The sequence below is a fragment of the Drosophila hydei genome, unplaced genomic scaffold (genome assembly GCF_003285905.1).
Source record: "Drosophila hydei strain 15085-1641.00,03,60 unplaced genomic scaffold, DhydRS2 tig00000383-arrow-arrow-pilon, whole genome shotgun sequence".
NCBI classification, from domain to species: domain Eukaryota; kingdom Metazoa; phylum Arthropoda; class Insecta; order Diptera; family Drosophilidae; genus Drosophila; species Drosophila hydei.
In genome coordinates, this window is record NW_022045721.1 from 125,117 (window position 1) to 186,450 (window position 61,334).

General features: G+C 39.2%; 6 protein-coding genes across 17 annotated transcripts; 3 read left to right on the forward strand and 3 right to left on the reverse strand.

Moving 5' to 3' along the window:
- Positions 1-16,372: 16,372 nt before the first annotated feature.
- On the forward strand, positions 16,373-18,373 carry LOC111597435 (clusterin-associated protein 1). The gene is given in 4 exon segments (XM_023312140.2): positions 16,373-16,686; positions 16,758-17,240; positions 17,243-18,094; positions 18,182-18,373. Coding segments are annotated over 4 exon segments (1,467 nt in total). The 5' UTR covers positions 16,373-16,664; the 3' UTR covers positions 18,292-18,373.
- A 327-nt stretch (positions 18,374-18,700) lies between these two features.
- On the reverse strand, positions 18,701-20,649 carry LOC115483091. The gene is made up of 3 exons (XM_030224195.1): positions 20,638-20,649; positions 19,602-19,658; positions 18,701-19,514 (listed from the first exon to the last, which is right to left on the reverse strand). The coding sequence occupies exons 1-3, from the start codon at positions 20,647-20,649 to the stop codon at positions 19,026-19,028; spliced, it is 558 nt and encodes a 185-aa protein (XP_030080055.1). The 3' UTR covers positions 18,701-19,025.
- A 1,062-nt stretch (positions 20,650-21,711) lies between these two features.
- On the forward strand, positions 21,712-23,637 carry LOC115483089 (clusterin-associated protein 1-like). Its single transcript, XM_030224181.1, has 3 exons — positions 21,712-22,031; positions 22,103-23,440; positions 23,528-23,637. Exons 1-3 carry the CDS (start codon positions 22,010-22,012, stop codon positions 23,635-23,637), a joined length of 1,470 nt encoding a protein of 489 aa, XP_030080041.1. The 5' UTR covers positions 21,712-22,009.
- Positions 23,638-24,026: 389 nt separating this feature from the next.
- Positions 24,027-58,238, reverse strand: LOC111597437. Of its 12 annotated transcripts, none has more exons than XM_023312144.2 (7): positions 55,758-55,813; positions 54,822-55,020; positions 40,110-41,138; positions 39,909-40,030; positions 25,124-25,241; positions 24,928-25,059; positions 24,027-24,840 (listed from the first exon to the last, which is right to left on the reverse strand). In XM_023312144.2, the coding sequence occupies exons 3-7, from the start codon at positions 41,064-41,066 to the stop codon at positions 24,352-24,354; spliced, it is 1,818 nt and encodes a 605-aa protein (XP_023167912.2). In that variant the 5' UTR covers positions 41,067-41,138; positions 54,822-55,020; positions 55,758-55,813; the 3' UTR covers positions 24,027-24,351. The 12 variants fall into 12 exon arrangements, with proteins under 12 accessions (XP_023167912.2, XP_023167913.2, XP_023167911.2 ...); XM_023312145.2 differs by having other exon boundaries at positions 40,110-41,119; positions 55,662-55,802; XM_023312143.2 differs by having other exon boundaries at positions 55,662-55,802.
- On the forward strand, positions 26,115-28,301 carry LOC111597440 (protein phosphatase 1H). Its single transcript, XM_023312155.2, has 3 exons — positions 26,115-26,387; positions 26,636-28,159; positions 28,216-28,301. Exons 1-2 carry the CDS (start codon positions 26,122-26,124, stop codon positions 28,062-28,064), a joined length of 1,695 nt encoding a protein of 564 aa, XP_023167923.1. The 5' UTR covers positions 26,115-26,121; the 3' UTR covers positions 28,065-28,159; positions 28,216-28,301.
- Positions 35,606-39,539, reverse strand: LOC111597436 (ribosomal protein S6 kinase 2 beta). The gene is made up of 2 exons (XM_023312141.1): positions 37,033-39,539; positions 35,606-36,546 (listed from the first exon to the last, which is right to left on the reverse strand). Exons 1-2 carry the CDS (start codon positions 39,128-39,130, stop codon positions 35,951-35,953), a joined length of 2,694 nt encoding a protein of 897 aa, XP_023167909.1. The 5' UTR covers positions 39,131-39,539; the 3' UTR covers positions 35,606-35,950.
- Positions 58,239-61,334: the final 3,096 nt, after the last annotated feature.

Below are 61,334 nucleotides of genomic sequence, written 5' to 3' on the forward strand. Positions count from 1 at the left end.
TTTCGCTGTCTGGGATCTATACATATATATCTTATACAATTTTGAGCTTTACTATATTTTGGATACTGGCTCAAAATTTTCCCGAATTCTTTCAAAATTAGCTCAGTTGCAGATATATCCAATAGTTGAAAGAGTTTACACTCACAAAAAGTCAAATTTTAATGTAGATCATTGAACCTCAGTACTAAATATTGGGTATTTTAAAATCAATCACTTTGCACATAAGAATTATTATTTATATTCAATAGAAACTTCTGATGCGTATGTATTTTCTGGTACTTAATGCCATTTATTAGTGAACCTGTTTGGTAGCTGCTAATACCCTAAAGCTTTTAATTGGTCGTAACAAAATTTCTTGAATCATTTGTAGGAAATATGAATTTTTCAAGGCGAAATCCAAAAAATACCTCTGTAGAAATTAAACTGGCTACCAGCTGCTATAAAATTCTGCTTAAATTACGGTAACAACATTTTAAAATATAAATCTAGTAGGCGTCATTAAGCGTGATTAACTGATATCATTATTGCTCATATAAACAATTATTTATTTAATGGGTCTATACTTAACTGAGATTTGCTTAAATGATTATATGTATTTTCAATAGATTATTTCTACTACTATTATTACTATAAAAAAATGCAGAGAGCAAAATTTGCTCAAAACATGCACGTTTATAGCTATGCACACACAATGAGAGTTACTCGGTATAGATTAGCACTTTATAAACAAATATCATATAGGCTAACAATTACGCTTACACAAGAAATATTTAAGTTTAGCGCCTTAATTGTAATAGCCAGCGTCGGTAACAGTGTACCATATTGATAGTCTACTTGCAGACTGTAGCTAATACTATTCAAATAGCTTAAGCCAACGCTTGCTTTAAATAAACATAGCTTTGACACTTATTGTATAAATACTATCTTAAATTGCTGAGCTCCAGACTACTATTTTATAGCGATCACAAACCCATTGACAAACTTAGAAAGGTGAAAATAAAGCCTCTCATAAGTTTTGATGACCTCCAACGAGAAGCCTTCAAAAGGTGTTATACACAGATAGCCAGATTTAAAATTAACGGATGCTTCTGCGGGTGATATGGGTGCATATAATTGATATATATGATTTCAAGAGGTGATTTCAAAACGTTGAATGAAATGGAGCCCCAATAATATGCTACCAATGAAAGTGAATTATTCGCCATTGTTTAGGGAAGATACAGATACCTAACTTATTGGTACAAGTAATATTTATGCAGACCGCCGTTGATCATTGCTGTGTCAGAAAGAAACCCAAACACGAAAATTAAAAGATAAAATCATTAATTGATTAAAATAACCCATACAAGCTAGGTAAACAAAAAAAAAAAAACAATTTTCTGTGTCACTATCCATAGTGTACTAGCAGGATCGAAACAACAGAAAAAGTTTTCATTTGTTCAGAAATCCAAAATTTTAAGAGGAATCCCAATTTAAACCGAAATGAAAGAAAGCCCTATATGAGGTGTGAATACAAATAACTGTGATGGTGTTCAGTTGTGTAATGATCTTTATTCGTCTGAGCAAGAGTTCTTATACCCTGGCTCATGCGTATTTCATCTCTTAGCCTAAGTACATTATGTAATGAGTTCTGCGGTTGAGTGGAGCTCCCAGCGGGAGACATACTATGCTTTCCCTCTGTGTAGCTTCATATATAGCTTGTATACACTTATATGCATATGGCATAAACATTGGGCAAGCGGCATAGACTTTAAGCAAAGTGCGTACGCGGCATCTCCCACGCTGCTGGTCAGACACTTAAGTGGCTGATCATATTCCCATTGTTTATCTTAGCGCTCGCCCTATGTTTATGCGTAGGGACAAATGTCACTATATGCGTATTTAGTATACGCTATCATATGTTAGGCATATGATGCATCTATATGCAGAATACTCTACATTGCTTCGGGTATTATTGATATGTCATTAAATATAATACAGTATGTTCATGCCTGAACATTCTGCGGTGGCCAAATGTGACAGCTAGCAATTGCTGCCTCTGGTTTCTCTTCTTAATCCGTGGCCTGCGTCTCCGTCTGTATAGCAACCCAATTTTCCGATGCTTCCCAGAGTTCTCTGGGACGTCCAGGCACATCGTTGTTGATGCGCTGATTACCTTGTTGGTTGATAATCCAGATATATTGCCAGAGATAATCCACCCAAGTTCGGTCTTTTGTCCCAGAGTTTTGTTGATTTTCTTTACTTTTCCCAACATTATTAAGGGAAGTAAATCAACGCCAATGACAACGTCAATTCGACGGGGCTCGTTAAAATGTGGGTCTGCTAGCGCGCAGCCATTCCAATCCTTATTGACATCCATGTCAATTTTCTTGGTCGGAAGAGCTCTCTGAAGTTTTGGCATAACAAGTGCCTGCTTAGTGGTGATGAATTTGCTTTTAAACCGTGATTTGATTGTTAAGCAAACACTATTTTTAAAAATTTCTATATTTTGCGAAATTCCTTGAACTTCCACGTTCCGTTTAGTTCGGCGCAGTTTTAACTGTTGTGCAGCTTCTTCAGATATTAGGGTTTTTTGCGAGCCTCCATCTATAAAGGCCCTTAGCTGCTCGTATTTTCCAAACTTATTTTTAATCTGGATGAGCGCTGTCGCCAGCAACGTATCTTGTCCTTTATTTTCATTTAGACAGTTGCTGCCTACGGTCTCATTTTTTCCTTATTATTTCATTATTATTTCCTTCATCGTGAAGCAAATATTAGTGTGCTTTGGTGCATTGATTGCAAGTCCAATTCTTTTTGCAATCTTTAACGCTGTGGCTGCCTAGACATTTGTAGCAAAGCGAGTTTTTGAACACAAACTCCTTACGTTTTTTAACCGGCTCAGCTCTAAATTTCTGACACCTGGTTATTTCATGTCCAGTCAATTGGCAAAAACGGCATCTATCGTGGCTCGTTGTCTTTGCTTCCCTTGACGCATGGGCGGCGCTTTTTTGCACTGAGCCTATTGAGTTATACAGTTGCTCAATAAACTCTAGTACATCGTCCAAGGACTGAATTTCTCTGGCCTTTTTTACATGTTGCTCGTAAAGTTATAGGACTTCCGTAGAGAATCGTCGCAACATAATTTGAGCGAATAGAACGTCAACTTCATTACCAAATTGACCCTTTTCTTTGATAATGGAAATGCATTCTGTTGCTGTGCCCAAGAACTTGCGGATACTGCCTTCATCATTGTTCTTCAGCAGTTCCATGTCCACTAGCTGGTTGCCGGCGTTAGCAAATATTTTGCGCGTATTTTCGTAGCGCATGCATATTAGTTCCCAAGCCGAGTTGTAGTTAGCAGACGAGCCAATTAATAAATGGCCTACGACCATTTTGGCTTCTCCCTTAAGGCATGACATCAGGTAATTCAGCTTCCTTGTGTCGCTGATATCTCTCCTGTTGTGAATCACCTCAGAGAATAACTCGAAGAACGTCGGCCACTCTTTGGGACTTCCATTGAAGTGAGGAAGATCCACTTTCGGTAGCTGTGGAACGTCTTCTTGTGTATTTTGCAAGTCAGCTACTCTTCTGTTTAGTTTTTTTGTGAGTATGCTGACATTGCATTCCAGCTCATCTATCTCATCGATGTCGAAGGCAAATTTTTCGTATTTTGCCTCTAAATCCTTGAGCGTTGACTGGACTTTGTTCCACAGGAAAATCAACTTGGATTTCTTCCTGGTTGCTGAGCTCTAGATTGGCATACACTTCTTGCATGTGTTGCCTTACTTTTAGAGCTCGTTTGTCCACTATATTATATTATTATATATTATTTCCTGCTGCCTGTGTTGTGCCTTGGATGTCTTTGGTTGGATGGATGCTGTTTCGTTGGTGTCTATGGCGTGGTCGGCAACTTCGACTTTCATTAGAGACTCCTCGTAGTTTCTGATATTTTCCATTATGCCATCATATATTTTCTCCTTAAAATATTGATGATCGATGACACCGATTTTGACCAGCATTAGATGATTGGCAGTAAACTCTTCTGCCAACTTATCAATGGCTGGTAACGCATCCTTGTTCGTGATGCTCTGCCGGATCTTGTCATAGATCTCTGATTGCTTTTTGAGCAACTCCAGAGTTTTCGCCGACAGCATTTTGATTGTTTTTTTTTTTTCGTGTGAAAATTTGATCTTAATTTACCCTTTGGCTTGACCCGTTGGAGGTGTTTTTGTTTTGATCGCCTGGTTGATCGTGCTGTGCCTCTACTCACAGCTTGAATTGGCAAACCAAAAAGTATTTTGTAGTATGTATTGTTATTACGTCTATTTTTCCCTATTTGATCATCGCAGTGATCTTCCTGCCTATTCGATGTACGGCTTTACGGGCCACACTACTATCGGGCAGAAAGGGTTCCGCTCGATTTAACAATATTTTACTTATATTTAAATAAAATTTTTGTTCGTCTCGGAATTTCCTTTGTTAGCTGCTCATCGCCGATTGTCTCGCTGATGCTCCCTCGTATGTGCAAAAGACGAATTATCTTTCACACTTGTCTTCCAAACGTAGCCTTGTAGATCAAAATGTCACAAACGAAGCCTTGTGGAGTTTACTCGAAGAACCAAAATGTCACAAACGTAGCCTTGTGGCTCCGGCTCGAAGGACCAAAAGAGAAGGATACAAATCACAAACGTAGCCTTGTGGATTTTACTCGAAGAACCGGATCGAAGCACCAAAAAATGTGAATACAAATAACTGTGATGGTTTTCAGTATTGTAATGATCTTTATTCGTCTGAGCAAGAGTTCTTATACCCTGGCTCATGCTTATTTCATCTCTTAGCCTAAGTACATTATGTAATGAGTTCTGCGGTTGAGTGGAGCTCCAAGCGAGAGACATACTATGCTTTCCCTCTGTGTAGCTTCATATATATAGCTTGTATATACTTATATGCATATGGCATAAACATTGGGCAAGCGGCATAGACTCCCACGCTGCTGGTCAGACACTTAAGTGGCTGATCATATTCCCATTGTTTATCTTAGCGCTCGCCCTATGTTTATGCGTAGGGACAAATGTCACTATATGCGTATTTAGTATACACTATCATATGTTAGGCATATGATGCATCTATATGCAGAATACTCTACATTGCTTCGGGTATTATTGATATGTTATTAAATATACTACAGTATGTTCATGCCTGAACATGAGGTCAACACGATAGTCAACGCACATGTTTTGGCATTATTGTGCAATCTAACAACACTGGCAAGTGTTCAACACGAGTGAATCAAAATTTTTTATATGACCAAATTTTGGTACTGTAAAAATTTCGGGGAACATTATGATCTAAAAATGGCGATATGTTATGCATTGACATCTTTTCAACCAACAAATAAGGCATTTCTGATCAATTTTTAAATTTGCAATAAAACAAGCAAATGTGAATTTCATTTTCGAACGGTATCGAGACATCCTTTAATTTTGAAACCATTACTTAAAGGTGACACTAGCGCCAACTGCAAGATAGAAAGCTTTCTTAATATCTAATAAAAAATCGCTATATGACTTCAAAACCAGATCAACTAGACACCTTGGAGCATGAGAGATAATGAACGCATCTACTGGTGAATTTAAGCAAGCAAGCAATTAAGTACGAAAAACAACCTCAATAGAACATGATATTTAATGTAGCAAGAAACAAGTAAGAAATCTCTAGTCGGGTGCCCGACTAGGAGATACCCTGATCCCAGTCCTCTAAGTTTTTTAATATTTTCCGTATTTTGTATCAAGTATTCAAAAATAAACAAATAAAAAACGACATTACGAGACCAGGATTCGAACCCGGATTGTTTGCGCAACGTGCACCAACTCTACAAACACCGCCACTTCATAATTTAAAAAAGTAAATAAAACAATAACAAATATTTCATCTCCACCGGTCTCGAACCCTGGGACTAGCTGCTTACGAGCGCCGACTCTACCAACGCAGCCATTACACCACTTGAAAGAAGAGTTACAAATTTGAAGTTAAGTAGCAGCTGATAATTCAAGCAGTATTCAATCGCAATTTCGACTCTTGGAATAGAAAAAAATACACGCATTTGAATATAAGTGTATTGGAAGAATGCGTGCCCATGGCGCTGCTGACATGTGCTTTTGCAAATTGGCCAAACGTTTTGTTTAATAACTTCTGTTCTACTTAATGGAATTTAATGAAATTTTCAGCATATGATCTACATAGCCTATTAGCTGGGTAGAGATGCAAACGCCATCACATAAAGGCCCAATTTCTAACTAAACTTAAATTTTAAGAATTTGGGGAAATTTGTAGCTGGTATCCAAAATCCAACAAAAATCAAAATTGCATAAAATATACATAAAAGTAAATACAATTTGGAGGCTCTAGCTCTTAAGACGTCCGAGATATAATTTATAAACTACATTTCAATCATGCTTTTATTCGATAACAATTAAATGCGAATAGTTATCGAATATTTGAAACAAACTCGATATGTGCGGGCTATACACGGACCTACAATTTCAAGTCTCTATCTCTTATAGATGCTGAGATCCACACGTTCACACGTACGGGCAGACGAACAGACAGAGTGACGAACAGGGCTCAATCGACTCGGCTTGTCGTCCTGATCAAAATATATATACTCTATGGGGTCTGCCACGCCTCCTTCTGCCTGTTACTTACATTTGTACAAAACCATTATACCCTGATTTTCCAATTTCAATGGGATCAGGGTATGAAAAGTATTTGCCAAGATCAAAAAAAGGCTAAGAAACCAACCGTTTCCTTTCTTCTCTGAGGAAAGTGTCTAATCAAATTTAGGAATGGCGGCTGTCTTTAAGGAGAGGGTAGTCCACAAAGACACCCTCATATAAAGGTTTTCACCATTATAAGCATAAAAGAAAAATAGACAGTATTTTATTATTATTATTAAGATAAAAACAATATGAAATTTATTCCGTTCATTAAAATTGACTTTGTTTGCATTAGTAGTAGAGAGACATATATTGGTATGGTCGCATATCTGAAAGATGCTAGATGTAAATTACATTACGAAGTTGATTTGAAGGGGGGGTTTTATTTAAAAAGTTTAGAATTTTTTAAGCAATTTTGTATTTGATAATAACTAACTCATGGTGCTGAAACAGTAGTATATACCTAACTTTTGATTCAGTTCAGTTAAAGTATCTTAGGTCGATGCTTACTTTAAACTGCTGTATGCTGCTGAGTCCCACGCCAACATTATACAAGGTCGGAGATCTAAGTACATTCACCAACATCATCAACAACTGGATTGGCGCAAGCTTTGACCATCAACAACAAGATTAGCAGGCACAACCATTTACATCGAAATATTGCAAGCGAGATTGCATAATACTCATTCACGGTCTAAAACCAATTGTGTTTTTGGTAGAGGCATCAAGAAGGAATCTGAAGAAACTTATTCATTCTGGTTTTTAACCCCGATTCCAATTGTAGTGACTGTCTCGTGTACCACATAACCCAGTTGGCGTTATATATGCTGGTCGCATAAAATGTTTATCTAAATGAACCGAAAGTGAATGAAATATTCCATCGAATTAGTCGTTCCGGAATGCCAATGCTGAACTTCCACTCATACAATTAAATGAATGATTTTTTTCATTTCAATTAAAACAATCGCAACTAATAGAATTGTGGTGGAATTATAAGCTGACATATTTGAGTGGAATTCGCTACTGCACAAATAAACAATGGATTAACAGGGTTGATACTGACATCGCGCAGAATAAGACGATACACTTTATTTTTAAGTGTCATAAGCTTAAAATTGCATATATATTTTGTAGGCTACCAAAGCCCAAAAATATATAGAAGATACGGCGACGTTCATGTGTATAAAATCTGCTAACACTAATAAGACCGAAGTGCTGACTGTATAGGTCATAGAAACCAAAACTCTGTCTATATGCAAATACAAAGTGGCAAATCATGAAATTATAATTAAAGCAACTCCAAATAAGTTAGAAAGCTCTAGTCGGGGTGCCATGACTAGGAGATACCCTGATCCCAGACCAATCTGCGGCTTTTAAAATTTTATATAGTTTTAATAACTTAATGGATTTTAATGAAATTTTCAGCATATGATCAACATATTCTATTGGCTTGGTAGAGACGCAAGCTCCTTTACATAATGGCCCTATTTCCAACGGAACTTAAATTTAATTTAAAATATAACAAAAATCAAAATTGAAGAAAATATACATAAACATTTAGAAAATTTTGAGGTTCTACCTCTTAAGCCGAACGAGATATAATTTAATAACTGCATTTAGATTATGTTTTTATTCGATAACAATAAAATTGGAATAGTTATCGAGTATTTGAAACAAACTTGATATACGTGTGCTGTACACGGGCCTACAAGAGATTGCCGTGTTCACACATACGGACAGACGGACGGGGTTTAATCGACTCGGCTTGTCGTCCTGAGATAGAATATATATACTTTATATATATATACTTTATAGACATCCAAGACACAACACAGGCAGCAGGAAATATTTTCTCAAAGAAGCTCGAGCCCAATGGATGTCATGGTATATCTTCTGGGCAGAAGAGCTCTTAAAGTAACGCAACACATGCAGGAAGTGTATGCCAATCTAGAGTTCAGCAGCCAGGAAGAAATCCTTCATTATAATGACAAGTCTATTTTCCTGTGGAACAAAGTCCAAACAACGCTCACCGATTTAGGGGCAAAATATGAGAAATCTGTCTTTGACATCGATGACATAGATGAGCTGAAATGCAATGGCAGCATACTTACAAGAAAACTGACTTGACTGTCAAAATATAAAAGGACATTTAAGAGCTACCGAAAGTGGATCTTCCTCACTTTAATCGAAGTCCCAAGGAGTAGCCAACGTTCTTCGAACAATTCTCCGAGGTGATTTAAAACAGGAAATATATCAGCAACACAAGAAAGCTGAATTACCTGAAATCATGCCATTTATTAATTGGCTCGTCTGCTAAATACAATTCAGCGTGGGAACTAATATACAATCGCTATGAAAGTAAGCGCAAAATATTTGTTAACGCCGTTAACCAGCTAATGGTCATGGAACTGCTGAATAACAATGATGAAGGCAGTATCTGCAAGCTCTTGGGCACAGCGACAGGATGCATTTCCATCCTCCAAAGAAAAAAGTCAATTTGGTAATGAAGCTGACGTTCTATTCGCTCAGATTTTGTCGCGGCGATTCTCTACGAAGAGACAGTCAGCAGCAACAGTCTAAAAGAAAATAAAGGGTAAGATAACGTATCTGGCGACTGCGCTTAGTGTTGTGGCTTTTTGCATTGCTGACATTTATATGATCTTGTGCAATTACCGAAATTATGAGAACACAAAAAATGATACATCATTTTAATTTTTGTCCACCGTTGCCGCCTTAAGCTTTTGGCACTTAACTACTTCGCATTATTTTTAGATAATCACACTTATGACCTATCCGTTAAAGCATGTTTTTCAAAGGATCAATTTTTTTGGGTCACTTACATCTTTCCTATTTGAATGCATCGTCGTTGCGTTTTTCTTTTATCAGACTTTGTAACTTGATGTTTGATGATGTTCAGCAACTCAAAAAACGTTTCAGTATTAATTTTTACACACATTCACGAAGTGAATTAATGGTAGAGACATTGTGTTCAGGCATGAACATACTGTAGTATATTTAATAAAATATTAATAAGACCCAAAGTAATGTAGAGTATTCTACATATAAATGCGTCATATGCCTAACATATGATAGTGTATACTAAATACGCATATAGTGACATTTGTCCCTACGCATAAACATAGGGCGAGCGCAAAGATAAACAAATGGAATATGATCAGCCACTTAAGTGTGGTCTGACCAGCAGCGTGGGAGATGCCGCGTACGCACTTTGCTTAAGGTCTATGCCGCTTGCCTAATGTTTATGCCATATGCATATAAGTATATACAAGCTATATATATGAAGCTACACAGAGGGAAAGCATAGTATGTCTCTCGCTTGGAGCTCCACTCAACCGCAGAACTCATTACATAATGTACTTAGGCTAAGAGATGAAATACGCATGAGCCAGGGTATAAGAACTCTTGCTCAGACGAATAAAGGTCATTACACAACTGAACACCACCACAGTTATGTGTATTCACATTTTGGTTCTTCGAGCCGGATCCACAAGGCTTCGTTTGTGATTTGTACTCACATTTTGGTTCTTCGAGTAAAATCCACAAGGCTACGTTTGTGATTTGTATCCTTCTCCTTTGGTCCTTCGAGCCGGAGACACAAGGCTTCGTTTGTGATAAGTGTGAAAGTGAAGTAAAAAATTGTTTAAATACTTGTTTGGCTTACCAATTCAAGCTGTGAGTAGACGCACAGCACGATCAACCAGGCGATCAAAACAAAAACACCTCCAACGGGTCAAGCCAAAGGGTAAATTAAGATCAAATTTTCCCACTTTCAAAATGCTGTCGGCGAAAACTCTTGAGTTGCTCAAAAAGCAATCAGAGATCTATGACAAGATCCGGCAGAGCATCACGAACAAGGATGCGTTACCAGCCATTGATAAATTGGCAGAAGAGTTTACTGCCAATCATCTAATGCTGGTCAAAATCGGTGTCATCGATCATCAATATTTTAAGGAGAAAATATATGATGGCATAGTGGAAAACATCAGGAACTACGAGGAGTTTCTGATGAAAGTCGAAGTTGCCGACCACGCCATAGACACTAACGAAACAGCATCCATCCAACCAAAGACATCCAAGGCACAACACAGGCAGCAGGAAATAATATATAATAATATAATATATAGGACAAACGAGCTCTAAAAGTAAGGCAACACATGCAAGAAGTGTATGCCAATCTAGAGCTCAGCAGCCAGGAAGAAATCCAAGTTGATTTTCCTGTGGAACAAAGTCCAGTCAACGCTCAAGGATTTAGAGGCAAAATACGAAAAATTTGCCTTCGACATCGATGAGCTCGATAAGCTGGAATGCAATGTCAGCATACTCACAAAAAAACTAAACAGAAGAGTAGCTGACTTGCAAAATACACAAGAAGACGTTCCACAGCTACCGAAAGTGGATCTTCCTCACTTCAATGGAAGTCCCAAAGAGTGGCCGATGTTCTTCGAGTTATTCTCTGAGGTGATTCACAACAGGAGAGATATCAGCGACACAAGGAAGCTGAATTACCTGATGTCATGCCTTAAGGGAGAAGCCAAAATGGTCGTAGGCCATTTATTAATTGGCTCGTCTGCTAACTACAACTCGGCTTGGGAACTAATATGCATGCGCTACGAAAATACGCGCAAAATATTTGCTAACGCCGGCAACCAGCTAGTGGACATGGAACTGCTGAAGAACAATGATGAAGGCAGTATCCGCAAGTTCTTGGGCACAGCAACAGAATGCATTTCCATTATCAAAGAAAAGGGTCAATTTGGTAATGAAGTTGACGTTCTATTCGCTCAAATTATATTGCGACGATTCTCTACGGAAGTCCTATAACTTTACGAGCAACATGTAAGAAAGGCCAGAGAAATTCAGTCCTTGGACGATGTACTAGAGTTTATTGAGCAACTGTATAACTCAATAGGCTCAGTGCAAAAAAACGCCGCCCATGAGTCAAGGGAAGCAAAGACAACGAGCCACGATAGATGCCGTTTTTGCCAATTGACTGGACATGAAATAACCAGGTGTCAGAAATTTAGAGCTGAGCCGGTTAAAAAACGTAAGGAGTTTGTGTTCAAAAACTCGCTTTGCTACAAATGTCTAGGCAGCCACAGTGTTGAAGATTGCAAAAAGAATTGGACTTGCAATCAATGCACCAAAGCACACTACAATGTGCTTCACGAGGAAGCAAATAAAAATGAGACCGTAGGCAGCAACTGTCTAAATGAAAATAAAGGACAAGATACGTTGCTGGCGACAGCGCTCATCCAGATTAAAAATAAGTCTGGAAAATACGAGCAGCTAAGAGCCCTTATAGATGGAGGCTCGCAAAAAATCCTAATATCTGAAGAAGCTGCACAACAGTTAAAACTGCGCCGAACTAAACGGAACGTGGAAGTTCAAGGAATTTCGCAAAATATAGAAATTTTTAAAAATAGTGTTTGCTTAACAATCAAATCACGGTTTAAAAGCAAATTCATCACCACTAAGCAGGCACTTGTTATGCCAAAACTTCAGAGAGCTCTTCCGACCAAGAAAATTGACATGGATGTCAATAAGGATTGGAATGGCTGCGCGCTAGCAGACCCACATTTTAACGAGCGCAGTCGAATTGACGTTGTCATTGGCGTTGATTTACTTCCCTTAATAATGTTGGGAAAAGTAAAGAAAATCAACAAAACTCTAGGACAAAAGACCGAACTTGGATGGATTGTCTCTGGCAATATATCTGGATTATCAACCAACAAGGTAATCAGCGCTTCAACAACGATGTGCCTGGACTTCCCAGAAAACTCTGGGAAGCATCGGAAAATTGGGTTGCTATACAGACGGAGACGCAGGCCACGGATGTGGCCAACGCAGAATGTTCAGGTATGAACATACTGTAGTACATTTAATAACATATTAATAAGACCCGAAGCAATGTAGAGTATTCTACATATAAATGCGTCATATGCCTAACATATGATAGTGTATACTAAATACGCATATAGTGACATTTGTCCCTACGCATAAACATAGGGCGAGAGCAAAGATAAACAATGGGAATATGATCAGCCACTTAGTGTGGTCTGACCAGCAACGTGGGAGGTGCACTTTTTATGCATATAAGTATATGCATATGCATATAAGTATATACAAGCTATATATGTGAAGTTACACAGAGGGAGAGCATAGTATGTCTCCCGCTTGGAGCTCCACTCAACCGCAGAACTCATTACATTATGTAAATGTAATAATAGGCTAAGAGATGAAATACGCATGAGCCAGGGTATAAGAACTCTTGCTCAGACGAATAAAGATCATTACACAACTGAACACCACCACAGTTATGTGTATTCACACATTGAAATTGGAATATATATTCGTGCCTAATCCCGAGTCTGATACCCTAGTCTGATAATGTGATAAGATGTTTCCGATACGCGCACTAGAGATGTCCCAAATAGGAACAAGGTAAGTGGAGTATGTCAGAAACGCTATTATTTTAAATGCTAGAGAATCGAAATTTAAAAGATCCAAATTGGAGTCGTGGAAAACTTGGTAAGAACGTAGCTTCCACAATTTAAAAGCTAGAACATAAAAATTGGCATTGGTAAGATCCTCTATAGATTAGATCCTCTATAGATCTAAATTGTTGTCTTTGCCCAGTAGGAGGGTGGCAAATTAAATTTAACTATATAAATTATATATCTTCGGCCATAGGGGGCATGGCAAACCGCAAAAGTCTATATATTTATCTACTGAACTATCAACTTTAAAATTGGATTATTGAGATATTTCATTTTTCATATTTCATATTTCATTTGGAATCAAACCCCCAAAAGCTTACAGTTTACAGTTACGTTAAAGTAGACTCCTTATGATTGGGAAAAAATAATATGCCACCGCCTATTGGGCATGGTAAATCGGGAAATCTGTATATTCTATAGCTTACCGTTAAAAACTGAAAATTTAACAACTAAATTATAGTTGACATACCTAAGTTTAAATTTATAAACGCTTTGAGGGCGTGGCAAACCGGTAAAAATATCTTCCAAAGTTTTGCAGCTGCCACCGCTTAGAATATAAATGAGTATTATACAGTCGGGTTTACGTGACTGCACTGTTCTTACTTGTTTTAGTTTTTTATTTTGCTAACTCTGTATTTCTTTACAAGCGAGCAAAAATTTTAACAGAAATAATAAAAATGTAATCCTTTTTTTCAGTAGACTCTCTATATAAATCATTGTCTTCACTTTCTGAATAGTAACATTGATGAGGTATTCAGTATGCACCAAATGTTTGAGCTAATATATATTGTGTTGCACTAATCGACTCTCCTGTGAACATCTCTTTTTACACCCTGATCCCATTGAAAATGGGAAATCAAGGTATAATGGTTTTATGCAAATGTATGTAAAGTATGTATATATTCTTGATCTGTCCGTATGTGTGAACGCGTCGATCTCAGCTTCTATAAGAGCTAGAGACTGAAATTTTTTTTAGGTCCGTGTTTATCATGCGCATATCGAGTTTGTTTCAAATATTCGATAACTATTCGCATTTAATTGTTATCGAATAAAAACATGACTGAAATGCAGTTAATAAATTATATCTCGGACGTCTTAAGAGCTAGAGCCTCCAAATTTGAATTTATATTTAGTTTTATGTATATTTTATGCAATTTTGATTTTTGTTGGATCTTAGATACAGGCTATAAATTTCCCCAAATTCTTCAAATTTTAATTTAGTTGGAACTAGGGCCATTATGTGAAGGCGTTTGCATCTCAACCAAGCTGTTACTTAACTTCAAATTTGCAATGTCTTACATAAGTAGTGCAGTGGCTGCGTTGGTAGAGACGGCGTCCGTTAGCGGTTGGTCTTGGCTTCAAGCCTCGCGGCGATGGGACGTTTTCTATTGTTTTTTTATTTTTTTTAATTATCAAGTGGCGGTGTTGGTAGAGTTGGTGCACGTTGCGCAAACAGTCCGGGATCGAATCCTGGTCTCGTAATGTCGTTTTTTATTTGTTTTTTTTTTTTTTTTGAATACTTGATACAAACTACGGAAAATATTAATAAACGCAGATAGGACTGGGATCAGGGTATCTCCTAGTCGGGCACCCCGACTAGAGATTTCTTACTTGTTATTTAAGATTCTTTTCTTAAAAAAAAACTTCTCTCTTACAATTTCTGAGGTTTTTAATTGAGGTATATAACTAAATTAGTTGGCCCCATATCTAATGGTTTTGTATATTACTGATGGTCATAAATTTCTCGATGCTCTCTCAAAATTCCACTGAAAATTTTCAACATTTATTGTTGCACATACATATATTCAAACATTCATTCACACACTCAGGCAATTAAACATTTACATAGAAATTAACAACAAAGTTGTTACACAATTCTCGCTGCGGTCAAGAACCGCAGCAACAGCCTAAGAATCCAGTCGTCGCCGGATACAGACAATGTTGCGACAGTCGTCAGCAGCGCTGCCGCCCTTAACTCAGAATTTAGCACGTAAATATAAAAACCCCATGATGTTTTATTTTAACTTACATATGTACATATATACACACGTTCCTACATACAGTCATTCATTCATTCATTCATTCATACGTTCACAGTCATACACTCATACATTTATTCATTCACACATTCCTACATTCATGAATATTCAATCAATCACATATTCAGATATTATGCATTCACGCATATATATATATATGTACATCCATATATTAATACAAGAAATACATTCATACAATCATATATCCATACATTAATACGTTCAAATATACATACATTCATACATACATATAGTTGCGATTTAACTGTTCTTAAAGACTAAATCATCGAAACAAACATAAATGTCTAAGACCTCAATTCTGGGTACATAAATTAAATATATAGGAAATATATATATATATATATATATATATATATATATATATATATATATATATATATATATATATATATATATATATATATATATATATATATATATATATATATATATATATATATATATACACGCTTGCTGGATCAATTGGCAAATAACTAAATCATTAGTAGATTTTTTCTTAGAATACAGCTAAGTACAGTGTGTATTATGTTACAATGGATCAATTTTAAAGACGGAGTTAATGGAAAGCCGTAACTATAAATATATCCATACGTTCATACATTCATACAATTAATACATTTATTCATACATCTATACATACTCACATAAATGCATACATGCATACAAACGTACATATCTACATATATGTATATATATTCATACATACATATATATATATATGTATACATTCATTCATTCAAAGACAGAGTAGAGAATAAAGAATAGATGATTATATTTATTTTTGTCTAAAGATATCATATTGATGACATATCGTAAGATCAGATCAGTTTCATTATAATAATTGCAATTAGTCGACTCAGATAGTCCTAAATCTAATTTACTTGAAAGTAAGTCAACAAATTGTTGTCTTCGTAATTATAATTATTAACTTACAGAAATCTGAACTCAAGCTTGAAAAAAACAATAAATAAATCGTTTAAAATATATGTATATTGTACGTGTTAACCAATGCGGTATTCTCAGAACTTGACATAAATGTATATACATGTATGTTAAGTATAAACATCTTAAACTTAAATATGATGTTAACAGTGTTCGGTACATGTGTTAATACTATATATGAATGTACTACTGAAAATTAAAACAGAACAAAGATTTAATAGATATTCATAAATTAAATGTGTACGGAATTGTTACATGATATGTGGGCTAATTGCTGGCCGGGCAGTCGTCAGGAAAGTGGTTCTGGTTGCCAGGCAATTGCGCACTCACGTTACTAACGTAAACAAAAATTGAAACCAAAAGGAGAGCCACAACAAATAAGTGGAAAAATATCCATAATTTAGCAGGAGTCGTCGTGTACTCAATTGAAATTGTGTAAAGTCAATAGAATGTCGTTCAAGGATGTGCACGGTGAGTGGTTTCCCAGTGACTGTAATTGCGCCTGTCATTTTGCCCTTACCTTTGCTACTCTCGTGTTTCAGATCTCAGCGAGCATCTCAAGTTGCTGGGTTTTCCGCGACTCTTTCCGCTCCAAGCGCTAGCTACTCAGCACGGCAGCCTGGCCAACTTTCACATTGTGGCCGAGCTGCTGCAGTGGCTGGCCAGGCTGCTAGAGCCTGGCGCTTTACTGGCTGGCAGTGTCCAGACGGAAGAACAGCGTGTTCTGCTCATACGTGCAGCTAGCGAATTCTTTCTAACTAAGTCAGGCATAAGGCTGAATCCGCGCAAACTCTATGCCGCAGCGGCCGTCAGTGCCACGGAGCTACAGAAGATAACACGCCTGCTGATTACGCCCGCTCAGACGGAAGAAGAGAGCGAGGACCAGGATGAGGACCGACAGCAATATTATAGTCTCAATCAAGTAGATATTGGCGACAAGATGGATGAGTTGCGCCGTGCTCGTGAGCTATCCTCCAATCTAACACAGGGCGGCGCTGGGCTCTATGATCTGCTATCCAAGGAGCTGGGTAACAAGAAAGTGCAATCGCCCAAACGCCCCAACCAATGGAGCTGATCAGCGTTGAGCGCACCATGAAGAACGCTATCCAGGTAAGCCAGCTGAAGCTACAGTCCAGTCGGGCCCATCTAGAGAATGCACGCATCGAACTCAATGCATTCACCTCCAAACTGCTGCGCAAGCGTGCAGAGCTGGACCGCACCAAGCAACGGTTGGAAGCACTCCAGAAGATTCGTCCCGCTCACATGGCAGAGTTCGAGGAGTGCGAGAAGGAGCTGCAGCAATTGTTTCAGCGCTATTTTCTGCGATTTCATATCCGTGAAGCGCTACGTAATCAGCTAGAGGCGCGTACAAAGCGGCGTGTCACGCCTATCTATCTATTGCCACTGCTGCAGAAGCCTGCCGAGAACTCGATGCCATTTATACCAGAGGGCCTGATCGAGGACGAGGACGATGACGATGATGGCGACGATGGTGATGGCGACGGACAGATGTGTAATGAATTGCCACGCGAGAGGTCCTTCGGCCTGGACTCAGAAATACCCGACATACGCGATGAGGATCTATTGGTACAGCGCAGCAGAGCAGCCAAGGGTGGTTTAACAGCGGCAGCACTCAGCCAGCGACCCTGCACGACCACCACTCGCACCCGTCCCACCACAGGCCGCAGTCGTCGAACGATAGCAACGGCATCTGCATCTAGCTCCAGCGGCGCACGAACCACACACATCGAACGAAATGCGCCAAGCAGCAGCATGCTCAATCGCCGCACGGATAACGACAGCAGTTTTGGCAGCTCCGACAGCGAACTGGACATGGGTGATATTATTGGCAGGTTCGCCGGCACAGGCGATGATGATTGTAAGTATAAGCTTAAAGCGCATATCCACAAACATCAATTGATATCCTTTGCTACTCCCTGTTCATTACTTTCGGGTCTTCCCCCAGTCGATCTGAACTCCATCGATGACATTAGCATATCGAAGCTAACCGGCGAGCTGCCGCTGCGCCCCAAAACGTCGAGCAAGACAGAGCACCACAGCGACGAGGACTTTTAGCCAAACGAGCATATGAAGTGATGTAAAAGTCGATGTACCATTGCATGAATTATTGATATACCAGTTATAAAGTAATTATATGCCATTTACGTACAAATATATCATTAATGTAGCATTGTTGTAGCTTTGATGCCCATTGATGTAAGAATAATGCAAAATTGATGTAGTAATGAAGCATAAATATCCCATTTATGTAATCTTTATCTAATACAAATTGTTTACTATGTAAATGCCATTAATACTATTACTATTGATTCACCATTAATGTGTAATTGATGTATTCATGTAATATTGATATATATACAAACACGCATGCCATATATATATATATATATATATATATAAGATCTGCCCTACATTTTGAATTGTAATTTTGCAATTCGTAATGTAAAGCGATATTTATTGTCAATTAAACTACCTTTAGGTTTTGCAGATAGTAACGCCGAGAATCGAGGTGGTAAAATAATTTAAAATAGCTCTATCAACAATCACGCCAATTCTACACAAAAATGAGTTTATTTTGCATACCCCAAAAACAAGCTGGCATTTTTTGAGCCTCGTTAAATGAAAATCTCGACAAATCGAGAATCCGTAAAATAAATGTTAGTCCCGTGTCATTTTGAATTGTCCGGATCTCACTGTGCATAGAATTTGAAAAAAAGGGGTCATGGCAGTTACTTGGAGAAGATATTGCTGAACGTAATTTGGGACTACTCGGGCCTAATTGCTCAATACTACATCACCACATCGCGGCAAACAATCTTTGCTTTACTTGTGGCATGGGAGCCAGCAACTGCTTGCTGTCTGTAGATATCGCTGTGCGGCGAAGACGTGGATGAAGAGTAATCAATGTGGCAGCTTGCTTGCGATTGCTCCTGGCGTGCCAGGAAATTGTCAGCTATCGCACGATCCAGGCCTGTATATTGAAAAGTGACTGCCCCAACCAAAACATCCGGCTCGGACCTCCGGCGTTGGCGGCGAATCCCATCTGTCTTGCCAGCGACACGACACCGACGTCGCTGTCCATTCAACTCCGCTGATTTGGTGCTCTTAGGGGTGCGATAGGTGCCTGTTAAACTGGCCGGATGGGCATAGAGCAGAGATCCCGACTTCATATAGGGCAGCGTCATACGTTTATATTGCGGCGGCAGCACAGCCAGCTGCATGCCACCTCCAACGCAGGATGGTGCGGGAGGCAAGCGTGTTGGAGGGGGCGGCGGTATCTGAAATTTATAAAGTTTAATACTGGATTATGAACAAATATTTATTTGTATGTGTGTATTAGAATATTTATCACTATAAGGACTTACCCCATTACCAGCTGATATGAGTATGATGGACGTCTCGGACGTCTTAAGAGCTAGAGCCTCCAAATTTGAATTTATATTTAGTTTTATGTATATTTTATGCAATTTTGATTTTTATTGGATCTTAGATACAGGCTATAAATTTCCCCAAATTCTTCAAATTTTAATTTAGTTGGAACTAGGGCCATTATGTGAAGGCGTTTGCATCTCAACCAAGCTGTTACTTAACTTCAAATTTGCAATGTCTTACATAAGTAGTGCAGTGGCTGCGTTGGTAGAGACGGCGTCCGTTAGCGGTTGGTCTTGGCTTCAAGCCTCGCGGCGATGGGACGTTTTCTATTGTTTTTTTATTTTTTTTAATTATCAAGTGGCGGTGTTGGTAGAGTTGGTGCACGTTGCGCAAACAGTCCGGGATCGAATCCTGGTCTCGTAATGTCGTTTTTTATTTGTTTTTTTTTTTTTTTGAATACTTGATACAAACTACGGAAAATATTAATAAACGCAGATAGGACTGGGATCAGGGTATCTCCTAGTCGGGCACCCCGACTAGAGATTTCTTACTTGTTATTTAAGATTCTTTTCTTAAAAAAAAACTTCTCTCTTACAATTTCTGAGGTTTTTAATTGAGGTATATAACTAAATTAGTTGGCCCCATATCTAATGGTTTTGTATATTACTGATGGTCATAAATTTCTCGATGCTCTCTCAAAATTCCACTGAAAATTTTCAACATTTATTGTTGCACATACATATATTCAAACATTCATTCACACACTCAGGCAATTAAACATTTACATAGAAATTAACAACAAAGTTGTTACACAATTCTCGCTGCGGTCAAGAACCGCAGCAACAGCCTAAGAATCCAGTCGTCGCCGGATACAGACAATGTTGCGACAGTCGTCAGCAGCGCTGCCGCCCTTAACTCAGAATTTAGCACGTAAATATAAAAACCCCATGATGTTTTATTTTAACTTACATATGTACATATATACACACGTTCCTACATACAGTCATTCATTCATTCATTCATTCATACGTTCACAGTCATACACTCATACATTTATTCATTCACACATTCCTACATTCATGAATATTCAATCAATCACATATTCAGATATTATGCATTCACGCATATATATATATATGTACATCCATATATTAATACAAGAAATACATTCATACAATCATATATCCATACATTAATACGTTCAAATATACATACATTCATACATACATATAGTTGCGATTTAACTGTTCTTAAAGACTAAATCATCGAAACAAACATAAATGTCTAAGACCTCAATTCTGGGTACATAAATTAAATATATAGGAAATATATATATATATATATATATATATATATATATATATATATATATATATATATATATATATATATATATATATATATATATATATATATATATATATATATATATATATATATATATATATATATATACACGCTTGCTGGATCAATTGGCAAATAACTAAATCATTAGTAGATTTTTTCTTAGAATACAGCTAAGTACAGTGTGTATTATGTTACAATGGATAAATTTTAAAGACGGAGTTAATGGAAAGCCGTAACTATAAATATATCCATACGTTCATACATTCATACAATTAATACATTTATTCATACATCTATACATACTCACATAAATGCATACATGCATACAAACGTACATATCTACATATATGTATATATATTCATACATACATATATATATATATGTATACATTCATTCATTCAAAGACAGAGTAGAGAATAAAGAATAGATGATTATATTTATTTTAGTCTAAAGATATCATATTGATGACATATCGTAAGATCAGATCAGTTTCATTATAATAATTGCAATTAGTCGACTCAGATAGTCCTAAATCTAATTTACTTGAAAGTAAGTCAACAAATTGTTGTCTTCGTAATTATAATTATTAACTTACAGAAATCTGAACTCAAGCTTGAAAAAAACAATAAATAAATCGTTTAAAATATATGTATATTGTACGTGTTAACCAATGCGGTATTCTCTGAACTTGACATAAATGTATATACATGTATGTTAAGTATAAACATCTTAAACTTAAATATGATGTTAACAGTGTTCGGTACATGTGTTAATACTATATATGAATGTACTACTGAAAATTAAAACAGAACAAAGATTTAATAGATATTCATAAATTAAATGTGTACGGAATTGTTACATGATATGTGGGCTAATTGCTGGCCGGGCAGTCGTCAGGAAAGTGGTTCTGGTTGCCAGGCAATTGCGCACTCACGTTACTAACGTAAACAAAAATTGAAACCAAAAGGAGAGCCACAACAAATAAGTGGAAAAATATCCATAATTTAGCAGGAGTCGTCGTGTACTCAATTGAAATTGTGTAAAGTCAATAGAATGTCGTTCAAGGATGTGCACGGTGAGTGGTTTCCCAGTGACTGTAATTGCGCCTGTCATTTTGCCCTTACCTTTGCTACTCTCGTGTTTCAGATCTCAGCGAGCATCTCAAGTTGCTGGGTTTTCCGCGACTCTTTCCGCTCCAAGCGCTAGCTACTCAGCACGGCAGCCTGGCCAACTTTCACATTGTGGCCGAGCTGCTGCAGTGGCTGGCCAGGCTGCTAGAGCCTGGCGCTTTACTGGCTGGCAGTGTCCAGACGGAAGAACAGCGTGTTCTGCTCATACGTGCAGCTAGCGAATTCTTTCTAACTAAGTCAGGCATAAGGCTGAATCCGCGCAAACTCTATGCCGCAGCGGCCGTCAGTGCCACGGAGCTACAGAAGATAACACGCCTGCTGATTACGCCCGCTCAGACGGAAGAAGAGAGCGAGGACCAGGATGAGGACCGACAGCAATATTATAGTCTCAATCAAGTAGATATTGGCGACAAGATGGATGAGTTGCGCCGTGCTCGTGAGCTATCCTCCAATCTAACACAGGGCGGCGCTGGGCTCTATGATCTGCTATCCAAGGAGCTGGGTAACAAGAAAGTGCATATCGCCCAAACGCCCCAACCAATGGAGCTGATCAGCGTTGAGCGCACCATGAAGAACGCTATCCAGGTAAGCCAGCTGAAGCTACAGTCCAGTCGGGCCCATCTAGAGAATGCACGCATCGAACTCAATGCATTCACCTCCAAACTGCTGCGCAAGCGTGCAGAGCTGGACCGCACCAAGCAACGGTTGGAAGCACTCCAGAAGATTCGTCCCGCTCACATGGCAGAGTTCGAGGAGTGCGAGAAGGAGCTGCAGCAATTGTTTCAGCGCTATTTTCTGCGATTTCATATCCGTGAAGCGCTACGTAATCAGCTAGAGGCGCGTACAAAGCGGCGTGTCACGCCTATCTATCTATTGCCACTGCTGCAGAAGCCTGCCGAGAACTCGATGCCATTTATACCAGAGGGCCTGATCGAGGACGAGGACGATGACGATGATGGCGACGATGGTGATGGCGACGGACAGATGTGTAATGAATTGCCACGCGAGAGGTCCTTCGGCCTGGACTCAGAAATACCCGACATACGCGATGAGGATCTATTGGTACAGCGCAGCAGAGCAGCCAAGGGTGGTTTAACAGCGGCAGCACTCAGCCAGCGACCCTGCACGACCACCACTCGCACCCGTCCCACCACAGGCCGCAGTCGTCGAACGATAGCAACGGCATCTGCATCTAGCTCCAGCGGCGCACGAACCACACACATCGAACGAAATGCGCCAAGCAGCAGCATGCTCAATCGCCGCACGGATAACGACAGCAGTTTTGGCAGCTCCGACAGCGAACTGGACATGGGTGATATTATTGGCAGGTTCGCCGGCACAGGCGATGATGATTGTAAGTATAAGCTTAAAGCGCATATCCACAAACATCAATTGATATCCTTTGCTACTCCCTGTTCATTACTTTCGGGTCTTCCCCCAGTCGATCTGAACTCCATCGATGACATTAGCATATCGAAGCTAACCGGCGAGATGCCGCTGCGCCCCAAAACGTCGAGCAAGACAGAGCACCACAGCGACGAGGACTTTTAGCCAAACGAGCATATGAAGTGATGTAAAAGTCGATGTACCATTGCATGAATTATTGATATACCAGTTATAAAGTAATTATATGCCATTTACGTACAAATATATCATTAATGTAGCATTGTTGTAGCTTTGATGCCCATTGATGTAGTAATGAAGCATAAATATCCCATTTATGTAATCTTTATCTAATACAAATTGTTTACTATGTAAATGCCATTAATACTATTACTATTGATTCACCATTAATGTGTAATTGATGTATTCATGTAATATTGATATATATACAAACACGCATGCCATATATATATATATATATATATATATATAAGATCTGCCCTACATTTTGAATTGTAATTTTGCAATTCGTAATGTAAAGCGATATTTATTGTCAATTAAACTACCTTTAGGTTTTGCAGATAGTAACGCCGAGAATCGAGGTGGTAAAATAATTTAAAATAGCTCTATCAACAATCACGCCAATTCTACACAAAAATGAGTTTATTTTGCATACCCCAAAAACAAGCTGGCATTTTTTGAGCCTCGTTAAATGAAAATCTCGACAAATCGAGAATCCGTAAAATAAATGTTAGTCCCGTGTCATTTTGAATTGTCCGGATCTCACTGTGCATAGAATTTGAAAAAAAGGGGTCATGGCAGTTACTTGGAGAAGATATTGCTGAACGTAATTTGGGACTACTCGGGCCTAATTGCTCAATACTACATCACCACATCGCGGCAAACAATCTTTGCTTTACTTGTGGCATGGGAGCCAGCAACTGCTTGCTGTCTGTAGATATCGCTGTGCGGCGAAGACGTGGATGAAGAGTAATCAATGTGGCAGCTTGCTTGCGATTGCTCCTGGCGTGCCAGGAAATTGTCAGCTATCGCACGATCCAGGCCTGTATATTGAAAAGTGACTGCCCCATCCAAAACATCCGGCTCGGACCTCCGGCGTTGGCGGCGAATCCCATCTGTCTTGCCAGCGACACGACACCGACGTCGCTGTCCATTCAACTCCGCTGATTTGGTGCTCTTAGGGGTGCGATAGGTGCCTGTTAAACTGGCCGGATGGGCATAGAGCAGAGATCCCGACTTCATATAGGGCAGCGTCATACGTTTATATTGCGGCGGCAGCACAGCCAGCTGCATGCCACCTCCAACGCAGGATGGTGCGGGAGGCAAGCGTGTTGGAGGGGGCGGCGGTATCTGAAATTTATAAAGTTTAATACTGGATTATGAACAAATATTTATTTGTATGTGTGTATTAGAATATTTATCACTATAAGGACTTACCCCATTACCAGCTGATATGAGTATGATGGAATGTGATGGGGACGTGAACTTGCGCACTGATGACTGTGGGTGCGACAAGGTACCCGTATGTGTAGCATACATCCACATGGCTGCTAGTTTCTCGTTTTTTACCTAAACAGAACGACGAGAGAATATTTTTACGAGTCGAAACTCTTTTTATTAACTGTTGTCTTACGTTTTCGCTGGAATTAAGGGGCATTGCATTCATGTATTGATCCACCTTTTGTTGATCAAATGTAATATCCGATAAGTTCGACTTTATAATTACATCACGTATTTCACTACGTTGTGATCTGCAGGTAAATAAATAAATAAAAAATTGCAGTTTTATTTTACAACTTTAAAAATGTAATTTGTGGCGCCACCTATATGTTAAGCTTAAATGCAATATAGCACAAGTATCGTTAGAAATACGATAGTTCGATACAAATTTGGGGACGCACTGACCATCTCTTATTGCATAGCAGCTGTCTGTTCTTCTTCTATTGTTTTTCATAAAAATTCGTCAGCGAAGAGAAAATATTTAATCTGCTTTGATAGAATCTGACACTTTCGCGGCCAGTGCTAAGCGCATGTTTTAATTAACTATAAAAATGATTCAGTGTATCAGTGCTAGTGTACCCGGAAACATTAACAATAAAACAAAGTATTGATTTTTACAAACGTAAAGGCAAAACAGATAAATGAGCAGATTGTTGTTTTTCTATTTGGCCGGTGGAGCAACAAAAGCAAATCAAATCGATAACGTTGCTGCTGCTCTTTGTATACGATAGTATTCGAAAGTCACCAAATTGAAAACTTTATAAATTAACACATTAGAATAAACATTTTATTTTTTAACAAATAACAATAAAAAGAACACGCCAGACGCTAGTGGTCAAACAACAATCGATATTAAAGTTGTCGGAAACGATTACTAATCAAAGCGCACAAAGAAAACAAAGAAAGAAACCTAATCCAATAGATTGTTGATCGGTTTATTTCCCTTTTAATTGTATTTGGACACACATTAACAGACGCCGTTGAAATTTAACAGCGGAGTAGGGACATAACAACGAATTGCAATAATAACTTTAAAACGACAGCTCGCCACGTCAGTGGGAGTGGATGAGAAACAGCACCAGAAAAATAAAGCTGTTGAGACTTCTGTGAAAGGTTCTCACTCCCCCAAAAATGTTTAATAACTTTAAAAATAGTTTCATATCGGCCATGGAGCCTGATCAGAGTTCTACCGGCTGGCTGAGAGATAAGTTCCCTTACGGGCGTCCTCCATTCCTACAGTTGCTTACTGCCGACGAGCTGCGTGCCTCTGCCAATCATAATGTTCGACCGATTATTGTTCCGCGAGACTTAAATTTGTTGCCTTGGGGCACCGGCTATGCCGAATGTATAAACTCTGGCAAATCTAAGTGGAACGAGGATCAAGCTGCCTTCTGTCGGTAAGTCTAACCAAAAAAAACTTTAAAATTAAACAAAAATTATAAAGAAAATATTTAAATTGTCAAATTAATCTATAATAAACAACGAAGAAAGAAAGAAAGACAGTGTTATTGTTTTTTACGATAAATATCATACCTATAATATATCGAGAAGGTTAATCTTATAATAATGTGAAACATTTGAAGATGTTTCAACCATAATTAGATTATCATTAAAAAGTTTAACTACATTGTCATATGGCTTTCAGGCATGTGCTTATGGATCCAGATAAGAGGCATCCCGATCTGCCCTACACGTATTTTGGTATTTTCGATGGCCATGCTGGCTATGGCGCTGCATTGGCCGCCTCTCATCAATTTCATGATATACTGCACGAGATGCTGGTGGACTGCAGCGAGCTGTTGTTGCAACGTGATGAAGACAACGATAACGGTATACCGCAACTCAATCCGACATTCCCTCATCCGACCTACTTTCAGCGGCGGGTCAGCAGGGATGAACTGATTATTGGCGCCCTGGAGAACGCTTTCTTCCACATGGATTGGCTAATTGCACAAGACAGGAAGCACTACCGCAATGCGGGCGGCTGCACGGCTTGCGTCGCACTTTTTATTGATGGTAAAATGTATGTGGCTAATGCTGGTGATAGTCGGGCCGTGCTCTGTCAGCGACGAGCGGGAGCTAGAGTCGCAGTTAGTGAGACGCAGTCAGAGCCCAATGAGATTGAGCCGAATCCGATAGACAGTTTAGATAGTTACCCGACGGCCTATTCCGCAGATCATACCCCGGAAACAGAACGTGAACGTTTAATGAACGTGGCTAGCTTAAAACCACATTTGATGCGCCAACAGTATGTGACTATGGAGTATGCTAAACGGCCACATATTACGGACATGGGCAAGCGTATACTCTGCCGGCAAAGTACCATGAAAGGCTGGTCATACAAGACGTTGACGCGTAATGATCTGCGCATGCCTGTGGTTAATGGCGAGGGTAAACGCAGCCGATTGCTGGGCACGCTGGGCGTGACTCGTGGCTTTGGTGATCACGATTTACTAGCCATTAATACGGGCGTTCAGATAAAACCATTTCTAACGCCACAACCCGATGTGCGGCAGCGTGATCTTAGTCAGGTTGTTAGCATACCCGATGAACACAATGAGGATGGTGATTACGGCGTACTTGTAATGGCCACCGATGGACTTTGGGATGTGTCCGAGAATGACGCTGTTTCACGCACCGTCTTCCAAATGTTGTCACGTTATCCCAAGGAGAAACATCGCTACACAATGGCCGCCCAAGAGTTGGTAGCACGTGCCCGTGGAAAAATTAACGAGTCAGGGCATTGGCGCTTAGCGGATAGTAAAGCGGCGGCTACAGTCGATGATATTTCAGTGATTGTGATTCCAGTATACCAGTATTACAAAGAGCATATCGAATGGACACGCAACGACACACGCGAATTAGAGAAGCGACGGCGCAAAACAGTCGAAGCCAATATGGCTCAGGAAGCGGCAAATGCGCTCAATGATATCGTAGCTGAAGAGGCTAATGTTGTGGAAGAGCCACATATCCAACAGCAGCAAGTGACTGCACAGGTAGAGACGGTGCCTGCACAGCTGACACAAGAAAAGAAGAAGCAGGAGGATCAGGAACAGCGTTCGAACTGGATCTAGAGGTAACTCTCGTTGTAGAACTAAGCGATAACACATCGCTCCAGGCGGGCCTCAAAACAGTCAGCAACAAGTACAACTGGATGCACGTGTAAAAGGTATATAGTTTGACAAGTATCTCAATATCTTAACTTAAACTCGAATTCAATTACAGGCACATTAGAGGACCCAATAGTAATATCAGCAGACAATAATAACAGCAGTTGTCTCAAAAGTAGCGGCATCAAATAAACAACGCAACAATCGCAAAGTGAAAGGTAACAAACAGTAGAGAATGCGATAAACGATATTCAGGATCCACACGGGCATGTCCCTACAAAATGTTATATAAAACATTATTTTTAAGATTTCTGAGGTGGGCATACAAGAACAGGAAATACAGAAAATTCTTCTAAGCAGGTACATGTACAAAGTAGAATTTCAGTTCTTTCGAAGAATGTGCATTGTACAATAATTTAGTGTATAAATTGATTTCTTTTTCACTTATAATTTTTTTTTGTCAAAATTCATTTATCTTAAACTACGTGTAAATGCTTATGTATTCTTATAAATAACTCTAACCAAGAGGCGCGGAGCATATATAAAACAAGTTGAACAATTGAAAAAAATGTGCAGTCTAAAAACAAAATAAAATTGACGCTAATTAAACTAAAAATATAAAAAAAAATTAAAAATGTAATTTTAAAACAAAAAATCAAATAGTATTTTAAGTTGCTAATATAAATAAAACCATCAATTGTTAAATAGCGAAAACTCAAAAGCAAGATTAAGTAAAAAATCGTTACTCGTCTATTCCGTACAATTATACTATACTATATATTTGTATGTTGTGTACTATTACATTTAACAAACAAACATTTAACAAAATTTGTGTATGATTATCTTTGATTATCATAATTAGTTTTCTTGCGTTATTTAGCATTTTCAAGTAAATTCCAACTACATAATAGAAAAAGGAGTTCAAATTATGCAGTGTATGATTAATGGAATTGTATTTTAATTATATTATAAATACTTTTATAAATCTTTGATCATTCGACGATTCTTAATTTTGCGCACATCTAAGCATAAAATGCTCGTTAATATTTTTTCGAATCGCTTCCTTAAAATTAAAATTTGCATACCAAAAAATTTGAATACAATTAAACGAGTCAAACATACTAAGCAGAGGAAGGAAACTTGAAATAGATACATATGGCGGAGGTATGCCAGTTTTGTTGAGGCAACAACAATGTCTGTGAGTCATCGGTAGATAGTGAAACCCAAGTCATCATCATACGCTGATTCTAAATATTTCAAACTTTCTTTTTTTTGTTTATGAGCTTTCGTTTTGGTATAAATACGGGTAACAATGCGGCATCATACATTACATAAATATACATATACACATATATTTATGTAATGTATGATAAATATATATATATATATATATATATATATATATATATAAGTTAACTTATAACACTTAGTTAGCTTATAACACTTAATGTAAGGTATTATTCAACACTTATTATCGGGTGCTAGACAAGTTAAGGAACAGCCCTGGCAAGGGCAACTCTACTTACGCCGGTGAGGCTATGATTTGTAAAAATATAGATCAGTCTCGTGTTTTAACTCGTACTGATAGGACATGCTAAAAATTGGTGTCATATAAGTAAAACTAAAAATAGTGAATATAATAAGAAAAACCAATAAAATTAACTGTTTCGATTATTCAAAAAAGAACAATTAAAAGCAGGGTTAAAAAGCGTTCTTCCAGTAAACCGCTTAAATAAATATTCACTCCGTCATTTGCTCGTTAAATGGCTTATTTCATTGTCTGAGCCCGAGGCCAGCAATAAGAGGCACAGTCGCCTCTCAACCTAACTTTCAGTCACCACAGGACTGGAAAACATATAATTGGCGCCCAACTAGTGGTCGGACTCCACAACCAACAACAATTAAGACAGCAGCGCGGGAGCTGCAATTGACAGATCTTATAAAGGGATTTTTTTTTTTTTGTTTTGTGTTAGTTGAATCTTGTAAGTGGATACTCTAGCCAAAATTTTTCTTCAAACACAAAAAGTGTTAAAATTTATTTTATAAAAAAATACCTAGGACTAGCGAGTATTTTATATTGCAATTGCATGTAAAAAAAAAAAAAAAAAATTAATGATCAGAACCAAGTGAGAGTGACTACTTTGGGAATTTTAGTGGCAGCAATTGATCATTCAGATCGTCAATAAAATTACATTGTGTTACTTTCTGTGTGTCTGAAGTTGTGCATGCAGTTCTCGTAGTTCAGAGCTGTGACGTAATTCGACCCATCTTCTGACGGTCCGTTTTATTTTTCGCGACCACTGACCTGCGCATGTCTCGGTTCAACCAATAGAGAAACCCTCGCAGGCAGTCTAGCGACTCAGATTCCGACTGTGCAGTTCTCCCACCATCAGGTAGAATGGATGTAGATCAGCTTACGGAAGTAATAAGGACGGCTATCAGCAAAGCTTTAGCCGAACAGGCTGCTGTAAACCAGCAGAGGGAGCATGCATGGACTCAAAAAATTAATGAGTTAGCTGAACAAATAGCAGATGCATCCCCATTAGTTAGAAGTTCTTTTTTGAAAATGCTGAAGACCAGACAAAAGGCCTTTGCAGACCCAGACGAGACGTTGCCGTATAACACATCAGTCGTGGCTACCATTAGGACCATAGATGAGCAACCGATCTATACCAAGCTTTACCCATATCCAATGGGAGCGGCTGATTTCGTTAATAAAGAAATCAAAGATCTACTAAAGAATGATATAATTCAAAAGTCCGTCTCTCCCTACAATAACCCAATATGGGTAGTAGACAAGAAGGGCACTGATGAAGCGGGCAATAGGAAAATGAGGTTGGTAATGGACTTTCGTAAACTTAACGAAAAAAACCGTGCCGGACAAATACCCTATGCCAAATATATCAATGATATTGGGGAATTTGGGGAGAGCCAAATTCTTTTCAACATTAGACCTCAAGTCTGGTTATCACCAGATCATACTCGCTGAACGCGACCGTGAAAAAACCTCTTTCTCTGTGAACGGGGGGAAATACGAGTTCAAAAGACTCCCCTTTGGATTAAAGAATGCAGCAAGCATTTTTCAAAGAACCATCGACGACATACTGCGAGAGCAGATTGGCAAATTTTGCTATGTTGATGTCAATGACGTAATCATCTTTTCAGAAGATGAGGAATCCCACATTAAACACGTGGATCGGGTCCTAAAAAGCTTATACAAAGCAAACATGAGGGTCTCCGTCAAAAAGTCACGTTTTTTTAAGAAAAGCGTGAACTTTCTTGGTTTCGTAGTCACCAGCACTGGCACCACGACGGATCCTGAAAAGGTTAGGGCAATACAGGAGTATCCAGAACCAAAAACGCTGTTCGAGGTTAGATCATTTCTAGGCCTCGCAAGTTATTACAGATGTTTCATTAGGGACTTCGCCGCAATAGCAAGACCCATCTCGAATATCCTAAAGGGTGAAAATGGAACAGTCAGTAAGCATAGGTCCAGAAATATAAAGGTTCAATTCTCTGAAGTGCAGCAGAGGGCATTTCAGAAGTTGCGCGATATTTTGTCATCCGAGAATGTAATGCTCAGGTACCCCGATTTTAAGAAGCCATTCGATCTAACGACCGATGCTTCGGCTCACGGCATAGGTGCAGTTTTGTCTCAAGAGGGTCGTCCTATAACAATGATTTCAAGAACATTGAAGGACAGTGAGGTTAACTATGCAACCAATGAGAGAGAGTTATTGGCCATTGTATGGTCACTTGCCAAATTAAGGCACTATTTGTATGGGGTGAAAGACATTAATATCTTCACTGACCATCAACCCTTGACCTTCGCAGTTTCGGAATCTAATCCAAATGCGAAAATCAAAAGGTGGAAAGCGCGCATTGACGAGTCTAATGCACGTATCTTCTATAAACCTGGCAAGGACAATCTGGTTGCGGATGCCTTGTCAAGACAGCAGCTCAACGCTATAAATGAGCAAGAAATTGAGTCCTGCGCAGCAACGATCCACAGTGAGGTATCTCTCACCAACACCATTGAGACGACAGACAAACCCTTGAACTGTTTTCAAAACCAGATAGTGCTAGAAGAGGCGCGTTTCCCCTTAAAACGAAGTTTTATTCTTTTTGGAAATAAGAAACGCTACTTGATCAGCTATACATGCGTCGAATCGCTGCTAGACGAGCTCGAAGATGTAGTCTCACCCAAATGCGTAAATGCTCTCCACTGTAATTTACACACGCTTGCAATGATACAAGATGCATTGGTGCGAAGATACCCAGCCACAAAGTTCTGGCATTGCAAAAATCGCGTAGTGGACATATTTGCGGTTGGAGAAGGAAGGGAAATCCTCACAGTCGAGCATAATAGGGCCCATAGGTCTGCACAGGAAAATGTTAAGCAGGTACTCTCGGAGTACTACTTTCCACGGATGGCAAAAATTGCCAAGGAAATGGTACAAAACTGCAAAACATGTGCTAGGGCTAAGTATGATAGACACCCCAAAAAACAAGAGCCACAAGAAAAGATAGAAGAAAAGATCAGAAACGCTCAGACGACGCTCAGAGCTAGGGAGAACGCAAAGCGGCAGAATAGAGTCTTCGATGTTGGTGACAAGGATTTGGTCAAGTCCAACCGACGGCTCGGAAACAAACTCACACCTTTATGTGTCGAGAAGGCCGTGGAAGCAGACCTGGGGACCGAGGTCCTCATTAAAGGAAGGGTGGTCCACAAGGACAACCTAAGATGACTCCCTTGTTTTTTTATTACACCTTTTATTATAAGCCGCTAGGCAATTTAGAATAAGTTAGATATAGTTTTTCAATTTACCTTTAGCCACTTGGCATAATTTTTATAAAACAATTTGGTGGCGGGTACACCCGATGCCGGTGATTTAGAGCAGACTAGGTCCACTGAAATGCGACTAATGAATGCCAACAGTAGACGGATAGAAGTAAACACTGAGGTTCAAGACCAACTTAACCAGTTAACATTTGCTGTCAGTGGAGTTCTCGGGATAGCCAAAACTCACAAATTGATTTTATTGATTTATTTATTTGAAACACTGAAACACTGTCCAGAAACAGAATGCGGACGATGGAGTTGCAAAGTTTAATGCTTGCTATTACTCTCGCGAAGGCTCATTGTTAGCCCAAACATTTTGGACTCCTCAGATTTAAAATCAATTTGGCTAGAGGAATCCATCAACACTATACATTTTATAACCAAATTCCCAAAAATTAAAAAAGCCTGCAGAAAAATTACGATTTATCCTGTCGTCCACAAGAACCAGCAACAGCTCTATTCGCCCCATAGTTGGATGCTAAGCCAGAACCACAGCATGCAAATCTACAAGCGGAATCGTTGAGGAAACCCCCTTGTTCACGGCACCACCACCAACAGTAGAAGCTCATCAGCCAGCAACAACTAACGAACTCTTCGCGGCGGCAGAGCCAAGCGACTCTTCATCCATACTAGAACCAAGTCAAGAAATCCCCAAAACACCGCCAACTGCATTAATTCAAGAAGTTTCACAGCCACAGGTTGCTCCAACCGCTGCCCATCTCTGTCGACACCTGCCACGGCTGCCTGCTCATCCTCATCCTCATCGGCAGCGGCGTCACGTCAACTGCAGCTGCCGGCATTGTCGGCAGTTGCCGCACGGCAACAGCAGCTACTGCTGAACGGCTCTCTGAAGAGCAAGACGAAGACATTTCCTGCGTATCGAGCATCGGTGCGCAGCGAGAGCGACGACAAGGAGTACAGGGCGGCTAGCAGCAGCAGCAACACGATACCGACGACGGGCAAAAGTCGGCCAAGATCAGCGGCAAGAACTGTAACAATCTGCTGCACAACGCCGGCAATAAGCTAAGCGTGAGCAGCAACTCCTTCGGCCTATACGCAGCATCTGGCATCATCGCCCAAGAGCCCTGTCTCCAGCAACGGCCATCTGAACAAATACTGCCTGACGGACTTGACGCGCCGCAAGGCCGAATTCAATCGCCAGCTGAGCGCGCCGACAGACTACACACATCACTCGTCCAGTAACGGCTCATAGCATCGCTGGAGTGGTGGGACACAGTCATCACGGCCATCACGGGCACGTGCACGGCCAGTCATCGACGGCGCCAGCCACACTCAAGTCGCTGCAGCTGCACAACTTTGGTATGCATCATCCGATGCCAAGGCCCACGTCCACGTCGTGCACCAACAGCTTCAACAGACGCCACATACGTAGGCGCAAGAGCAAGCTTAGTAAGCGCCTGCTGAACGGCGATAGCGAAGAATCAGTACGCTGCTCATACTGCTCCGTATTGAATGTGAATGAGAACGACTTGCGGATTTCATTCGAGAACACCTGCACCGACTCGCTGGTCACCGCTGCTAATATGCGACCAAGGAACCGAAATGGTGCACTTTGATGATGTGTCGTTGTACGGCACTCCGAAAGAGGAGCCATATGCTGTGCTTTAATCTGCATTGGCTTCACTCTTTGGTGGATCATCGACGCAAAGAAGTCCGCGAAGCACTTGCGAGGAGTCGTCGCTGGAATTGGGTCGGTCGAGGACGACCTTACACTTGAGGGGGGGGGTAGTTAACTTATAACACTTAGTTAGCTTATAACACTTAATGTAAGGTATTATTCAACACTTATTATCGGGTGCTAGACAAGTTAAGGAACAGCCCTGGCAAGGGCAACTCTACTTACGCCGGTGAGGCTATGATTTGTAAAAATATAGATCAGTCTCGTGTTTTAACTCGTACTGATAGGACATGCTAAAAATTGGTGTCATATAAGTAAAACTAAAAATAGTGAATATAATAAGAAAAACCAATAAAATTAACTGTTTCGATTATTCAAAAAAGAACAATTAAAAGCAGGGTTAAAAAGCGTTCTTCCAGTAAACCGCTTAAATAAATATTCACTCCGTCATTTGCTCGTTAAATGGCTTATTTCATTGTCTGAGCCCGAGGCCAGCAATAAGAGGCACAGTCGCCTCTCAACCTAACTTTCAGTCACCACAGGACTGGAAAACATATAATTTATATATATATATATATATATGTATACATAGTTTGCTTAGGTCTTAACAATTATATTTATAAGCATCTTTTCCTGTTTTGCCTTAATTTTCTATTTGTTTAATTTAATTATTTAATTTGATTTAGCAACAATAACACATGATGTGAAAAAATTAGCTAAGATATTTAAAATATTCACGATTTTCCCTTTTCGCATCTACTTTTTGTGTGTTTTTTAGCCAATTTGAAATTTATTTATGTAAAGTGTGAATTAGTCGCGAGTGTGTCTGGGAGTGTATACCTGGTTTTGAGGGATACAGGATGGCATACATTTACACAGATATATATATATATATATATATATATATATATATATATATATATATATATATATATATATATATATATATATATATATATGGAAAAACACAACAAAAAAAAATATATATAAATTTCGAATTTTGTATTTTTCCATATATCGGTCTTAAATTATTAGTTAAAAAAGTGTTGCATAGAAGATACGACATAGACAGAGACATAACATAATGTAAGAGAGGGATAGATTGAGAGTGGAAGGGACGGCACTGCCGCAATATCATTTTCCTTGCCAATGTACTTAAACTTAGGCCAAACGCAGCTTGGTGGGGCAAATCTGCTGCTCTAAACTACAATTATTTTTATGCTGCTCTTGGTGTGGATTTATGGTGACATGCTATTCTTAACGCCATTACGGAAATGCCCGGCAACGGATCAGAATTCTATTCAGAGTATATTTTTATTGAATTAGTTGCCGCTTGGCCTGGTGTCACAGGCACAAACCTGCTGACAATTAGAAATGCAAATTTGCGCGATCTTTGGCTCGCCGCTTGGCCAGCATCGACAGCTCTACTGGTCCTACATTAGCTGCTTGCGGTATGGCAATAGCGCGAAAAGTTGCATCCACAGCACCTCGTAGCGCCATCGAAATATGGTTCTGTTGCTGCTGTTGTGCTTCCAATGACAATTGCTGCGAAGAGCCGCTAGTCGCATTCTGTGCAAATTCTGTAAGCTGCACATTGCCAGAAAACTGATCCCGCACCCAACTGTGTTCTATGATCTGTGCCACTGTTGGTCGATTTTCGGGTACAATGTGTAACATCTGACGTAATAAATCCTTAACTGGCGCACTGATCAACGACCAGCGAGTGCTGCTAAAATCAATGTGTCCTGATCCAATTCGTTTCAATATTACATCCGGCGAGTCATTTGGCGTGCTGGCAAACGGCGTCCGCCCTGATAGCATAATATAAAGCAGCACACCCAATGACCAAATGTCACAAGCCAAATCATATCCTTGCCTCTTCAGCACTTCCGGTGCCACAAAGTTAGCTGTATAGCAGGGCGTCATCAAAAGGCCGTTGTCAGCGCGCAGTTGCTTCGCGAAACCTGCAAAGCGAGTTTTTTTTCAGTAATATTTATACATATGCAGATATATGCATTATATGTACCAATACTACACACGATGTTAGAGCAGTTCTTTGTTATATAAGTCTTATATAATCTAAACTATATAGCAGGTCTTGATATGAAATGGTTCGAAACAAACCTCTATTTTATTTAACTATTTTTAGTTTGCTCCACTGAAAAAATACCTATAATGAATGCAAGAATACATAAGTAAAAGGATAAGCACTCAATGAGTGGAATACATATGTATATACCTCATTGACGAAATTGAACAATTTTGGGAAATTTGGAAGAAATAAACCTATATGTGCGTAAAGGCATCAGAGTACATATAAGTTGGCTGTATTCATTTAGTGACTTAAATGAATATATAATTGGAAATTTACTAATTTTATATCCTTTGCTCAACTGTGTTTAAACGTGCTCAGATTATTTCCATACCCTTGACAGGGTAGCAAAACTTACCTAAATCGCAGAGCTTAAGCGTTTCAGGCGTTTGTCGCATGCTCGAGTAGATCATATTCGAAGGCTTCAGATCCCGATGTACGACTCCGTGCTCGTGCAGATACGCGACTGCCGCGGCAATCGTGCGCAAGACTGCACTAGCTTCACTCTCGCACATTTGGCCAACTGCCAGGATGCGATCGAGCAGTTCGCCGCCCTTGAGCAGCTCCATCACCAGATACGCGGAGCTGATATCCTCGTACACCGAATAGAGCGTCACAATATTCGGATGATTGCCGTAGCGTAGCATTATCTCTACCTCCTCCCAGCAATCCACTGTAGCAGAGGATGCTGCGGATGCTACGGCAGCCTTTTCGATGATCTTCACAGCGTAGTGCTTTTTGGAGGCGCGATGCTCGCACAGGCGACACACAGAGAACGTGCCACGTCCTAATTCATGCAGCAAATTATATTCGAATAGAAAATTGCCAGGCAGGACACCAGGTAAGCTGCGTGGCCCAGGCGCCACCACCACTGATGGCACTGAAGAAGTCGATAGAGCAGCATGCATGGGACTTACGTTATTGGAGCCACTAATATTCGTGTTATCCTCTAGCAGCATGGGTGCTACGAAGCTAAAGCCGCGAAAGATTTCGTGTGCAGATGCGGATATTGGACCACCGGGTGAATCGCGCGGCGACTTGGAAGTGTACTCCACATCAAAGTAGAAGGCATCATCACGACTGACCGCCGGTATAAATGGTGGACGCACTAATTTACGTTCCAGACGCACCCAATCGATGGTGGCAAAGAAACAATGCGCTTTAATGTCTAGGATGCCTTGCGCGCCAGCACCGAGTCGATTCAATGGATTCCGCTTGAAGAGCGCACGCAGTAAGGACTGTGCCTCTGGTGAAAGATTCTCGGGCATGCCTAGCTTGGAGCGCAATATCTGATTCATGGTCTCTTGGCGTGTCTGGCCATGAAAAGGCAAATTTCCCGTTAGCATTTCGTACATAAGAACACCGAATGACCACCAGTCCGCAGCAAAGTCATGACCTTTGCGATTGACAATCTCGGGAGCCATGTATTCAACGGTGCCACAGAAGCTATACGTCTTGGAACCATCCAGTGGTTGTTTCGACAGACCAAAGTCAGTCAGAGCAATGTGCCCGTGCTCATCGAGAAGAATGTTCTCTGGCTTCAAGTCGCGATAAATGATCCCCAGGGTGTGCAGATGATTGAGCGCCAATGCCAGTTCGGCCAAGTAAAACTTGACATCCTCCTCGGTAAACATGACCTCCTTGGAGAGTCGCGTAAACAAATCACCTCCACGTAGAAAATCGAGTATCAAATACAATTTACCAGGGGTTTGGAACGCATAGTGCAGGCGCACGATGAACGCGTGACCCACATCAGCAAGAATTTTACGTTCGTTTGTGCTACGCACGCGATCCTTAACTTTGAGTGTGGCCTTCTTCAGGACCTTCATGGCGTAAAGAGTGCCCGCATCTTTGCCCAGAATCTTTCGTACCAAAAATACCTTGCCAAAGCTGCCCTCGCCAAGTACACGCAACAGCTCAAATTGCGAAGGATCCGCTTTATCGTGACCCTCTTTGACTACTTCGCGCAGCTCAAATTCATCGTAACTCGCTGCACCATACGATTCCGAGTCGCTCAGCTCCATCTGCTCGGGATTTTTGCTTGGTGTTATGTGGTGTTGTTCAAGTGCAGCTTGCAACTGTTGTTGCTGTTGTTGCTGCTGCTGCTGTTGTTGTTGTTGACGGCGCTGTGATGACGTTACTGTTGTCACAGCGCCGCTGTCCTCATCGGTTGGCGTATGCTCCATCGGTGTCACCGCGAGACTACTACAGCCGGAGGAAGTAATCTGCATGCGTTGCCGTAGCTGCAAACCCATTGTTGTTGCCGCTGCTGTTGTTGTCTTTGTTGTTGTTGCTGTACATGTTGCCGTTGTTGCAGTTGCTGCTGCAGCACATGCATTATCCCGCTGTACGTGCTCAGCATTGTTGTTATTGCTGTTGCTGCAGCTGTTAACTTCAACTTGCTGTTGGTGCTGCTGTAGCTGTCTTATATCCCTATTAGAGTCAGCCAGTGGCATGACTGTTTCTGCCTTGTTGGCGTTCAAGTGCACGTACACGTTTGTGGGCGTATTGTTCCGTTTAATATGATCTACTTGCTCTTATTTCTTTTAATGTTGATGTAGCTGTTACTGCTGCTGTTGTTGTCGCATATAAGACACGGGCGCATCAAACTGCCGAAGCATAGATACGAGCTTTGCGCTGCTCGCGGCTGCTGCGTTTGCTTGAGCTTCCGTTTTTTGTTTCTCTTTCTTATAAATTTTCGTACTTTTTACTTCTTTTAGACCAAATGCGTGCTGGTGATGTGAAACAACATCGAAACCTCAATACGTTTTATTTATTACCGATTGCAGCGCGATTAACTTAATCAACAAATATCGATGAACATCGACCACATAATTTGAAAGAACCGCGCTTTTACACTTAGCTCTTCCGTTTGACATTATACTCTCAATATACATTTGTGTTGTACATACTCTATACATTGTTTAAAAATTAATAAATCAAATCAAATTATGAATTAAATGTACATTATTCTTACAACTGATAATATTTACCAATCGAAGTAAATAGAAGTTTTAATGTGTTCTCAATCGCGCCGTGCCGGTTTATTATTTACTTAATAGCGATATCTCTAGTCAGACACTAGCTCCACGCGATACTTATCGTGGACTCACACATAGCTGTTGATGTTCTCTAATAAGCAGTACATAGCTATGTTATTTAACAGTCAAAGGCATTACCAGCCGATCAACTATGTAGTCAGTAAAGTGGAATAAATAAGTAAAATGTACTCACTTTGTGCAAATCTGCAGGGCGCAACGATAAACCGAAACAATGCTGACCACGAAGTGTAAAAATAGGGCAAATATTAGTCCACAAGCAGCTGAAAGTTCGCTATGAGCATTGATCAGGTCAAACTGCAAAAAGTAACAGCGAAGCAACACATAAACAAAAACAATTTTGCATGGCAAATCATAGATGAAACAGCACTCTTACCTGCTCACTTTTTTGCTCGGCCATGCGATTGAGGTCTCGCGACAGGCCCACTCCAGAAATGGCCAGCGCCAACGTGCTGCTGGCAATGCAGACCAAACTGAGTGCTAGAAAGGCCGTTTGGGTTTTGCGCATGCTGACCGCGCCCAGCGACCCGGTGATGGAGGCAATCAAACCCGTCCATATGCCGCAGCCGGCCATAGATAAGGCTGCGTCGCGCACTATTAGCAGGGAGCCCAGCGCCACCAATAAAATGGCTAAAACAAGTTGCAATGCGCCTAGTACGATTTGCAATGGGAATGCTGAGCAGCATTCATTGCTGGCCCGATGCTTACACCGCTCCTTGGCTGACAGTGTGGAACCATTGGCTCCACTATCGCTGCTCCGTCTACCACGGCCACCCTTATACTTGATAAATTCCGGGGGGCAGCGCTGCTTCTTGCTAATACGCGAATCGATGGTATTGCTAATACTCTTGACCTGCAATACGGCCGGAGTACGTGTAGCCATTGCCACCTCCAGTTGCTGCTTGAACTCTTCGTGACTTATGAGCTTTGGCTTTTCTGCAGAATCATCTACGTTGGCCACATACAGCGCATTGGCCAGCAATGTGTCAGCTGTTAGTTTCAATGGCGGCGAAGGTTTCTCATCATAGACGGGACTCGAATATATGTGGCTCTGACTATCCAAATTCTGACGTGTATCCTGTTGTTCTCGCTGCTGATCTGGCTGTTGCGGATGCTGTTGGAGCGTCGCTTTTTGTGAATTAGTCAAGCTGCCGCCGACATTGTTCTGCTCAATTGTATTCCCCATCTGCAACAAATCCTCTCGATTAAAACTGCGATCCACAATTGTATCCATACTGCCAGTTGTTGAGTCGTGCGAGTCTATGGTGCGTGCCGGTGATGCCGAGTGGCGACCATTAAAGTGTTCGTTGCTGCTAACCATCGCCTGTTGCATATTGCGGTTGTTTCTTGCAGCCGTGCTGATTTCACGGGTACATTGGTGCTGAGCTGCAGATGGAAGTTTGAGCTAATATAAAATATATTACTTAATATTTTCCAAGTGTATACGAAAAAAAAACATTGGTCTTTCAACAAGTAAGACAGACGACAAAGAGATACCGATCGTTCTACGTTTTAATATATACTCTTGAGCTTGTTTTTAGCATAAACTTGTACAAAAAATTTCAAGCTCACACTTTTGTACTCAAAAAATAATCGACATTAAGACACCTAGCTTCGAACCAACATTTCCTTGGCAATTGATGCGCATCCCTACTAACTCTTCCACTTCACTCCTTTAACAAGAATTTGCAAATGTAATATATTACATTAAAAGCAGCAGGTAACAATTCAATAAAACAAAAATAATTATCGATTTGATTAACAACAAACTTGATACATATGCGAGTACTTTAGACGTTTCCACAATTTAAATTCAAGTCTAACTCTAATAGGTAATGAGATCGACGCATTCATACTATACCATTGAGTCTGCCTGTCTATCTGTCCGTCCAATAGACAGGCAGACTCAATCGGCTAAGTCGACTCAGCTTCTCATCCTGATCAATACTAATACTATATTTTTATTATGAGGTCTGCGTCGCTGCCATCTGTCTATTACATGCGGTTTAACAACACCATTAATTCCCATTTTCAATTGGATCAGGGTATAAAAATGAAACCAGTAAAATTTGTCAACTCGTTCGCATTGCGACGGCTTCTCTGTTGTCATTTGCATTGTTGTTGCCTTGACATTTACTAGACCTCTAGATTTACTGTCATTCTAAACAACAGACCGGTTCACACTTGGTTGTAGGAAAAACAAAAACAAATCGAGACACTAGTTTTGTCTGTATTTTGATGGGGTGGATGGTGGGGGATGGGGTCTATTCGATGGAGGCCATAAAAAGCTGGCCAGACAGACCCTCATGCTACATAGCATAAGCATACACGAATTTGATATGCCAATTGTAGTCTTGCTATGAACACTATAATTATATAAATATATATATAAAAAGTCATATACTGTTTCTTAAAAAACTTGTACACACTGAAAAACATATATAATTTTTGACGTTAGATGGAAAATTAAGAACCTTTTATTCAAACTAACGGCATTTTTATGGTCAAACTGTTTAATAATTTTTTAAATTAAATAAAAACAGGTAACAAAACTAAAAAGGTTTAACAAAAATAAACAACAAAAAACTAAAAATACTCATTTTTTAAGCTGTCAAGAAATTGTTAACATAAAATACTTTGATCCTTCTTTTTGTTATATTTGGAAACCTCCTCTGAATTTCTACAAATTCTTTAAGCTTAAGTTGAAAATATTGCCAATATGGGACGAAGTTTGCATTTTTACTAAGCCGACAAAATATCCATAAAATATTTAGATCATACGCTGAAAATTTCATTAAAATCCGTTCAGTAAACCAAAAGTTATTACCTAAAAAAATGTTGGCCAATTTTCAAAACACGTGGAAAGCAGCGTGAAGCGCACGCATTTTGATCATTCTTAACTTAAAAAAGAAAACAAATCATGTTCATTTTAATATTTAACATGATACATGCTAGAGGTTTTATCTCATGGAATGGACCAACTTTATTAAGTATTGAACTGGAATCTTTTGCCAATCTTCAAGGATAGCAGCTTTTAACTGTGTCTGGTTCTGCGGATCCCGTTTTCTCATACTTTCCTTTCGGTAGACGTACTCATGTTCAATGGGGTTCACATCATGACTCTGGGGTTGGTATATGAATAAACTTGCCACAATTATAGAGGAGCCAAGTGCCTACGTTAATATCCAAAAGCTTCTTGATAGAATATAGAATTTGGTTCTTCTGGCACTTCTCTTTAAATTTATCTTTTAAAAGATGAACTCCAAACCATAAATGATGATTCTGGTTTCCAAGATAGTTAATAGTCATAATCTGGATGGAGCATTAATACGTGTTTACGGCCAAATTAAAGCATTTCTTTACATTTACTAATAAAAGCAGTGGTTTCTTTAGTGCAACACTTAAACAGTACCTATGCCGTACAATGGCATGTGTACTGTTTCATGTGACACATCTGCCACATTTTTTCCTAAAGTCCTTGGTTTACCCGACTGTAAATCTTTCTTTTACGCCATCCTGTGAACATTTCTTCAAGCCTGCATTCGTTTTCCGCACGACATGTACATTTTTTTCCTATATATTCAAAACCAACTTGTTATTATAATAAATCAATTGGAACACATCAAAGCTTAATCTCTTGCCAGGTATTCTAAAAATTAGAGTAATAATATTTCAGATTCACTTTAGATTCACTCAGTCGTTTGACCTGTAAAGACGTGTAACATAGAATTCGAACAGCCTTCGCTTAAGCTCTACTGCTGCATTTGCGGTGCATTCTTTAACGCAACCACAACAAAAACTGCACATGTGTTTTCTTATCGCTTGCTTCCGCGCTTGGCGCGAGTGCGTCTGCACTCAAGTGCAAATTCCGCGATGACATCTAATGTCAATGACCCCGCTGTAGCTGCAAAGGTAAATGCAGATATGCGAGCCTAGCTTAACGTTGTGATGGCCAACAGGCAAGCCTCCATCATCCCAATAAACTCTAAAATAGATATAGCCTCCGTGCAAGGCATCAACAACAACAAAAACACCAAACGAAAACAGCCAAATTCACCAAAAGCAATCAAGAAAAGGCTCTTCTTCGACGAACCAAGCACCAGCAAGGCAGCATCAATATCACAAAATCGCTGCTCGTAGAAGAAGATGAAGACTACAGTGAATTACCTGTAGCTCCAGAAGCCCCAGTTTTGACCGACCAGCAAATGACACCAAAGCCTCGTCCGCCGCCATATGGTGTCCAAACATCAAGTCTGTGGCCTTGCTGCAACAGATAATCGACAAAGTAATTGATGCTAAATCATACGTGATTAAACGAAAGAAGAATAATATAGGTGTATTAACCCAATGCAGTGAGAACTATCGCAGAGTAATAGACCACTTTACTAAGCTGGGCTTGGACTTCCACTGCTACCAGTTTAAGGAGGACAAGCCATATAGAGTCGTTTTCAAAGGGCTTCACTCCAGCACTGATATAACACTAATTAAAAATGAATTGGAAATCAAAGGCCACAAAATAACAAATGTGCACAACCCACTGAGCCGTACGGACAAAACACCGTTAAACATATTTTTTGTTGACGTGGCTCAGGCCCCCAACAACAACAAAATTTTGGACATACGAGTTGTCTGCAGGCAACGCTGCACAGTAGAACTCCCAAGAAGATTCAACGACTTGAAGCAATGTCATCGCTGTCAAGAATTTGGACACACACAACGCTACTGCCACAAAGCTCCCAGGTGTGTGCGTTGCGCCGGGAAACACGCACCCGCGAAAAGGACCAGGCATCAACTTGTGTACACTGTGAGTTACAGCACCCTACCAACTACAAGGGCTGCCAAGTATACAAGCAAAATTGCAATCTCCAGCACAAAAAAGCAGTCCCACACAAACAGCCATGCCATTAGCTTTGCAACGCCGATTAGTGGTGTTTCTTTCGCGCAGGTCGCTAGAGGTGGACCGTCAAATAAGAATCTCACAAGTGACACTTTGTTCACCGGAATCCTTCAGCAACAACAGCGCCAGTTTGACGCAATTAATGCCGAGCTCAAAGCGATGCGAGAATTACAATCCCAGCAGGCAAACATACTAACCAGTTTAATGGCTCTCATAACCAAGCTTGCCTCAAAATAATGGCTTTACGTGTGGGTATCCGGAACGCCAATGGCCTGAGAAACAAGACTCAGGAGTTGGCTGTGTTTCTCTCACAAGAATATATTGATATAATGTTAATAACAGAAACTCATGATTGCCCCACTACACAAATTTTCGGATTCGAACACTATCAGGCTCATGGTGAAGGAGCAAACTGCTTTGGTGGATCCTCAATTCTCATACGAGCAACAATACCACACACCTTTACTGCCAATTTCTAACACAACAATGCAGGTCTCAGTCATCACCCTGCCTACGTCTATTGAAGCGATCGAAGTTGCGTCAATTTATCTTCCGCCAAACACTGTGTGATCATCACATGGAACAGGTACTTGGCCAAAGGTTGAATAAGACCTTCATCGGCGGCGACTGGAATGGATGGCATCCATTTTGGGGAAGCAATAGTGCGAATCGTCGCGGAGAAGTCATTTTTGAGGCGATTCAAAACGTACATTTCAGCATACTGGCGACTGGAGCTTCCCACTTAATGGACACAGGCCCTCGGCAATCCCCATTAGGAAACAACTACTGCCGGCAGGATCAGATTTAGGAGTCTTTAGGCGCGAGCTTCATTACTCATTACATATAGAAATGGAACTTACACTCCTGAAGACGTGGATTACACAGCAAACAAACTGCAGAAAGAAATAGTCAAAGCTGCGCACCTAGCCGCCCTACCATCTTGCCAAACAAGACATCAGTCTGTGTACAACATCCCCCTCACCTTAGAGGCCCAAGACCTACTAATACACAAAAGATGGGCCAGGAGACGCTGGTTAAGATTACGCACGCCTAATGCCAAAGCCACCTACAACGAAGCCACGAGGCATCTCAAAGCTGATTTGGCTCTGCTTCAAAAGAGGTGTATCAGCGATGCGCTGGAACGAGATGAATCGCCCACTGACGCAGAATTGCAATTAGCGAAATTTACACGAAAGCTCAAACGGAGCATTCGGAGCATTTCTGGTTCCTGGCACATTGGAGACGAAGCTCAAGCTGATGCTTTTGCCAACCATCTTCAAGACTAATTCACCGCAGAGGCCTCAGAAATCAAAGCAACAGAAGACATCGTTCTCTCGCCCTTTCCAGCTGAAGACCAGATAGCTGGATGTACAAAAGAAGAGGTTCCAGAACACATCAAAAGAGAGAAGTCAAAAAAATTCCTGACTCCACCATAGACTACATAACTATGGTGTACAACACCATGCTTCGCATCCGGCACTTTCCAGCCTGCTGGAAGCGCGCCGTGATTGTGATGATTCCTAAGCCTGGCAAACCCGTGGGCGAAATTGCGTCGTACAGACCAATTAGCCTGTTGCCAGTACTCTCCAAAATATTCGAAAGAATATTTCTGAAACGAGTACTGTCACATCTGGGACGCCAGGAGGCCATTCCGAACCATCAGTTTGGCTTCAGGAGGCAGCAAGGTACACCGGAGCAGGTTCACAGAGTTGTGCACCATATCCTAGGAGCCTTCGAAGAAAAGATGTACTGCTCTGCCGTCTTTCTAGACATTAAACAGGCGTTTGATCGAGTTTGGCACCTAGGACTGCTGTAGAAAGTGAGGACCACCCTTCCAGCCCCATTTTTCACGTTGCTATCCTCATATCTGATTGGAAGAATCTTCCAAGTGTCAAAAGGGCAAGCAGTATCCTCGACTAGACCAATTATGGCTGAAGTCCCACAGGGTAGTGTTCTAGGCCCAACACTTTACATTTTATTCACTGGAGATATGCCAACTCCCGAGCCAAATATGGGAACTACTGATGCAGTACTCATAGCGACTTATGCAGACGACACCGCCACCTTATCACGTAACGTATCTGCGCAAGAAGCAAAAGCATACAAAAGCAAGCTAAAAACCCTCGATTGGATGCTGAGAGCCTCGAGCAAGTTGTCTTACAGCAGCAAGGCCGCCATCTACAAGGCAATAGTTGTCCCAACCTTCGTATCTGGTATCTCTCTATGGGGCTCCTCGGCGAAGACTTCAAGGAACAAAATTCAGATCCTGCAGAATAAAGCACTACGCAGATGGACTGGAGCCAGCTGGTTTGAAAATAACTCAGTTTTACATTGGGATTTAGAAATTCCCACAGTCGCTGAACTCACTGGGCGGCACAGTTCAAGATACGCGGACAGACTTGCAGCGCATCCTAACCATCTCGCAAGCAACCTTGCTATAAACAACAATAGGTGAAGACTTAAGAGATTGCATCCTCTAGATAATCTTAGAACTATTAAGGTTTAGAGCTAAATGCGCTGTAGAGTCTAAGACAATACGCTGCAACTAAATAAATAAACAAAAAAATTAAATAAAAAAATACAAGTAAAAAATACCCTGATCCCAGTCCTCTTAGTTTTTTAATATTTTCCGTAGTTTGTATCGAGTATTCAAAAAAAAAAAAAAAGAAAACTAATATAAATCCACATTGCGAGATCAGGTTTCGAGCCCGGATTATTTGCGCAACGTGCACCAACTCTACTAACACCGCCACTTCATAATTAAAAAAAAAAAATAAAACAATAAAAACGCTTCAACTTCACCGGTCTCGAACCCCGGACCTAGCCGCACACAAGCGCCGCCTCTACCAACACAGCCACTGCACCGCTTGGTCAAGCAGTTGCAAACTTGAACATAAGTAGCAGCTAATAATTTAGCACAATTCAATCGCAATTTCGATTCTTGGAATAGAAAAGAATACACGCATTTGAATGTATATGTGCACACGCATAGGAAAAATGCGTGCGCGTGGCGCTGCTGACATGTGCTTTAGCAAATTGGCCAAACGTCTTGTTTAATAATTTCTGTTTTACTTAATGGATTTTAATGAAATTTTCAGCATATGATCTACATATTCTATTGGCTTGGTTGAGATGCAAACGCCTTCACATAATGGCCCTAGTTCCAACTAAACTTAAATATTAAGAATTTGGGGAAATTTGGAGCCAGTATCCAAAATCCAACAAAAAACAAAATTGCATAAAATATACGTAAAACTAAATACAAAATTGGGAGGCTCTAGCTCTTAAGAGTTCGAGATATAATTTATTTACTGCATTTCAATAATGTTTTTATTCGATAACAATTAAATGCGAATAGTTATTGAATATTTGAAAAAAACTTGACCTGCGCGTGCTCTACACGGACCAACAAAAAAAATTCAAGTCTCTAGCTCTTATAGCTGCTGAGATCCACGCGTTCACACATACGGACAGACGGACGGACGGACAGACGGACAGGGCTCAATCGTCTCGGCTTGTCGTCCTGAGCAAGAATATATATACTTTATGGGGTCTGCCACGCTTCCTTCTGCCTGTTACATACATTTGCACAAAACCATTATACCCTGATTTCCCATTTTCAATGGGATCAGGGTATAAAAATATTTTAGATTAGAGTAATCATATTTAGATATTTTAGTACTCAACAAAATTTCACAGCCAAAATGAAAGAAATGCACAAATAAACATTAAGATAACATAAATAATGGTAGAGCACTATTATATCCAAGAATTAGATCGAAACAGAATTCCAATACGCAATGTGTAAACAGTTTCTTGACAGCGCGGAAAAAGAGTAATTTTAGTTTTTGTTGTTTATTTGTTAATCATTTTAAGTTTTGCTCTCTTTTTGAAATTCTTATTCAAAATATTAAACAATTAGGCATTAAAAAAATTTCACTCATTTGAATGAAAGCCTATTAATATTGCAGCTTAAGTTTCTTGACAAACTGTATGTATGTATATGTACAAAAAAAAATAGAAAATTGGGATTTATTTCTTTATTATTATTGTTCAAGCAACACATTCAAGAATTCTAAGCATGCCGTCTACGCACTCAACGAGTAGCAGGGAGTGCAATAGGAATAGATCAAATTACATACATATTTCGAATCTAAAATTAGACATACCAGCGCTGACTCTTACACTCTCAGCACAGCTAGATCTAAGAGATGAAATATGCTTGAATCAGAGTATAAGAACTCTAGCTCAGACGAATAAAGATCATTACAGAACTGAACACCACCACAGTCAAGTGTATTCGCAATTATAAATATAAAATGAAAATATGTTTTATTATAATCAATATACCAAGTATATATATTTAATTTTATGACATATTTAATTATATGAAATGTTGCAAATAATGTAGTAGGAGAAATTTTAAGCCGCACTTCAAGCTAAGGCTTTGTCAGCTGCTCTGCATTTAGAGGGTATTTAAGCTCGGAAATATTTTGTTATTAGTTATTAAGATAACAGAAAGTAAAAAGGCAGACAAGGAAGCAAACGGAAGCTACATTCGTATCAGCAGTCGTGTGTGTGTTAGTCACATGCCGGTGTCGATACTGATATCGATAAGTTTTCCTGAAGGTAAATTTACGCCCTCCTTTTCGCACTAGACATAACATATGTTTATACAAAATATCGAAAAATAAAAATTTTAAATAAATAAAAAATATTAAATTAAAATTGTAGCGCGTAATTTGCTGAAATTAATTTGCAAAATTTTTTTTACAATTGAGAGTAGGATTGGCTTATATCGATATGTATGCGTTTTGCAACGGCACCATAAACACTAAAACAACAACAACACATACAGCTCGCAACGGCAATAACTATGAGCTAAAGTACTTTCGAAATATTTGTATACTTTTGTTTGTTTTTAAGACTTAGGTAACGTTCGGTTGGCGCGGCACCGTTTAATTGTGGCAATTGTGTGTGTCTGCTTGAATTTAGCAAATAGCACGCCCACCGCCCACATTAGCAAACACAAATTTACACGAAAACAAACTATGTTGGCGTAAATTATGCACTGACTCATGTGAGAGGCAGAGCCGTATACAAGTGCCGAGAATTGTGAAAACTGCCAGCCCCGTCAGAACAGAATTTATAAATATAGTCCATAGCTTTTTTCTATAACATGTTTGCAAAATCAATTATAAAAGGCGCAGCCAGGAGTTAGATTCCCGGCAACGATCAGCGACTACCAACACCGCTTCAACCATGATTCAATCGTTTGCAATTCTTCGAATAGAAAAGGATGCACGCTTTGGTCTGTTTGCCACGTGATTTTGCTTTGTATATTGGCCATATGTGTTTTTGCTTTATATATTGCCCATATGTTATGCAATTGTATCTAATATAGTTTATTCACATTAATCAAAAGTTGTAACTGTAGACTGCAGTGCTGCTGAACTGTAGAGCCAGCCTCTGTCGTAGCCGTGTACCAAATTGCACAACAATCGTAGCATGCACTCGCATTATTCACAGTCGTGACATCGTATCCATATACAAACATACATGTATGTATGTATTTCATTTTTTTATGTTTTTAGATCTGTGCACAATTGCAATTTAAATCGGGAAGGTCATCGCCGAGCTAACGAAAAGTATATTTGAAATGACTTCATACAAGATAATTGCCCATCGGCCAAATAAAACAAGTAAGAAAGCTCTAGTCGGGGTGCCCGACTAGGAGATACCCTGATCCTAGTCTTCTTTGAGTTTTTTAATATTTTCCGTAGTTTGTATCGAGTATTTTTACGCAACTCGCACCAACTCTACCAACACCGCCACTTCATAATTTAAAAAAATAAAACAATAAATAATATTCCATCCCCACTGGTCTCGAACCCAGGAACTAGCTGCTTACGAGCGTCGCCAAAGCAGCCACTACAAAATTTGAAATATTAGTTGCAAATTTGAATTTAAGTAGCAGCTGATAATTCAAGCAGTATTCAATCGCAATTTCGACGCTTGGAATAGAAAAGAATACACGCATAGGAAAAATGCGTGGGCGTGGCGCTGCTGACATGTGCTTTTGCAAATTGGCCAAACGTTTTGTTTAATAACTTATGTTCTACTTAATGGATTTTAATGAAATTTTCAGCATATGATCTACATATTCTATTGGCTTGGTTAAGATGCAAACGTCCTCATATAATGGCCCTGGTATCCAAATTCCTACAAAAATCAAATTTGCATAAAATATACATATACATACATATATATATATATATATATATATATATATATATATATATATATATATATATATATATATATATATATATATATTTATATATATATATATATATATATATAAGTTAACACATAACATTTAATATAGGGTATTTCATAAGTTTATAACCAACCCTCGCTATCGCGTGTTTCGTAAGTTAAGAAACAGCCCTCGCAATTGCGACACTGCATACTTTGTATCAGCGCGCTATAACTGCAATGGTCAGCGGCGGTAACCAGATACTTTTGTTTACTGCAAGAGTTTCCGTTATTGCCTAAGATTGCTGAGTCGGCTTGCCGACCATGACATTGTGGTGTGATGCGAGTTTTGGCTTAGCTTAAGTGAAATATTCTATGTAGCTAAAAATCAGTTTTGCATTGAAGTTTGAAGAATAAACCCGCACTACTCCGGCACACCGCCGTAATCAAATTGTTATATTTCTGATCATTGCTGAGCCACAAGGCCAGTTAATAGAAAAGGGGGTGAAGTCAAACCCTCCAACATAATCATCATAAGAAGATTATAATTACCCGATCAACGCTGGACCTGCCACCGACGCCTAGCTCATAGCTGGACCAGCAACTTATTGATTAAGACTATAAATACCCGATCAACGCTGGACCTGCCACCGACGCCTAGTTCATCGCTGGACCAGCAACATATTAATTGGCGCCCAACGTAAAAAAAAAAAAAAAAAAAAAAAAAAAAAAAAATTTTTTTTTTTTTTTTGGAATTTAAATCATATTAAACAAGCTTGCAGAAAAATTACGATTTATCCTGTCATTCACAAGAATTTCATATTGCGATTGCCTGACAACGTCATAGCCGAATGCGATGGAAAAACCCACACACTGCAGAGTTGCACCGCTTCACCTGGAGCCACCTTTTGTCGTCTGGCATTAGAGAGTTCATGTGCCAAAGAGCTCCATGCAGGTGGCACGGCACACTGTGAAATCCAGCCGAGCAACCTGGAAATAATCACCCACGTAGATGATGGAATCATCATTCTTAACGACGGGTCCGCAAGGATCCAGGTGGATAACGGCACTGAAATCCAAGTACACGGCACGCATCTCATTACGTTCGGGGACCGAGTCGCGATCAACGGGACTCTGTTTTACAACCACAACAACGTACGCAGTAGAGTCCCGGGCATTGCCAACTCTCCCTTGCTGAACATCACTGCCAGCCAAGATGTCCTCAGCCTCCCTTATCTTCATCGTTTAAATGAACGTAATTTGGAGGAGATACAGCAATTCAAGAAAGACGCCGGAACTGATCAAGCTTATCGTGTGGCATTCATCATTGGAGGTATATGCTGTGCTTTAATCTGCATTGGCCTCACCCTTTGGCGGTTCATCGACGCAAGGAAGTCTGCGAAGCAATTACGAGAAGTCGTCGCCGGAATTGGGTCGGCCGAGGGCGGCCTTACACTTGAAGGGGGAGTAGTTAACACATAACATTTAATATAGGGTATTTCATAAGTTTATAACCAACCCTCGCTATCGCGTGTTTCGTAAGTTAAGAAACAGCCCTCGCAATTGCGACACTGCATACTTTGTATCAGCGCGCTATAACTGCAATGGTCAGCGGCGGTAACCAGATACTTTTGTTTACTGCAAGAGTTTCCGTTATTGCCTAAGATTGCTGAGTCGGCTTGCCGACCATGACATTGTGGTGTGATGCGAGTTTTGGCTTAGCTTAAGTGAAATATTCTATGTAGCTAAAAATCAGTTTTGCATTGAAGTTTGAAGAATAAACCCGCACTACTCCGGCACACCGCCGTAATCAAATTGTTATATTTCTGATCATTGCTGAGCCACAAGGCCAGTTAATAGAAAAGGGGGTGAAGTCAAACCCTCCAACATAATCATCATAAGAAGATTATAATTACCCGATCAACGCTGGACCTGCCACCGACGCCTAGCTCATAGCTGGACCAGCAACTTATTGATTAAGACTATAAATACCCGATCAACGCTGGACCTGCCACCGACGCCTAGTTCATCGCTGGACCAGCAACATATTAATTTATATATATATATATGTATATACATATACATCTTCAGGCGTACGAGTTATAATTTGTCAACTATTAACTATCAATAACAATTAAATGTGAATAGGTATCGAATATTTGAAATTAACTTGATATGCCCGTGCTATACACGGACCTGCAAAGCTGAGATCCACGCGTTTACACATACATACATACATACGGACAGACGGACGGACGGACAGACGGACATAGCTCAATCGACTCGGCTTGTCGTCCTGATCAAGAATATATATACTTTATAGGGTCTGCCACGCCATTTTCAATGGGATCAGGATTAAAAAAAGGCGAGTTTAAATACAGCTGAACGGATAATGCTTGGTATACCACACGCGTTACTTGGGTTAAATGGGATAGAAAAATTAAAAATTTAAAAATCGACTGCAATGCATTACAAAAGTGAAAAACAGGTAATTGAAAACCTGCCAGCCTGTCCACTTGCCTGCCTTCGTTCCCCCTTTCACTTTTAATTGGCCCGCGGGTAGTTCAACGTTTTGTGTCTTAGTTGTATACCCTGAATCCAGGGTATATTGTCTTTGTGAAAATTTATGAAACAGGCAGACGGACGCGAGGCAGATCCCATAATGTAAGATACGATACGCTATCGTAAGCCACCAAGGATAGAGACTTAAGATTTGAAATATCTATATCTGTACACTATACTAAATTTTGATAAAAATCTATCATTTTATTTAATTTTTTTCTGGCTTGAATATTACAAAACATGGAAAATTCAGTTTTATATGGGTTTTCTGTAATAAATACATCGATTTCGAAATTTTGATACCGTTCCGAGTAAGCTGAGTAGTAAGTAGTAGTACATATATATACTTCTTGCGGAAGTGGCAAATCTAAAACGAAAACTATATTTTCTAAAGTTTTAAAGCTCCCTCTTAAGATTTTTCAAAAATATTTGTTCTCTGTTTGAACGATGACCGACTGCTACACTCTTATTTGTTACGTATATTCGCGATGTGAAAGAGTATATTGTTTTTTTTTTTTTTTTGCAATATACGTCATACTGCCTCTCCATACGGCCTTCTCAAGCTGGAGACTTGAAATTAGGAATATATACTTGTCATTGAAACCTGCATCTCTAAATATCTAAAGATGTAAATAATAAATTTACGCCGATATCGGCAATCCGCAAAACTTTATATCTTCTAAAGTTTTATAGCTAGAAACATAAAAATATAGTTTGTGTTGATCTTCCCTATCGATGTCTATAAAAATGTACGGACCTTCTGTGGCGTGGCATATAGAAACTACCCTTTTATTTTTATTTGACTATTAGAGTTAGAGTATGATTGGTAGGATATATAATGAAAAAACACATATTCTAAAGTTTGTTTATATACATATATACCTATTTATGCGATTCGGTTAAGGGTTAATTCAAAATTTATCTAGTTAAAACCATTCAATTTGATAAAATACCATATTTAATCTTATATATATATCTTAGCTTTGGTAGTATTAAAAAATTATGCTGGCTCAAATATGGATTTTAACGTGCTACATGGAGAAAAATATAACAAAAAGCTAGTACAAATCAAGAGAACTTACAGAAGTTAAGAGATGTTTTCCTCATATTATATACATATATATTTATTACAATTTTCATATAGTTATACTCTTATAAGACATAATTTAACCTGACAGCATGACATATTACTGAAAATAACAAACTTACAAATTTATTAAATCTTAGAAATTGTTTCTTTATTGTAGAAAATTTTGCTAATTGAAAATCACAGTAATTCTTGTTCTCACTAACAGTTTGACAATCATTATTTCTGCTGGTTTACTCAATTAAAGTTTTAAATTAAAAAAATGTTACTTTCTTGCAACTTACATTTCTTTTGATATGCGTTTTTTGCTGTTCGCCGCTGTTGGCCGTTTATCGTTTGATACGTTGAGCAGCTATTTTCTCCACTCGGTTGTTGTTCTTTTTTTGTATTTATTGATTTTTGTTTTTATTTTAAGAAAGTTGAATAAAATGTTTCGGTCTTGCTTAATATTTTTGCTGCTCTGATCTCAGTTAAAGCTATGTGCTATTCAAAATTTAACAAATTTTATTTCACTTAACCACACACTGAACAACTTAAAAAAAATAAATAAGAAAGCTGTAGTGGAGGGTACCCGACTAGGAAATACCCAGAACCCCGTCCGATCTGCGATTTTAAATTTTAAGCATCCGATCGCGCACTTTCACAATCGAGCATGTTTGTCCAAAAAAAAACGAAAGCCGACATAAGGCACTTGGACTCAAACCAACAACCACAACCTCGCCAATATACAATATAAGCAACAAGTTTAGTAAAAATGTAAGATCTGTCACTAATAGGCTAATTGCAATTGAACTTAAATTTAAAGATTTGAGTAAAATTTTTACCTAGAATATAAAAAAAATTAAAATTCGATTTTATATTCATAGAAAATTTGCAGCTCTTTCATATTCTGAGATCGACGCGTTCATATATATGAACATATGGACTCAGCTCGTCGTTCTGATCAAGAATCTATATACTTTATGGGGTCTGCCTGCTACATACATTTTAACAAAACCATTATACCCTGATTTACCACTTTCACTGGGTTCAGGGTATATAAATTACAAAATCTTTTTCGTTGGCACAGGCACAAGATGATCAATGAAACGCGAACATGAGAAAAAATAAAGACAAACACGCACACTACCGTTAAACCGCACAGTTTGATACGCACAGAGAGCAGTGCGCACTCGACACTTGTTCGCTTTAGCTTTTTGTGTTAACTCCGCTCTTCTTACTTTATTGGCTGCATTTACAACTTAGCGTTTTGCGTTGTGGTTGCTTGGCGCATTCGTCGCTGACTGAGCTGAGACGGAGACTGCGACTGCGCGAACGTATATTTTTCGGGTTTTCGTCGGGTTGCCGTCGTCGCCGTAGAAGCTGGGCCTTAAGCTTTCTTTGGGTTTTTTTTGTAATATGTTTGTATGTGTGTTTGTGTTTGTGGTCGCATTGCTGTTTGTGCTGCTGTTGCTGTTAACGTTTACTACGATATATAACCTGCAAAAGTGCCGACAACAACGGTAATAAGCATGCAAGACATGCGTACATCAACAGCCAACAGCAAGCTTTTGCAACAACAATTTTGTCTTCTAACGAATTTAACTTTAAAGCCTGGCATCTTTATCTGCGACTTCTTTATCATTGCTGTAATATTCAATTTAGATCAAGTTCAAAAGCTCTTAAGTAATCTGGAATGTATTTTTGCTTGATTTTCCCCCTTTTAACTATCATACATATTTTGATTTAGTTTTTTTAGTTTTAATGGCGTAAAAGCCATAGAATTTATTTTTACTGTGTAGGTCCCTGTTATTTTATTATTTAGTCGAACACTCCCGACAAGAGCTTTCTTACATATTTTTTTAACAAATCGATGTTTGTTAGGCTTTTGAGGTTTCTTTTTTCGGCTTCTGTACAACAAACTGAAAGTGTTTTTTGACTCGTAAATGAAACCCGTTTTACTGAATCAGCTTTGAAGATATCTTTTTTACTCGTTCACGAAGTGAAAGGTATATTTATATTGGTTTTTTGAAATACTCCTCTAACTTATCACCATTTCGCCGCTATTGAAGCTAGAGCTTTGAATTTTGAATTTTGAATTTTATGCCTACAGTCGTGGCCTCCATCGTACTATAAAAAATTCGATACGCCCACTATGGACGAGGCAAGTCGAGAAATATTATACTGTGGTATATGTTATATACCAAAGCTGTTTTATATAGTATAATTATATATATTGGCAAATCAAAAAAATATATGTATTTATCGAAAATAACGTGTATCACCAAAATTCGGTAAAGCCCGACTACAACAGTCTTACTTATTTTATTTTATATGGTTGTCGCAGCTCTGATTCTGGCTAAGTCCTTCGCACGTTACATTGAAGAATCTTACAGCACGTGCACCGCTGTTGATATAATAAGGTAACATGGTGATCATCAAATGAAATAGAGCAGCGCAGTTATATATATGTTAACTTAAAGTATATGCACATTACGCGGGAAGCACGGACACAACAGTATATAATGCAAACGTTAAACGTAATTTTCAAGCCTCATAAAATATGTTGAAAAAAAAAGAAACAGAAACCATTTCAAACATATACTATTATAGATCATTTCGGTGTAGCGAGCCCCAGTGAAAATTGGGTAATTAAAAATGAGTAATACCGTGAACCCAACGGCACCTTAAGTATAATGTTTACCTTATAAATGAACAACTCTATGTGCGCTGTGGCACTCGTAATAACTCAAAAGAACTCGACTTTTTATAGCTTCAATCCAATAAAATTCAGAATTGAGAGTGTCATGGTCTAAAATCAAATGTGAGTATGTACATAAGGAGGCGTGGTAGACAAATATAGTAGTATATCAATTAATATCAAGAAGCCATGTCCGTCTGCCTGTCAGTCCGTATGTCCGTTTATATGAGGACCTCAGAGATCTAAAGACTCTGTAGATCCCACTATAACACAGATCATCCTTCTTTCAAATAATCGATATATTTCAGCTTTCAATATAATCGACAAAAGCCTTATCGAACTTCTGTTATTAAATGATATCTCTTACCTCATTTAGAATTTTCGTAATTTTATGTTGAAAATTACTTTCGTCTTAATACTTTTTATGCATATAGCTTTATATTTACGACATGTTGGACAATCGGTGTATCTGAAGTAGTGGCCAAAGCTTATGTAAGGCCGGGGTAACTACTCGAATAACGAAAACCGTCCTGTGACAAGATGCTTCTGCGACAAGTTTATCTATTTTTTGTGTGCCTGAACTTATCATAAGCAATAGTAAGCATTGCATTCGGCACTTAGCATTCAGCGACAAGTTTGTGTCTTACGTCTTCCACTTTTGCTGCTCATAAATTTTATACACGGCCGGCGGCCGCATTGCGAAAGCCGCACAAAAGCTACACGATAAGCGGAATATATAAATAGATATACATATACATACATATACACGAATACAATACATTATAATATATATATATATATGAAACATAATCGTAGCATCCAATGTAGTAATATCGTTAAATCCGAAATCTTTGTGGAAGTAAAATTATAAATAAGTTAAAATGGACCACATGATTGGCAAGAATTAAATTCACATGTATACGCACACGCACGCACACACGCACACACGCACACACGCACACACGCATACTCACTAGCTCATGTATACTCACTTGCACAAACACACGCGCGCACACAGCCGCAACAGCAACAACTTTTCACCGGCTACGTTCGACCGCTTTCACTCTTTATTGAATTCTTCCATAGATTGACACACAAGCATACAGCAGGCAGACATTCAGTTCAGTAGACAAAAACAAACTGATCTAAACACGAGATTGTGTGTGACCAATTGAGTGAGGGAAACAACCATTCAATTTTTGTTTCTTGTAACCCGTAAATATAGTCAATTGCCACATGATTAATAAACTTTATCGAAGTAATTATGGGAAGTGGCTGCATATAATAAGTTCGTTTCGAATAAATATTTGAAAACAGCAGATGCTGGACACATCTATAATTCTCAGCAATGGCCAAGTCTCTCTGTCTGTTTTACTCTTTTACTGCAGTAATCATCATTATCGCCATTTCGCTAGCTAAATAAGTTTCTGCCCACTGAGTTGCTTTCCCACTGTGCGGGTGGTGGATACCAGTCAACAAAGAAGTCTATTAAATATGCATAACCTCAAAATAAAGCAAGCAACAAAGCATCATTAGCAGCAGCAACAACAAAAAAGAAAGTGAAGCTGGTATTTGGACATTGTTTTTTTTATTTTTTTATTTCTTATTGCCAAGCATGACAAACAAATAGTAACAAAAATATTTGCAACGCTTACTGATTTTGTATAGCCTTATCCCATTGAAAATGGGATATCAGGGTATAATGGTTTTGTGCAAATGTATGTAACAGGCTGAAGGAGACGTGGCAGACCCCATAAAGTATATGCAGTGGCTCCAACGCCAAATCGGACAAGACTATTTATTTTTTTCAAAGTGTTTTTTCTTATGCAGTAAGTTAATTTTTTATCGTTTTCACATTTTTGCTTAAATCTATTATGTATAAGCCTCCCAAAACAAAAAAAAAATTTGTAATTTCAAACGGCAACATTTTTTTTATTTTAAAAAACGAGCAACAAGTCCGATTTTGAGCTTCAACGCCAAATCGGACAAAAGAAAACTTAAATGAAAAATAACAGAAAAACGTAATATTTAATATTTTGTTGCAAAACCTTTGTTTGCGACAACAGCCTGCAAGCGATTGGGAACTGATTTGACCAACTTTTTGCAGATCTCTGGCTCTATGGAGTTCCAAGCTGCAAGTAATCCCTTTTTTAATTGGTCAACTGTGTTATACCGGTTTTGGTACACTTTCCTCGCCAAAATTTCCCACAGATTCTCTATGACGTTTATATCCGGGCTCTGGGCAGGTGTTTGGATCAGTTTAGGACAGTTATAGATTAGCCAGAGCCTAGCTAGCATTGAAGTGTGCTTGGGGTCGTTGTCTTGATAAAGAGCAAAGTCTTCAAGTATCCCCAATTTCTCCGCACTCTGCTTAACATTTTTCTTCAAAATGTCAAGGTAGCCAAATTTATCCAATATGCCATCAATAAAATGCAAATGGCCAACTCCCGCACTCGACATACAGCCCCAAACCATGACTGAACCTCCTCCATGCTTAACAGTGCCTATGGTGTTCTTGGGCTCAAACTCAGTATTTGGTTTACGCCACACATACACCTTACCATCGGACCCATGCAAATTAAATTTACTTTCATCAGTAAACAACACCTTTAAATAAGATAAGTGTATGATGATATGATGATTATAATATGATATACAACCAACTAACATGATTCCAAAAGTCATCGGTTTTTAGCAAGTACTCTTTTGCGAATTTTATTCTAAACGCCTTGTTCTTAGGGCTAATATACGGCTTTTTTTGTGCAACTCGGCCATGCAAATCATACCGATGCAAAGTATTGCGCACTGTGTTGTCACACACATCCTTTGCAAAGTTTGTTTTTATTGACATCCCGAGTTCCTTTGCGGTTTTAAAGGGATCAACCTTAATTTCCCTTATAATTGACCGTTCTTCTCTTGAGTTTAATCGCTTTCTTTTTCCCTCCTGGCTTTTGTTAATTAATCTTCCATCCTCCCGAAACCTTTTTATGATATCATGAACGGTAGATTTGCTTCTTCCGACCAGATCTGCTATTTCCCTAACGGGTTTGCCATCAAAATGCAGTTTTAATATTATTTGGCGTGCCTCAACACCAGTTTGCTTCCCACGTGGAGCCATTTCGCAAAAATAATTTGTGTTACTGTCACTTATGAGCTTGAGAACATAACGAAATGCAATAAGCAAAACAAAAACGAAAATCTCCGTCAAATAACGGATCTTTTTCTTGCAGTTTTCTTTTGTCCGATTTGGCGTTGAAGCTCAAAATCGGACTTGTTGCTCGTTTTTTAAAATAAAAAAAATGTTGCCGTTTGAAATTACAATTTTTTTTTTCTGTTTTGGGAGGCTTATACATTATATATTTAATAAAAAATGTGAAAACGATAAAAAATTAACTTAGTGTTAAAGAAAAACAACTGTGAAAAAAATAAATAGTCTTGTCCGATTTGGCGTTGGAGCCACTGTATATTCTTGATCAGGACGACAAGACGATTGAGCCCTGTCCGTCCGTCTGTCCGTATGTGTGAACGCGTGGATTTCAGCATCTATACGAGCTAGAGACTTGAAATTTTTTATGTAGGTCGGTGTATAGCACGCGCATATCGAGTTTGTTTCAAATATTCGATAACTATTCGCATTTAATTGTTATCGAATAAAAACATTATTGAAATGCAGCTAATAAATTATATCTCGGACGTCTTAAGAGCTAGAGCCTCCAAATTTTGTATTTAGTTTTACGTATATTTTATGCAATTTTGATTTTTGTTGGATTTTGAATATCGGCTCCAAATTCCCCCAAATTCTTAAAATTTAAGTTTAGTTGGAACTAGGGCCTATGCGTGTGTTCTTTTCTATTCCAAGAATTGAAATAGCGCTTGAATTGTGCTGAATTATTAGCTGCTACTTATATTCAAATTTGCAATTGCCAGTGTAAGCAGTGCAGTGGCTGCGTTGATAGAGGCGGCGCTCGTGTGCGGCTAGGTCCGGGGTTCGAGATCGGTGGAGATGAAAGATTTTTTATTGTTTTATTTTTTAATTATGAAGTGGCGGTGTTGGTATAGTTGGTGCACGTTGCGCAAATAATCCGGGTTCGAAACCTGGTCTCGCAATGTCGTTTTT

What these genes read in the sequence shown, in the direction of transcription:
- LOC111597440 (XM_023312155.2), top strand. Translation starts at nt 26,122, where the DNA reads ATGTTTAATAACTTTAAAAATAGTTTCATATCGGCCATGGAGCCTGAT. An exon ending in GATCAAGCTGCCTTCTGTCG is followed by an intron (nt 26,388 to 26,635) that starts GTAAGTCTAACC and finishes TATGGCTTTCAG; the next exon opens with GCATGTGCTTATGGATCCAG.
- LOC115483089 (XM_030224181.1), top strand. Translation starts at nt 22,010, where the DNA reads ATGTCGTTCAAGGATGTGCACG. An exon ending in GTCGTTCAAGGATGTGCACG is followed by an intron (nt 22,032 to 22,102) that starts GTGAGTGGTTTC and finishes CTCGTGTTTCAG; the next exon opens with ATCTCAGCGAGCATCTCAAG. An exon ending in CGGCACAGGCGATGATGATT is followed by an intron (nt 23,441 to 23,527) that starts GTAAGTATAAGC and finishes GTCTTCCCCCAG; the next exon opens with TCGATCTGAACTCCATCGAT.
- LOC115483091 (XM_030224195.1), bottom strand. An exon ending in TCATATCAGCTGGTAATGGG is followed by an intron (nt 19,515 to 19,601) that starts GTAAGTCCTTAT and finishes TATAAATTTCAG; the next exon opens with ATACCGCCGCCCCCTCCAAC.
- LOC111597436 (XM_023312141.1), bottom strand. Translation starts at nt 39,130, where the DNA reads ATGCCACTGGCTGACTCTAATAGGGATATAAGACAGCTACAGCAGCAC. An exon ending in GCTTAAGCTCTGCGATTTAG is followed by an intron (nt 36,547 to 37,032) that starts GTAAGTTTTGCT and finishes CTCGCTTTGCAG; the next exon opens with GTTTCGCGAAGCAACTGCGC.
- LOC111597437 (XM_023312151.2), bottom strand. Translation starts at nt 41,066, where the DNA reads ATGCAACAGGCGATGGTTAGCAGCAACGAACACTTTAATGGTCGCCAC. An exon ending in GCCCTGCAGATTTGCACAAA is followed by an intron (nt 25,242 to 39,908) that starts GTGAGTACATTT and finishes ATTTACCTGCAG; the next exon opens with ATCACAACGTAGTGAAATAC. An exon ending in TCATATCAGCTGGTAATGGG is followed by an intron (nt 24,841 to 24,927) that starts GTAAGTCCTTAT and finishes TATAAATTTCAG; the next exon opens with ATACCGCCGCCCCCTCCAAC.